The 70965-nt window shown below is 53.1% G+C and overlaps 2 protein-coding genes and 1 long non-coding RNA gene across 3 annotated transcripts in view; 2 read left to right on the forward strand and 1 right to left on the reverse strand.

Moving 5' to 3' along the window:
* Window positions 1-10077, forward strand: part of LOC135577897 (cilia- and flagella-associated protein 52-like) — a 16871-nt gene extending 6794 nt beyond the window's left edge. Inside the window, exons 6-13 of the mRNA XM_065048009.1 lie at window positions 2820-2920; window positions 3870-4040; window positions 5597-5745; window positions 6412-6557; window positions 7737-7888; window positions 8512-8614; window positions 8777-8888; window positions 9551-10077. Of these exons, the coding sequence (XP_064904081.1) occupies window positions 2820-2920; window positions 3870-4040; window positions 5597-5745; window positions 6412-6557; window positions 7737-7888; window positions 8512-8614; window positions 8777-8888; window positions 9551-9726 (1110 nt within the window). The 3' untranslated portion in view covers window positions 9727-10077. The remainder of the gene's footprint in view (window positions 1-2819; window positions 2921-3869; window positions 4041-5596; window positions 5746-6411; window positions 6558-7736; window positions 7889-8511; window positions 8615-8776; window positions 8889-9550) is intronic.
* A 6841-nt stretch (window positions 10078-16918) lies between these two features.
* Window positions 16919-17570, reverse strand: LOC135577895 (uncharacterized). The gene is made up of 2 exons (XR_010469390.1): window positions 17418-17570; window positions 16919-17133 (listed from the first exon to the last, which is right to left on the reverse strand). It is a non-coding gene; the product is annotated as an uncharacterized LOC135577895 (long non-coding RNA).
* Window positions 17571-47374: 29804 nt separating this feature from the next.
* LOC135577893 (cilia- and flagella-associated protein 52-like) lies at window positions 47375-51317 on the forward strand. The gene is made up of 6 exons (XM_065048006.1): window positions 47375-48020; window positions 48752-48888; window positions 49411-49539; window positions 50448-50547; window positions 51003-51119; window positions 51249-51317. Exons 1-6 carry the CDS (start codon window positions 47979-47981, stop codon window positions 51315-51317), a joined length of 594 nt encoding a protein of 197 aa, XP_064904078.1. The 5' UTR covers window positions 47375-47978.
* The last annotated feature ends 19648 nt before the right edge of the window (window positions 51318-70965 follow it).

Here is a 70965-nt window from a genome sequence, read left to right on the forward strand (position 1 = left end):
ATAAACTCCGTAGTCATAGGTTGCATTTGTAATGCTGCCACCTGCCATAACGCTGAACCCAAAGGGCGTCTGAGGTGGAAGATTTTACAGGCAAAACCGCAGACCAGGAGCTCAGCAGCCAGGTGATGGGCCCGTGATAACAGGGGACTCGCCAAACGCTGCCAGCGCCTCGGAGGAAGTTTCCAGAAGCATTGCTCAGAAACCGCTCTGCTTGTGGATCGTCTTTCTAATGCAAAAGAATCCCTTTGTTCTTGTGCGTTTGCTGAGAATATTTGCACGAAACCCGGCGCCGCTGCCGCTGTGAGAATGTGGCAGAAGATCCTCTCCGCAGGTCGTGTTTGTCACCCATCAGGAGACTGCGGATGTGCTGCTGCTGGAGCCGGCGAACGGGGAGCTCAGTGCTGGTGAATCACAGAGCGGGAGAGCGTGTGTCAGGTTCTTTTCTGCAGCCCATGGTTGTTTGATCCTCAAGTTAAATCGTCTTTAAGCCGATGCGTAGGTAGGTGTGAGGCTGCCTGCATTGCCAGCGCTGGAATGCACAGTAACGCTTATGGTGATTTGGGGTTTTTTCCTTTAAAACGTGTAAGCAAGCCTTTAAAAACAACCGATTGCTTCTATTTGCGTGGATAATCGAAGCAAAGGAATTTTCCCAGATTCATCAGACCTTGCCTGTGGCTTTTTCCGTGTCTTTTCTGGGTCTAAACAGCTCAGATGTCCATTTTGTTTTCTCTTCTTTCTTCACTTCTTCTGTCTCCTTCCTTAGACCTTCAGTCCTTTCCGCGAACAAAACCAACACTTTGTGGCTTTGGTTTTTCTAAACCCTCTGAAGGTGTTAAATGCTGAACATTTCCCGGGCTTAGGCCAGATTAATGCTTGAGAAGCACAGGAAGGCTGGGGGTGCTGCTTAGATGTCAGACTTTGAATCCTAAAGCAGCGACATCTGTGTGTGTTCCCCAGTCACAAGTCAAGCCCACGACAGGGGTTTCTTCCTGGGGAATAAATACAGAATTACTCTGAGTCGCCTCTTGGTCGCTCTTTGAGAATTGACTTCTTGGTGCTTTCACAACACTAAATGCTGGAGCTGGGCATTGTTTTTCCCCGAAGAGCCACCACCAAACAGAAATTGTTGTTTTCCCATAATGGCTCGGGCTTAAAGGAGAAACAATCTGAACGTTGCAAACCTGCTGGTGGGATCCCAAGGGCTGGCAATGGTGCTTATGAACCTGGGAGCGGCAAATGCTGCTGCAGTCTGGACTGTGACTTACGGTGTCAGTCCAACAGCTCCTGCCCGTCCCTGCGGGTCTGTCTGGGCGGAACAGCCGCCGGCCACAGGTTCTGCAGGCGCCTCTGGGATGGGAACTTCGTTTTCAGTTCCAGTTTGGTGGCACAAAGCTCCTTTATTTCATGGTTTTGTCCTTTCCATTTCACTCATGCAGAAGTTCGCCTAAGCTCGTAGGGATATTTTCCCAAGTTAGAATATCAGGAGAGTCCAGCGTAGGGCAACAAAGATGCTGAAGGGAGTGGAGCACCTCCCTTATGAAGAAAGGCTGAGGGAGCTGGGTCTCTCTAGTTTGGAGAAGAGGAAGCTAAGGGGGGACCTTATTAATGTCTATAAATATATAAAAGGTGAGTGCCGTGAGGATAGAGCCAGGCTCTTCTCAGTGGCAAACAATGACAGGACAAGGGGTAATGGGACCAAGCTGGAACACAAGAGGTTCCACTTAAATTTGAGAAGAAACCTCTTCTCAGTAAGGGTGCCAGAGCACTGAACAGGCTGCCCAGGGGGGTGTGGAGTCTCCTTCCCTGGAGACATTCAAAACCCGCCTGGACATGTCCCTGTGCGACCTCACCTGGGCGTTCCTGCTCCATGGGGGGATTGGACTGGATGATCTTCTGAGGTCCCTTCCCATCCCAAACATACTGTGATACTGTGATACTGTGATTTAACCCCACAGAAGTCATTTCACTCCTTTGGCAGCCTATCTTGGAGTCTCTTGGTGATTTTCAAGAATTAATCTGTTGTACATGGAACAGTAATATTACTTCACAGGTGGCAGAACTGAAGCAGATCTGACTCTTCTTACACTTGTATTTTGTGGAATGCTGAGGACTGTTTTCATTTGTTTGGGTGTTTTTTGTTGATTTTGTTGTCATGCATTTTTTTTCCTGTAGCCTGGTACTTTATCCACCGAACAGCATTTCTCCTTTTCCAGTGGCTGGCCTCCCGTTGATCTGCTCTGCTCAGTAACAGCAGAAACCCGTGTTGACCATGGGCTGACTCATTTCCAAAGCTTTCCTGTGACAAACGTATTTGATTACTAATAGGTGGGAGATGGGATTGCATCTTTCAGGCAGAGAGAGAGGCCTGAGACGCAGAGGATCATCCTAAAAAGAGCTGTAGGAAAGACCATTGAAGCTGAGTTGTATCCTCTGTTGTTTTCGTGGCTGTTGGATGAAGGACACGCGGAAGGAAAAGCGCGAGTGCCGCTCCACGATGTGGGTATCGCTTGCTGCGATGAGGTCAGGCTCTGTACGTGGTCCCAGCTGCTCTGAAGAATCCAAGATAATGCTGTTTGCTCGCTCCTCGTACTGTATTAGTTCATATAGGCCTGCAATTAATAACTCTTTTCTCCCTTCTCCCTCTAGAGAGCCACTCTTTAGCCCAGGTCAGTGACAAAATACTGACAAAGCCATATTGGAGTGAGATAAGCACCGCCGTCGGGAGCCCGGTAGAGACTCCGTTGTGCTGTTCAGCGTGGCTGCAGCAGCAAGGAGCCTCTGCTCCCATCCGATTGCGTTTTCATCCTGTTTTCTCCTAGGGAGTCACAGCTTTGCTTTTGCCGAAGACAGGAGGTTTAATAGTCGGCACCGGAGAAGGGACTGTAGCTCTCTGTACAGGCTCAGACTGCCAAGTAAAGAAGTGAGTTTGTAGATGGAAGAATCAGGAGGGGAGAGGTGACAATTCCTCCAAAAGGGTCACGGTCTGAGAACCAATCATTTCTATGGAAAGGCATAATCCAAGTCAGTCTCAGTTTTTCAGTCCTGCAGACACAATACACGGTCTGGTTCCAGCGTCATGAGGTTGGAGCAAACTGAAAATGACTGCGTGCGTTTGCAGGGAAGTGCCCTCTGATCCTTCCTTGGAAATGACTGTTGTTTCCTTTGGAGCAGTAGGAGTCAGATCCTAAATTGATGCCAAGCCAGACAGATTTGTTGAAGTCAATAGAATGATGCTTATTTACGCCGGGTGAGAAAGAGTAGTAGTTGCCATCTCCAAAAGGGTTTGTTGGGGGTCATGGGATTGTAAAGCAGGGCTCTGCTAATTTGATAGGCACGTGTCTGGAAGTGCTGGAGTATTTGCAAGGCTTTTTTCTGCATACCAGATAGAAAGCTGCAGGCGTCATTTCCCCATACGTGATTTGAAAATTGGGCTCACACCTACTCATTTGGCATTGCTTGAATATCCCCTTCAAGTGTACAGTTCTGCAAGCTTAGCTTTGTACGACTGAAACTATTCCCAGAAGGTCTAAACTGTCTGGAAATATCCTTGAAAGTGGGATATTGAAGTGCACTTGAGCAAGAATATCAACAAAGCTGTTGTTACCTTAGGCCCTGGTGCAGGAAATCAAGTCTCCAAAGCGCTGCCTGTGCCAGCCCTGGCAGAGCAGCAGGTGGGACGGGCAAGATCATGGGAAGTAGGAAACGTGACTGGGAATGGAATGTTAGTCCTGCCCACGCTCTTGCATCTTGATATCACAGCCTAGTGCGGAGCTTTTTGGGGAAACAGCGACAGTCGAATTCTCGAGAAGCTGGAAAATGAAAGTTCCTCGAGGTCAATGTATGGCCAAACCTTTGCTTTCTTTGCACAGGAGAATGCGAGTTGAAGGTGCTGTCGCTTCCCTGACGTGTAGAGGTCGGGACGACCAGTTCTTTCTAGGGACAAATAAAGGCCAGATGCACCGCAGTGCCTACGCTACATTTAAAGAGGAGCTGGTCGCCGTCTGTCACACCGAAGCCGTCAACGACATTGTTTTTCCTGAGTGAGTATAACGGGCTGGGCTGTATTTGGCTGGTGCAGAAGCTTGAGGAGCTGCCGCTGGGGTCAGGGTGCCTGTGTGCGCAGCTTTTACCACAGGAACCCAGAGCCTGGTACCATCTGTTGGGATGATTGATACGGGCGATGCTGTCACCTGCCCAAAAAACGCCGGGGTGACGGTGAGCAGCTGCTTCAAAGCAGAAGGCAGCAGTTCAGTTGGAGCACTGGAAAAATCACTGATCTGCAGAAAGGATGATAAGTAAAAAGACCTGAATTATTGATGTTTGGGCAGCGGCAGGGATGGCAGCCTCCCCCTTTTGTCCCAGGGTCGCTCTGCATTTGTCTTGTGAACGCACAGCAAATGTTCCCTTCCTGGGTAGTAGCATCGTGACTCTTTCTTTTGTTTTTTTAAACCCACAGTGGATCATCTCTCCAGATGGAAAATGGGATTTTGATCCAAATGAACATTTTTGGCGTATTTTTATTGCTTCGCTTCTCGGCCCAGCACAAAGGATCAGATGTCACCGAGGTGCAGGGAGTGCAGGGTGCAGGAAGCGCTCCTCCCTGCCTGCCGCCAGCCTCAAACCCACATCTTCTCATTTAATGAGAAAATCAGGTGGAGCTTTAGGGTGATGTGCTGCTGATACCGCTGATTGACACGCCTGTGTCACAGCCATTAGTGCTGACTGTAAGGACTACAGGACTACATCCTTGCGTAGATGTTTGAACTTCTTATCTGTTGCCTGCTCTTGAACAAAGCCTATTGCTGATGGGGAAATACGGGCTTAATTTCCCTGCTCTGGCTTATTTCAGAATCCTTCACTTGCTGATGTTATCCTGGTTGATAAAGCACCCGTGCAAGCTGGGCTTGAAAGAGGCCACACTTGTGTTGTGCCGGTTTTCTCTGTCCTGGTTCATCTTTCTGGGCACTGATGGTGCTGTTGAACAAAAGCTCGCGGTACCTTTCTAGATGTCACTTTCTGTTGCATCCCTAGGACGAGTGGCTTAGAGCTTATTTCAAAGCACTGTGTCCCATGGCTTTTGAAATGCTGCAGGTCTTGTTTTATTCCAACATTTATAACAAGTGTATTATGAACAGACTTTGCCATCATTTCTATTGCCTTCAGTGCTGTTGAATGGGAATCATCCAGTAAGCAAGATAACAAATGACATCTTTACAATGTGAGGCTGCTGTTAGTGGCTGATGTTAAACCTGGGCAGTCAGCACTTTTACACCCACTTTTGTGTCTATTCTATATAACACATGAAGTTGTTTAGAGATTGAATATGGGGAATAAACGTCACAGCTTCAGCAGAAAGAGGTCTTTTAGTTTCCCTTTAACTGTTCCTTAAAATGAATCTTTGAAGAGAAAGAGAAAGATGATGTGAGAAAGGTGATCCTCCAAAAAAAGGCTTTTGTCTTAGCCATGGGGATCCCTGTGGGGCAGATCCCAGCTGCAGGTTAGCAAAGCCGAGCTTTGGAGGCCGATTTGAGCTGTGACAAACAAGGAGCGTTTCTGTGTGCCCCTCCTCGTTCCCTCTCCTCTCTGAACTCTCCAGGGGACATTCGGACTTGTTCGTTACCTGCTCCACAAATGACATTCGAGTGCGGTACACGCCGGAACGTCTGGAGCGGCTGCGAATCACCGTCCCCAACGTCACCCGCCACGCGGTCGAGGTGACGAGGGACGGCATGGTCATCGTTTCAGGTGATGGTCAGTCCAGAGCCGTGGTTGCTCAACTTAATAAACATCAGTATGTTAAAACGAAGAGAAGATTGACTTGGGAAAGCGTTTAAATGGAGTTCATGGCGACACCCAAAGGCCTCTTTGCTTGCAGCTGGTGCGATGGACTTTGCTGGCAGCCCCGCTGTCCTGGTGCTGCAGTTGCGGTGAGGGTAGAAGGCAAGGGCTGGAGACCTTGCTTTGGATCAGTGAATTCCGGCAATCCAGAATGCGGTTCAGTCTTATTTAAATTACCTAATTCTAAAATATCAACCTTGTTGTGTGCAGCAGCTTCACCTGTGATGTATGTAGAGCACATTTGCAGAAAGCCGCCGTCCATCGCCGTGTGCAAGTTGCTGACACAGGGACTCCTGCAGTCCTAGAGCAGCCGTGCAGCCTCCCCATGGTTACCAAACCGCTTTGTCCACAGCCAGAATCCAAAAGCAATTCCATTTCAACAGTGTGTTTGGGACCGTAGCTCTGCGGGCTCATCTGCAGTACAGTGGTTTTCACGGGTATGCTGGTGATCTAACAGCGTGGGCCTTATGTGGGAACTTCTTTATAAAAAGGGGTTGGTTTGGAAAGGAAAGAGCGACAACAGTGTGAGGAAAGTCTGTGCGCCCGGGCAGTCTCTTTCTTTCTGTTCATCAGCTTGGAATGACGGGAAAATCCGCGCCTTTGTGCCCGCTACGGGAGAGCCAATGTACGAGATCAACAACGCCCATAACCTGGGAGTGACGGCAATTGCTGCGACCAGCGACTGCAAACAGATCATTAGCGGAGGAGGTGACGGGCAGGTAATTTGTGCTTCAAAACCTGGAGCAGCTTCGTGCGCTCATCACAGGGCCTGCAAATTGCCTGGAAGTGCTCAGTCAGAACGGGAGCTGTTCTGAGCTGCCGCTTGAGCCAAGGGCTGAGTTCAAAGATATCAGCTTTTGAGATGTGCTGTTGTTCTCAGAGGGCATCATGTAAAACAGTGCCCCGATTTCTTCTGGCATGGCCGTTTTGGAAATCTTTCTAATGCAGAATATGCTCTTAATCCTTTTTGTTCATTTGTCTCTGCCCTCTATTTGGCTGTATTTGTGCAGCTGAGACAGAATTACAACTAAAGGTTGGTTAAGCAGAAAGGAGAACCGCAGGGGCGCACTTGCAGTACTCGTTGGGAACACAAAAAAGCTGCTCTGCGATGCCAATGGTTCTGTCAGAATCAGTCCTCAGGAAGCTGTGACTTCAGGGTTGCTGAAGGGATCGGGATGCTCTGAGCTTTGAGCAAGTGGCAACTGGACATCCAGATCCCTTCGGGAACTCGGCATCAGCCTCGAAAGCGTGGAAGGTCAGCTCTTCTCTGCCTTTGATGCCCGTGTCTAAATGTCTAAATTTTCCCTGGGATTTGGCCCTAGTGGAATGTCGAGGTGAACAGACATTGCAATGTTTGGCACTAGTGGGACAGGACGTGCAAGGTGTGAAGGATCAAGGCCTCAAAGCAGAAAGATTTTGGCTGTTACCAGCACAGGGAAAAGAGGTGCTTTCAGGCACGTGTTTCACATCGAAGCTTTAAAGAGCTGTTTTGTATTTCCTTCCTGGCATTCTCTGTAGGACAAATAGCGGGTAGCTCCTTTCTATTCCATTGCAGCAGCTTTGTGCTTTGATCTTGAAAGCACCACTGGCAATAGATCGTGGACTGGGTGGTTTTTCCTGATCAAGAGCTGTGTAAAATGAAGCATGGGAGAGCGGGCACTTGGCAAAACCAAGGCCTGGGGTTGATGGCCACGAATTCCTGAAGCAAGTGGATTACACTGTGGAGAACTCAGTTGAGCTTCACAGGTCAGCTGCACCAATAACCCACAGGCCAATGGAGACGGTTGGGACTGAGCTGCTGTACGCGTTGGCAGAGAAAGGCAGAGTTCAGGAAAGCTCCTCCTGAGCTCCGGCAGGACCAGCTGGTACCAGAGCAGATGTGTGTTGCTGATTTTCAGGTGAGGATCTGGAATATTGGTGAGAAAACCCAGAAGCTGAGGGAAGTTCTGAAGGAGCACAGAGGTGCCGTGTCCTGCATCAAGACTAATAAGAACGACAAAGAGGGTGTCACAGCCAGCCTGGACGGAACGTGCGTCATCTGGGATCTTGAGTAAGGCGACAGATTAGTATTGCGAAGGCACTTGGAGTGCTGGTAATATCTGTAGGGTCACTGTGCCCGGTTTGGGACACCACATAGCGAGGAGGAGGGGAAAAAGAGCATGAAGACATAAAAACTTGTAGAAAGAACAATCGGGTCAGGGAATGTAGAACCTCCAATTCGAGAAGCTTTTCAGAACAGCTCAGACAAACCTTTGTCTGCGGTTGTTTTCCTGTGCGGGATCCTGCTTGGCCAAGGTGGAGCGGGTGAGTTCCCAAGTTTGCCACTAGCTCTGTTTTCCAGAACTTTGTGACTCGTGTCGAGCTCTTGCGGATCTGCAGACTTTCTGCACTGGGGTGAGGCCGAGGACACCTTGGCATAGGGAACAGCACCTGGAAAGCATTCTGGGTTTAAACATTTCATTTCGTACGACAGCAGATCAAGAGTCCTACAGGGCAGCTGTGATGGAAACAGAACTGATAGCCTAACGGGCTTCATGGAACCCTGAACTCAGAGCAGTGCCTGAGAATATCCAAGGAGAGAGATCTGATGTACAGCACAGGCAGAGACATTCCAGGCAGGCAAAGTTTGGGTTTTGACGCTGTTGCTCTGTCTCATTTTGGGGTGTTTTGCAGGCGTTACGTGAGAAAAGAAATGATCCTAGACAACACATTGTTCAAATGCGTGTGTTACCATCGCAGAGAGTACCAGATCATCACCAGTGGAACAGACAGAAAGGTGAGCAAAGCAGCAGGAACTCTGCAGTGCACAACACACGGTCTGGCGCTGGTTCTGGGGTGAAACTCCTGTCCCTGCACAGCAGGTTGTGTCCCAGGGCGGTGCTGAAACCCGTGTGCTGCTCACGGCCAGCTGAGCGCCCCGCTCTGCTCTGCTCTCTAGATTGTGTACTGGGAAGTGCTCGATGGCTCCGCAATCAGAGAAGTGCAAGGCTCTCTGTCGAGCTCCATCAACGGGATGGACATCACATCGGACGGGGCGTCCTTTGTCACAGGCGAGTGCGTGGTTGGAGCTGGAGAAAGGAGGTCGTATTAAGATCAGGAAAAGCAAGGCAGTGAACCAAGGATCTCAGTACAGTGCGAAAAAGCTGAAAAAAGGGGTCAGCTAAAGGGGAAAAGAACATGAATCACCGAAGAAAAATACTGTGGTTCAGGCTGTAGTTCAGACTGGGAAGATGCTGCTGTAGCTCACTGGGATCTGCTGGTGAAGGTCCTGAGCCCTTCACTGGACACTGACCGCAGCAGAACAGAAGCAGTTTTTGCCATAATGCCCAAGAAAACATATCCTGCTCTTCCTAGGAACACCGAAGCGTTCCCCTGCCTGGGAGCGGGGAACAAAAAGCAGCAGAACTCGGTGTATCACAGTATCACAGTATGTTTGGGATGGGAAGGGACCTCAGAAGATCATCCAGTCCAATCCCCCCATGGAGCAGGAACGCCCAGGTGAGGTCGCACAGGAACATGTCCAGGCGGGTTTTGAATGTCTGCAGAGAAGGAGACTCCACACCCCCCTGGGCAGCCTGTTCAGTGCTCTGGCACCCTCACTGAGAAGAAGTTTCTTCTCAAATTTAAGTGGAACCTCTTGTGTTCCAGCTTGGTCCCATTACCCCTTGTCCTGTCATTGTAATCGTTTGTTCTTCCTCTGTGCCTGATGCAGGTGGTGACGACCATCTGGTGAAGCTGTGGGACTATAAGGAGGGCACGGTGACTCACGTGGGAGTGGGCCACAGCGGCAACATCACCCGCCTCAAGATCTGCCCCGCGAACAAGTACATGGTGAGCGTGAGCGCGGACGGTGCCGTCCTCATCTGGAAACAGCCCAGCTCGGGCTGACAGCCGGTGCCGGAGCTGCTGGGCTGCTGCTTCCCCGGCCGGCCCTGGAAATGCTCTTTTCTTACCACTCAGTTTGTTGTCAATCGGTTGTTCTCTTAGAGTAAACAGTATATTTCTGCTCCCTGGTATGCATTTACCAGGTCCTTAGATACCCTTTCTAGCTCAATTTTTTTCAGTGGAGCTAAGAATTTGCTGCTTGTTTTGGATTCATCACTTCCGAAAATCACCTTGGCAGTTGTTGTAACAGTTTGCGTTGTTACTGCCGCCTTTCCTGCCCGTCTCAGCATCATCTGCCTTGTACGTCTACTCATTTGTGGGCTCTCTCTTGCTTTCACATGGTCTCTCTCTTCTCTGCACTCTCCTGTCTCGTATTTAATGAATAACTTGTTGTTTCAATTCAGTCTGCTGTGTTTAGTGCAGACAGCAGTGCAGGCAGTGGTGCAGACAGGCGTGGAGACAGTGGTGCAGGCAGCGCACAGGCAGCGCACAGGCAGCGCACATGCGGAGCACAGGCAGAGCACAGGCAGAGCACAGGCAGAGCACGGGCAGCGCACAGGCAGAGCACGGGCAGCGCACGGGCAGCGCACAGGCAGAGCACAGGCAGCGCACAGGCAGAGCTGGACCATGCCCAGTCTCCCAGCCCCACCGGTTCTCCCCAGCTCAGCCCCGGGTACAACCCGCGGCAGTGGGACGGGGTGTCTGAAAGCACATTTCCCCTCGGCCGCACGGGTGTTCCAGCCTGTGCCAAGGGACGGGAGCGGCTCCAATACAGAAAACATTGTCCGATGGCAAAGCCCAGACAGTGGGGACCACGTTTTCCCTTTGTTTTTATTATTATTGTGATTGGCAGCATGACAATGGATTTCTGCCGGGCCTGGAACAGCTCAGCTCAGACCTGCTCAGGCTTTTTTCTTGAGCTTATCCTGACACCCAAGTGCCTCCCTGGGGCAGAGACTCTTGCCCAGGCAGAGGAGACGTTTCCAACACTGTCCTGTCACCGTGTCTCCCTGATCAAACCAAAACTCTCCGTGTCTTTAATATCCATCCCAGCTGTCTGGTGCCCGAGGCACCGGGACAGTTCGTGCCATAACAACACGGAATTTTCCAGAATAGTGAGCAAGCGTTTTCCCCCCCTGCTTGCATTGGACGTTTTCATTTTCCCCACCCCAAATTTGCTCCCAAGTCTGCAGCATGCTGCAGCGCCGATGGATGTTGGATTCAGCCTGAACAGGAAGGCATCGCGTTCAGAACGGTTTGAAGGGGGAAGGTCGCACACACGATATTGTTGAAAGGCAGATCAGCATAGCGAGCATTCCTGGCGCCCGCTCCAACCTGCAAACGCTTTGGATTGGAATGGACTGGCGGTACCTGTCAGAAAGGAATCGCTGCCTGCGCCCCGGCGCTTGGGAAGATGCTGCTCAAGAAGAACCCCAGCAGGGTTTTAGGTCCTTGGCTGATGGGAGCTGGTTTTCTTCCCCGCATCAGCGTGGCAGGGCGTTCAGAGGCTCTCGCTGCTGTTACCTGCTGCACTTTGTGGCACATTGCTGGGGACCCGGCAGAGCCACTGCCGTTATCTAACACTTCCTAATTCAGGCAGGTTTGGAGTTTTGGGACGTGCCTGTTTCACTGTCGCACTTTAGACTATTTCCCTTGCATGTGTTCATCGGGTCTTGCTTTCTACCAACCTCCTTCCAACAAATGCTGGTTTCTGATCTCTCAGTCTGGCTCCTGCATCTTTCACTGTCCGGCTCCCCTCGCTTTTTCTTCAGGCTTTTCCTGCTTTCATTGACAAACTGCTTTGGATTTCTGGTTCCACTCAATCCAGCATTAAGCCCCGCTCAGGTTCCGCTGGCGGCCACCAGCCTGGCATCCCCGGGGAGGTCACTGTGTCCCTGCCACCAACACCCTGCCCCATGGGAGGAGGGATTGTGACATCCAGCAGCACCACCTGGCCCTTCCTCCACCACTTTGCCCCATCTCTTCGGAACCCACATCACCTCCAGCTGCATCCAGGGCCAGGCTTGCAGCACCTCCCCATGGCCAGGGTGTCTGTGGGGCAGGGAAGGCGCTGCAGAGCCTGCCTGGCACAGCTGTCCCTTCCGGGGGGAAAGGCAGATGCAGGGATGGAAGAGAGTCCGCAGCACCCACAGCCAAGCTCAGATCCCCTGGGAGCCCCCCCCCCAACATCATCATCAGCCTCTGCAGCTCCCCGGGGAGAGAAGAGCCACACGCCGCAATGGGGCCTCTGCAACACCCCCTGCCCTGCAGCGAGGTGACACTCAGTGGCACCCGTGCCTGGCACAGGGACCTCCTTCCCACTCCATCCCTTGCCAGCCCCTTGGCCCTGGTTAAGGACAGCTCTGCCCGAGATGTGCCCAGGCTCCCGGGCACAGGGCAGCGCTGGGGCTGTTATCTCAGCAGTGCTGGCAGCTGTCAAAGCAACCCGGGCCAGGGTTCACCTCCAGGTTGTTGGCACAGACAGGCGGGTCCCAGCCTCACACGGCTGGACTTGGTTGGGGCTGCGAGTCTCTCAGAGCTGTGTGAAGAACCACACGTTGCCACCGGGTTGCCGTCCAGGGGAGTTGCTGCAGAAACAGCCGGTGCCACATGCGTGGTGCTGTGGGACGGATCCAGCCGGACCATGGGACTGATCCGGTTGAAAACTGCTTGTCAGAACCAGAGTGGGTTTCCCCTGCTGGCGGCGCTGCAGGTGGGGAGGAGGAGCTGACCCAGTGGCCTCAGCCATCCTGTGTCCCCCCGGGCACATAGGGAAGGCTCAGGGGCTGATCCCTGCGGCGGGGGGAAGGTGACACTGTCCCTCCCCAGCCAAGCTCTGCCGGACCCCAAACGAGCACCCACACATGGGGCCAGCTGGTGTGGGGTGGGCAGGAGGCAGCCAAAGCCTCCGGGCTGTGCCAGCGCTGGGGTGGCCACCCTTGTTCTGTGGCTCTTTGTGGAGGGAGCTTCGTTAGGTCTCAAAACCTCAGTGTGGAGGGTGCAGAGGTGGCCACTGTGCCACTGTCCCAGCTAAGAGCACCCCGAGGTGGCAGGATCAGGGCACCCCACAGCGATGCTGTGACACCCTGGGGTGATGCTGGGGACATCAGGCTGGGGTACCCGCGGTGATGCTGGGGACACCGGGGCAGCCCCCGCTCCCGCTCCCTCGTCGTCCTCGTCCTCCTCCTCCCGTCCCTCTCCCCGCTCGCAGCCCCAGCCCGGCCGGGGGAGGAGCCGGCCGCGCACAAAACCGCCCGGCCGGCCCCTCCGGCCCCGCAGCGGCACCGGCACCGGCGGCGGGGGGTGCCCAGCGCCCGCCCGGGGCCATGAGCGCGCAGGGGCTGCGGAACCACGGGAACACCTGCTTCATGAACGCGGTGCTGCAGTGCCTCAGCGGCATCTCCAGCACCCACCGGCACCTCCCACACCCACCGGCACCTCCCGCACCCACCGGCACCTCCAGCACCCACCGGCACCTCCCGCACCCACCGGCACTTCCAGCACCCACCGGCATCTCCAGCACTCACCGGCACCTCCAGCACCCACCGGCACCTCCCGCACCCACCGGCATCTCCAGCACCCACCGGCATCTCCAGCACCCACCGGCATCTCCCGCACCCACTGGCACCTCCAGCACTCACCGGCACCTCCAGCACCCACCGGCATCTCCCGCACCCACTGGCACCTCCCGCACCCACCGCACCCCCTGCCCCGCACATCCCACCTGCACCCTGTGCCCCCCACACTCACTGGGACCCCCTGCTGCTCCCAGCACCCCCAGCTCCCAGCACCCTCTCCTGTGCCACGTCCTCCCCATGGGCCTTGCTCTGCCCTGCCAAATGCCCCCAGCCCCGCTGTCCCTCCAGCCCCACTGCCGTCACCCACCTCCTGCCTTCAGCTGAGCTCTGACCTCCCTTGGGTGGGCGAACTCACTGTCCCGGCCACCCTCACGGAGCCCAAGAGTGAGCGCCGTGCTGGTCTTGGTGGCGCCACCAGGGGATGGTGCTATGGGAGCCCAACCCCGTGGCCTCAGGCCCTGTGGCTGAGTGCATGTCACATCCCTGCAGGGCACAGGCCAGTGTGCTGCGGACCTGCATCCATTTTAGGGACAAGGACAGGACAGCACTTTGATCCTGGCGTGGCAGCCCCCTGTGCTCAGGGACACACGCCTGTGGGGTGACATTTCCCCAGGGACTTGCTGCTGCAATTAAACTGCTGCTGCCATGAAACTTTGCAAAGCGCTCAGAGGAGCTGCTGAGGGGCTGGACCTGCCCTGGTCAGGGTTTCTGGCGCTGCTGGGGGAGCTCATTGCCTTTAATTTCCCTGTAGCAAAGTCCCCAGCTCTTGCAGCACTGCGCACAGGATTTCCATGCCCTCTGCTCCCAAACACGCAGGTTCCTTGGGCACAGAGAGGCAAACAAACCCGACCAAACAGAAAAAAACACCCCAAACTTGCAGCCTTTGCTTTGAATTTCCTCCCTTCGGGTGGTTTTCTGCATCTGCCATGAACTGCCACCTGATTTTAGTTTTATTTAATCTGTCTAAACAAGATGTTAAAAATCAGAAGCGAGTCCCTGGCTCATGTTGTTTGAAGGCCATCGGGGGTGGCCTTGCTCCCTCTGCTGCCAGGAGAGTGGGGCTGGGACAGGCGAGGTGGTGGCCAGAGGGGTCTTGGCTCTGGGGGGTCCCGGGGGTGCTGGAGCTCTGAGCCCTGCCCTGACGTGCTGGTTTGTGCTTTCTCTGTTGGCTCTGAGCAGCTGCTGCCAGCCCAGGCTTGGAGACAGGTCCTTGGGGAGCCCAAGCTCTGCCTTTTGGGGAGCTCCATGGGGAGATGGGGGCAGAATGCTCTGGGGAACCCTGTCAGCAGCTGGGGACGCCCTGAGGGGCTGGGGGGAAGGAGGAGAGGGGACAAGGAGGGGGCAGCCTCGGGGAGGGGGAGCTGGCAGGGCTTTGGGTGGAGGGGCAGAGCTTGGCAGGGCAGGCAGCACCCCAGCACTGTGTGGCAGAATGCAAACCCCCCTCCCTCCTTCAGTACGGCACATCTCCCCCTTTTCTCTGCTACTTGAGGCTAACAGCTTCTTTTGTTTGGCCCGGAGCACCCTGGCTCCTGGGCCATTGGGAGAGGGGAGTGCCGAGCCGCTGGGCGCCAGCGGCCAGGGTAAGGCTTCAGGGGCACCCGCAGCCAGTGTGGGGGGTGCAGAGAAGCTTCTAGAGTGCCTACAGTCAGATCTGACCAGATAAAAACGGGACGCTCGTCGAGACCCGGCCCCATTTTGTGTGGGGGTCTCTCGGAGTACGAGCTCAGCCACTGCCGCCAGGAGAGCCCCCTCCCTGGGATGGAGACTCCGCTTGCCTCGCCGCTGTTCTAGTTGAATTGAGTTTTGTGGGCTGGGCTGTGTTTCTGATTCTGTAGACCATATCCAGGATTCCTACCTTATCGTAAAAGCTCTGCAAGTTGTATACGAGCTCATATTGTAGAGAACTGAAAATTAGTCCTGTTAGTTCTCAGTAAGTTCTTATCTTATCTTGAAAGTGCTGAGAAGGTACATTTGCTATCACCCAAGAATTTGTATAATTTTATACGAAGTGCGCATGTGCTGTGATGAAAGGTGAAAAGTACACTAGTGATGAAGACTACTTACTTCATCCTGAAGACCCCCTGAACGACCACCGGAGGACACTGCGCATGCTGAGAGTAGTTCCAAGGTGTTGCAACTGATATTGTGAAATAATTGTGTAACCTAATGAATATGCAATATACACGTTGTAACTTCAATGAATATGTATGTAACCAAATTGTATAGAATGGTGAAGTTTGAATCAGTGGTCGGAACCAGCTTTGGGTGCGAGCCCCTGGTTTCCCAGCGCTGAAATAAAGCACCGCATATAACTACGCCCGTGGTTCTGTGTCCTGAATGCTGACACCGCCACGGGTGTAAGTAAAACTTCTCGCAGGATTGCGAGTATATTTATACTTTCCGTGCACATATGCACGTATAACTTTCCGCGCTCCATTTGAGCGCGTATAAATTGACCCTCGCCGAATCGCGGGTGTATTTTCCTCCCGTGCACATATGCACGAGGAACTTTCCGTGCGCATTTGCACGCGTACTTTATCTCTTTAAAATAATCCCGCACCGTGTTAGGCAAGTGTGTACTTCTCCGGGACTCAGGGCCAGCTCCGGCATTTGTTTTGAGTGAAGCCCCGTGTGTGCACGCTGTGCACCGCCTGATTGGTTGTATCAGTTGCTGCCCCTCAAATAATTTTCCTCAGCTGATATCCGAACCTTTATTTAAGTCACTTTGGAGTGCTAAAACCCTGTTCCTCGCCGGTTTAATGAAAGTTGTTTTGGACTCTGTTGTCCCTTAAATGAAGCTGCGAGGACTCTCCGTGACACACTGCCCTTGGGGGGCTGGTGGGAACCCCCTGGCACGTGGCTCCATCAGGGACACGTCTGGTCCACTCCCCGGTCTCAGCTGCTCCGCTTCAGTTGGAGAGTGCAGAGTGCCAGCTCTGCTGGGCTGAGCATCCCCGGTTTTGGGATGCAGGAGGTTTGCTCAGGGGCTTTCCTCCTGCCTGTGCAGGCAGGGCAGGCAGGGCTGGCAGCTCCCCTGCCCACGGGCCACACTTTTGCTTGGCTGTATGAACAGCCCTTGTCTCTTGTAGGGCCTTGGGTGGCTGGGCTGGCACCGCCGGCATCGCCTGGCTGGGGAAACTGAGCGCCCATCAACTCGAGCTGCCCGGTGCTTTCCTGCGACTGCAAAGCGCTGCGACACGGCGGCTGTGGGCACCCCGGGGCGGGGCACGAAGCTGCTGCGTCCCCCCAGTTCTGGATCCCCCAACCCAGAGCAAAGCGCAAAGCGCTCCCCTCCTCCGGCTGCCGACAGCCAGCCCGGCTTCTTGCACAGCCCCCTGGCTCCCCCCTCACCCCGTCCCCCCAGTTAGTGCCAGGGGGTGCTTCTGAAGCCCATGGACACCTCAGCCCCAGCCGGGGTGCAGGATGGGCCTCTGCTGGCTCTGCCCTGGTGCCCGCTGGTTTGCTCCCCGTGCTCCCTCTGGGGACCCTGGATACCACTGGATCCACCTGGGCACCCCAAAGCGCCTTTTTAGCACTTATTTTTCTCCTGGAAAAGCAAACACAGGGGGCTTTCTGCCATCCTGCCCCAGGGACCCCCACTCAGACCACACCGGCGCTTGGTTGCCCATCGCCATTTATTGCAGCCGCTGCCTGCTCAGCGCCCGGGGCGGTGGGACCGGGGCCGGGACCCCCGTCCTGCCCGGCTGTCAGGGGGTTGTTTCGCTGCGGGGGGGCTGGATGGGCGGCAGCAGCTTCGGTGCCTGGGTGAGGCGTCCGGGAGATGAGGCTGGTCGGCGCTTCAGCACGGCTAACAGCAGCGGGGAGGCGGTGCCTGGGGGCGAGGGGCAGGGTCAGCCACAGACACCCACCAACAGGGTCCTGCCCCCACCCTGAAGCACACAGGCTGTTGTCCCACACTGCCCAGCACCACCCCACATGTCCCCCCAGCTCCCTCCAGCTCCACCACAGGGACCGGCTGCCCCAGCAGCCAGTGCTGCCCCCACAGCCCAGCCCAGAGCCCAGACCCCCGTCCAACCCTGCCCAGCTGTGGGCACAGACCCGTCCCCCCAGACAGCGGGGTGTCCTCTGCCCCCCGGTGCCCTGACAGGGCCATACTTTTCTGGCTCCTCGAGGTCGAGGTCTCTGGGGTGGCCGTTGGTGTTGTGGGCAGCTGAGAGCCCCCCATCATGGAGAGCTGCTCGTCCTGCCGCTTCCCATCAGTGCCGTCCTGGCCCGACAGCTGCATCGCGTCCTTCTGGGAAGGGGAGAGCGTGTGACCCAAACACGGGGCCCCGTTCCGCATCCCCCAGCAACCCTCCCCCAGCCAGCTCTCCCTGGGGAAACTGAGGCACAGATCCCCCCGCAGGCTCAGCATCCCCCTCCCCACCTCTGTCATCCCTACCTTGTTGGGGCGGCGGGCGCTGGATGGGGACGGCCGTGGGGTGCTGGGCGGTTGGGGCTGGAAGCGCGGGGGCGTGACGGTGTGTGGGCCCCCGCAGCTCCGCGGAACAGTGGGGTATCTGCACTCGCCCGTCCGCTCCCTGTGGGACAGGACATGGGGGTGCTCAGTGCCCGGCAGGTGGCACCCCATGTGTCACTCGACGCCAGGGAGGGGTCGGGGGGTGCTCCCTGTTCGGGGGGCAGTTACTCACGGTCCAGGCGCCAGCATGTTGAGGGGCCGGTCACAGGACAGGCAATGGAAACCAGGCAGCAGCTGCCTGGAGGGGGGAGAAAAGGGCTGGGGAGCTCCTGGGGGGCACAGCCCCACCTGCACACCAGCCACAAAAAGCCTCTGCACCCACCCCCCAAGACTGGTTGAGGAGGGCTCCTCCCACACGTGCCCCTCATTGTGCCGCCTCTATCGCTGCGAAGCTGCAGCTGGCAGGAGCACAAGGCACAGCCACTTGCTCAGCATCCCCAGGGGCGCTGCCCACATGGCTCCCACGCCAGGTACCACACCGGCACGAGCCGGGACAGCCAGCAGGAACAGGGCCAGCACTGCCAAAGCCGCCACTGTCCCCATGGCACTCACTTCCTAATCCCAGCGGCATTGTCACGCTCTGCCTGCAGCGCCTGCTCCTGGAGCTGCCCGCTGAGGCTCTTCCACCGCTCCTCCTGCTGCTTCCGGAACGCCCCCAGCTCCCGGCGGTCCAGCTGTGGACGGGTGACACCCTCAGCCAGCTACCCCAGGATGGGACATGGCGGTCCCCGGGGGCACAGCCGGGAGGGGGGACCCTCGCAAGGATGCTGCCTTAGGCTGCCAGGCCCCAAGGTGCCAGTGCTGCGTGGAGGGGACGAGCCCTCACCTTGCAGTCCATCTGTCTCTGCAGCTCTTTCTGGAACTGGAGCCAGCCGTTCTCCTGGCCCGTCACCCGGCTCGTCACCTCCTCCATCATCTTGGTCAGCCGCTCCACGCACGCCTCAAGCTGGCTGCGACTGACTTTGTCAGCCAGGGCGGCTTTGTCTGCTTTCTAGCAACAGGGAAAGGCAGGAGAGCGGTGGGGACAGGATGCAGAGACAACAGGAGAGGGGAAGTGGCTACGTGGTCCTGTTCACCCCATCACCCCCGTGGCGTTGGTCCCACCAGCCGAAGGGACTCGGGGTCACAGAGGGACCTGGCAAGGGACCTGCAGCCGGGCTAGAAATCCTCCCTCCCCCTGGCTGGTTCTGCCAGCCGGCACCCAAGGGACAAGGGGTGTTTGTCACCCTGCCCGGGACACCCTTGACTGGCACCGGGGCCCCTTGAGCCCGTACCTCATCGATTCCCAGCACCAGCAGCTCCTCCTTGTCTGCTTGCTTCTTCTCCAGCCTCCCCAGGGCCTGGGACAGAGCCTTCCAAGGCAGACAGCAGCCCGTGATGCCACGGCAGGGTCGGAGCTGCCCCCGGCCAGCCGAGCACCCCCTGCCTCCCCACCCCATCAGAAACCTCCAGGAAAGGCATGGGGAAGCTGTGCAGGGCTGCGAGCAGGGTGGCAGGGGGACAGACCCCTTGGGGTCCCAGCCTGGGCTCTGCCTGCGCGTTACAGCCACCCACCTTGACGTCATTCTGCTCCTGCTGGCGATCCTGCTGCAGGTTTGCAAGGTCCAAGCTCAACTTCTCGTAGCCTTTTTGGAGCTGCACGATGCTGGTCTGGAGGCACTTGAGCTGCTCGTCCTGCTGCAGGGACTAAGAGGACAAGGCGGTGCTGAGCAAGGGGGTGGCTGCCCCACGGGGGCAGACCCAGGGTATTTTGGCTGATGGCCACGGGCCCTCAGTGCAAGCAGGACATTTGCTCCAAGGCTTTAATTCCCTTCCGTGCTGCTGACTCCGACAAGCCAATTAGGGGGGCAGCGAGGGGCTCCCCCACGTTAGAGCAAAGCAGAAATGCCTGGGGGGTCCTGGCAGCTCAAGCCCCCTACACCGCATCTCCTTACCTGTCTCCTCCACTTTGGATAACTGTCCACCTTGCCGCCCGCCTTCTGGGCCAGGGACTCCACCTGCTCCTCGAGCTTCTCGCAGCGCTGGAGGAGCTTCCCCAGCAGCACCCTGGTGTCCGGGCTGCAGAAGTGGCACCCTGCGTGCTCGTGTCCCCCGCTCTGCACCGTCGCCCTCGGCTCGTCCACCTGCTGGCAGGGGAGGAGGAATCAGCTCTGAGCCGGGCTGGGTGCCGCCCACAAGCCCAGGTGCCGTGGAGGCTCCATGGCCCCATCCAGCCAGGGGACGTGGCCGGGACCCCGCCAGGACTCCCCCCGAGCCAGCGGGGGCTGGGAGCGCTGCCCCCGGGCCTCACCTCTGCCTGCAGCTGCTGCGCTGCCTCCATCACCAACTTATTCACGTACTTGGCCGCAAACTGCTCCAGCTCGGCCTGGGTCGGCTCCGGCTGCTTCCCCAGCTCCTTGCGCTCTGCCTTGACCTTCTGTCCCTTGGGCCTGGCCAGCGAGATGGGGGCAGGGGCAGGCTTAGCCTTCGTGGGGGTGTCCCTCGGCCCCCAAACTGGGATGCTCCCAGACCCCAGGATCCCTCGCAGCCCTGAGGGGTAGGAAACCCTCTCCCATCCTTTTACCGCGGCTGTCGGGTCATCTGGCCGCTGCCGGCTGCTTTTCTGCCGGCTCCAGCCCCCCTCGTCTTTCTGGGAGCATCCTCCACCTTGCTGATCTGGGAACGGCAGTGGGGGCGGTGAGGGCACAGCCCCCTGTGTCATTCCGGCACGGGGACCCTTCGGCTGCCCCCTCCCTGCCCAAACTGGCATCCCCGCAGCCCCTCGGGGACTGCTGCCGGCTCACCTTCTCCTCCTCCCCGTGCAGGGCCCTGGCCATGTCTTGTAGGAAGGACACCTGGCACCTGAGGTCGGCCAGGATGCTGGTGATGCTCTCCCGGCCTAGAGGGACATGGTGCAAGGGGATGTGCTGTCGGTGAGGGGGTCTCTGAGCATGACGAGCCCCTGACCCAGGGTGACCCCACGCCAAACAACCCCCGCCAGTCCTCCCGTGCTCTCACCTCCCTTCGGGAAGAGCCGGCGCAAGTTCTCAAGATCCGCATGTTCTGCTTTGGTAGATTTAAGCTGCTCCACCTGCTCTTTCAGACCAGTGCAGAGGTGGCCGAGCTGCCCAACCTGGGAGAGAACCTCCCGCATCTCCGACTCGTAGCTGGAGGTGCTGGTGGAGCCCCAGGGCTTGGCCGGCTCTTGGGCATCCCCTGGGATGGTGGCTTGGGAGCTGGAGGACCCAGGCTGCACCCCAGGGGTGCTGGTGTGGGTCCCAGGGGATCCTGGCTGCATCCCCGAGGTGCTGGCCTGGGCATCAGGGGCCCCTGGCTGTGTCCCCAGGCAGGTCCTGGCCTGGGTGCCCCGTGATCCTGGTTCCAGCCCCGAGGTGCTGGCCTGGGTGCCCCGGGATCCTGCCTGCATCCCCGGGGTGGTGGCGCCGGCACCAATAGACCTCGTGTGATCAGAGGGAGCGCCTGACAACTTCACAGGGGTCGCTGGTTCCCCCTGTGTCCCTGCTCGCATCCCCGGGGAGCCAGACCCTGCAGTCCCCTTGCCGGTCTCCATCCCAGGCCGTGTCCCACGTCCCTTCGGCCCCAGTGCTGAGCTCTTCCTGGCCTGGCTGTCCATGGCCACCTGGGTGGGCTCAGCAGGGGCAGACTGGCCCCCACCGCCCTCCTGGGAAGAAGAGGCAAAGGGCAGCACGTTTACTGGCAGCTGGACAGCCGTGAGGACAGACCCCAGAACCCCCCGCCATGTCCCCAGTCCCTGTCCCCAAACCACCATCTCACAGGGCCAAACTCGTGTTGAACATGAGAGCCCAAATGCAAAGGGATCACGGGGTCAGCCCAGCCATGGAGCTGGGGGGATGGGACACCCAGGGATGGGACCCGCAGCGTCACTGCCCAGCACCCCACCCCACAGGCTGTGCCCCGAGGCAGGAGGGCTGGTGTCCCCGAGGGAGCGGGGGACGCAGCCGCCTCCTGTCCCTGCGCAGCCCGGCAGCGTCCTGGGGCTTCCCCTGGAGCTGGGCGAGGAGAGGGACACCCGTTCAGATGTGGGAGCGGGATTTAAAGAGTATCCCCAAATGAACTGGGGCAGGAGACAGAGGGACGCTGGGCAGGGCTGTGCCTGGGGGCCGTGGCTGAATTGCAGGGGCAGAGCTTTATCTCCCCTTCTCCCCTCCCCTGGATCTGTTTTGAGGGCTCTCTAGTTCAAAAGTGCCTTAGCGACTCCTGGGACACCCTTCCCACTCTTCCCTCCTGCTGCCCTTCACGCTGCTGACACCGATGGCCGTGGGGCACGGGCACAGTGTGACAGGGCAGCAGGAGCGGGGAGGGACGAGGGCCCAGCTCCCTCCCAGGGCACCAGGGGATGCTCACCAGGCCAAGCGTCTCCTGGATCTCCTGGATGTCCTCGGCCAGGCCGGAATGCGCCTCCTGCAGGGCATGCATGTCCTCTGCCAGGCCGACATGCGCCTCCTTCATCTCCTGCATGTCCTGTGCCATTCCAGAATGCGCCTTCTGCATGGCCTCCTGCATCTCCCGCATGTCCTCTGCCATGCCAGAGTGCGCCTTCTGCATGGCCCGCACGTCCTCTGCCAGGCCGCACTGCGCCTCCTTAAACTTGTTGATCTCCTCCCACAGGTGCTGGAGCGAAGCCCTTTTCTGGGAGAGCGGGTGGGGGGTGAGCCCAGGGGAGGGTCCCTGGGGACCTGGGCCCCGCTGTGCTCTGCTGCGGGAGCTCGGGCTTAACCCAGCCCTTGGGCTGAGGGCGGCACGACAGCAGCGCGGAGCCCGGAGGAGGGGGCGTCTCGTGGGGGAGCACCCAGGGACCAGCAAGAGCATCTACCTTGGAGACGGCTCTCTCCTCCTCTTCGGTTGTTGTTGGCATCAGCTCCTTGGACATGGAGGAGACCTCGGAGTTGCTCCCGGTCCCCTCCAGCTGCTCCTCTGGTTTCCAGAGCTGCTGCCCTGTGCCCAGGGCTCCGTCCTCCTCCTTCTCCTGGCCAGGCTGCTCCTTGCTGTCCTGGTCCTTTGCCAGGCCGGGGGCCGGGCTCTGCCCTGGCTCCAGGACAGACAGCTGCTGCTGGCCCAGCTGCCCGATGATGGCCTCGAGCAACTTGTGAAGCGCCACGAAGTCAACAACCCCCAAATTGGGTGTCCCGATGGCGGCGTTCAGCATCTCCAGCAGACCGAGTGTGGCCATCGCTGCTGCTCTGCCGGAAAACACGGAGCCTGATGTGGGAAGACGGGAGCTTTTCTGTCCGGAGGTGATCTTGGAGGGATGGGCAGCCAGCAGCCTTTCTCCTGCTCCTTCTTGCCACAGAAAGCGATCAGTCACCAAAACAGATCCAAGTGCCGAAAGCAATCGGAGTGATGAAAGCGATCCAGTCACCAAAGCGATCCGAGTGCCGAAAGTGATCAAACCACCAAAAGCGGTTCAACCACCAAAAGCGATTCCACCACCAAAAGTGATCCCACCACCAGAAGTGATGCAACCACCAAAAGCGATCAAACCACCAAAAGTGATGCAACCACCAGTAGTGATCCCACCACCAAAAGCGATCCAACTGCCAAAATGAGTCCACCACCACAGTGATCCCACCACGGCAAGTGATCCCACCACGGCCAGTGACCAAATGGGTGAGGGGCACAGGTGACAGGGGACAATATAGTGTCTCTGTTGCCCGGCAACAGCCGCCCCAGGAGCCAGCGGGCGCCGCCCTGGTCCTTTGTGATGAAGTCATCCATGGGATGGGAGATGCTGAGGCTCCCTCCTGCCTTTCCCACTTTACCACCCACAATGCAGCTGGTGACACCTCAAATGTTGTGGCAGGTCACTGCAGCCCGTGCCCAGATTCAAAAGACAATCGCACAGGTCATGGGGAATGAAATCTCATTTCACTGAATTAAACACCCTCAGTTTTAATTGCAGAGAGAATGGCTTTATCCGTGTTGTGCACTAAATCAAACTCTCCCCACGTTTCACCCTTTCCTTTCCCCACGGCACAGCTGGCCTCGGAGGCGATTCCCCTTGGTGGCAGATGTGCAGCGACTGGCTCACGAGTGCACCAGCACTGGGAACCTGGGCTGAAAACAAGGTCAAAGTGCCTGGTTTAGGACGCCTTTCCCTGCGGTTCATCAAGCAGAAGGATGTCTTTTGAGAGGGAGCTGTTCTGAAGGGATTTCTTCTGCCTCTCTTCACCGTTGGCACGAGCCAGCGGCTGCCGACCAGGAAATGTGCTCATCGCTTGCTCCCTCATGAACACTGTCCTGGCCTTTGCAGCTAGAACGACATAAACCAGAGGATGTTTCCTGTCACCTCTGCAAGGAGGTGGTTCAAATGCAAAGGCTGATCTTGCCTGTAAGCAGCACGAACTGCTCTAGAGACAGCTCTTTGCTGGGGATGGAGCTGCGAGAGAGGTTCTCCAGCTGGCACGGCTGCCTCCCTTTTGCAACACGGGCCATCTTTTGCTGGCATTCCCGTCCCTCAGCCTGATGGCTCTGACATCTCCTCTGATGCTTCAGAAACGCTGCTGCTATCTACACAGCCATTGCAAGATCCTTTTGCACGGAGAACTGAAGCTGCTCCATAGCTGAAAGGGAGACCCCAACACAGAAAGCAGGGCTGCCATGATTCCTCTGAGAGTGAACCCCACATCCCAAAGAAAGCCGGTCCTTGGAGATGGCCAAGTTTGGAGCAGCGCTGTCACACGTGAGCTGCGAGTCACACCAGGAAGAGTTCCAGAGGACGGAGCGTGTCCCCAGATGGCTTTTGCCAGCGCTGACTGAGGAAGAGGCGTCCTGTCCAGGGACCTCTGCACAGACATCTCCAGGCAGAGCAAGACACTGGGGGGCAACAGCCCCTCTCAAACCCCAGTTTTGCACCCCAAGTGGCCGCACGGCAATGGGCAAGCCTTCATCCCGGGCCAGAGATGCTGGATCCAGAAGTCATGGCTTGCTCCCGGGAGGGTCTTTTTGTGTCAGAACCTCCTGTGTTTCGCCACGCATTTTTCACGGTCAATGACTTTCATTTCTTTTCCCTCTACGCTCTCCTCCGGTTTTGCCGTGGAGAGCAGATGCCAACAGTCTATTCCAGCCTTACGGGATCTTGCAGACTTCTCCTTTGCTGTCTGTGGTGCTGGTGATTGCCTTCTGCTGCCCCTGGTTCATGTTGAAGACTAATTCCTGGCAGACGTGGTTGGTGCTGCTGAGCAACACTCTTGGCTTTGTGCTAGTGCTCAGTAGGACACCGACAAGAAAGCAGGTGTCAAAAACCTCTCGGTTCTTGTGTTGAATGGTGTAGTGTATCCAGGAGTCTATTCCCGCAACCTTAATTGCGGTTAATGTGGTTAAGAGTACTTGATAGGGTCCTTCCCAACGTTCTTTTAAAGTTCCTTTATTCCAGGTTCTTGGATACACCGTGTCTCCATGCTCTGTATCACGTACCGGATTCTCAAGTGCTAGTGGGCGATTCCACACTAGTGCGGATCTGAGTTGATTCAGTGTCCTGCCGAGAGGCAACACATAATTGTAGAAATCCTGATTACCTTTTACATGTACACTTGGATCTGGATCCGGTGCTTCATATGGCTCGCCATACAGAATTTCGTATGGACTTACTGACATTCCGCTCCTAGGTTTAATTCTAATACACAACACCACTATTGGCAAGGCCTGAGCCCATTGCATTTTTGCTTCCTGACAAATCTTGCTAAGTTGCCTTTTTAGGATCTATAGGGCACGCCTGAGATTTGCATGCCTTGGACTACTGGATGTATTAACCGAATAAAGCACAGGATCATACACGGCACAAACAGTAAACCCAGAAATGCACATGCTATCACGAACCCTGTTTTCTTCCACCAGGCTACCATTTCGAGACCAATATCCATTAGGTGGACCTGGGTACCAAGGGGGAGCAATAGAGGTATTTGATGAATTTACCCGCGACACTAGCTTACAAGAGGTTCATCCGATGTATCAGTCATTTGAGACCCCCCACATATCCAGCATGAGGTGACATTTGATTCCTGGGCTATTTTCCATAAGATCTATAAGCAGGGTTTTCCCTCCTGTGGGTAATTGTAATCCCTTGTCTTTTTGCCTTATTTCTTCTCACCAATCTTTGCTTTTCTGTAGTGGCAGAGCCCCCCCGCCCCGGGGGGATGGGGCTGTCGCCAGCCTGGCTGAGAGGTGAAGCCAGAGACAGAAGAAACTAAAGGAGCGTTGTTGTAAGGCGCGTGGACAGGGCAGCTTTGCTATAGAGCCAGCCCGCTCCGGCAATAAAGCGAACTCTGTGAACATCACATTGCTGTGTCAGGTTCCGTGTCTCGCGTGGAAAGAGCAACATTTTGGTGACCCCGACGTGATACTTCGTATCGAAGCAAGATCGTTGGGACGTGAAGACGCCAGGAAAGGCACCTGGAGGGCGAAGTTAGCCCTGCGCTTGAAGAACAGCGGAAAGCAGGCCTGCGGAGAAGCAGGTGGCGTGGGAAACACGGCATCCGCGGAGGAAAAAATCATAATGCAGAGTATTCTGCAGCTGGCTGCACGAACAGGAAGGTATTTTGAAACAGACGCGTTAAAGCGCCTGCTGCGATTCGCCCAGCGGAAGGCGTGTGTCCCCTTCGACGACGGATTTTTTTCTCCCGGTACACGGGAGGACACAGGGACCGAACTGTGGGACGCGGTCACAAGGGGCAGCCGCGAGGCTTGCGACCTCGCCGGGCCGTGGCGGGAGGTCAGGCGGCTGATGCAGGAGGTCTCAGCGGAGCCGGAGCTGTGTGCCGTCCCCCCGGAGCCGCCCGCCGCGAGCTGCCCCCCCTCCGAGGACTCTGAACAATCGATACCGCTGGTATGTCCCGTGTCAGATTTGGATTTCTGGGGCGGAGAGCAAATTATACCCTCTGCGCCCTTTGAGCCATCGCCTGCCTGCGACGAGCAACGGCAGCAACCAGCAAGGTTCAACGAGCCCGGACAGGTTAATCCAGCTGAAGTGCCGCTGCCGGAGGACCCGATGGAGCACGAGAATGCAGCACCGCAGAATCGCCCCGGCTTCCAGGAGGAGAGTGTGGGAAACTACAGCGGGTCTGTGGAATCCTTGTCAGAAAATATGGGAGCAGAGATCAGCCTTGAAGATATTAAGATTTACCCTTGAGAAGGATGGGAGTAAAGGAGTATCCGGAGATATGGAGTTGTACCCGTGAGAAAGGAGAGATGTACCTGTGAGAGAGAAGGGGATAGAAGAATAACATGGATGACAGCAAAATTAACCAGTGAGATGTTAGTGCTGTAACTTGTAACCAATAGTGAAAAGACACATGAACTGGTAGAATTGTATAAAAATGCACTTATAGCAATCAATAGCATCCATTCCTTTCATCTTGAAAGAACTTGGTCCATGTCACTTGTCCGTCTCAACCGCGACAGGAGAGCCACGTGCAGAGCCCGAAGGACTTACTGAGACGGCAGGAGAGCCAGATGCAAGAAGTTCTAGACGCCGTGAGGCGACTAGATGGCGGTAACAGTAAAACTTGGTGGTTAAGAGCATATCAAAAGGCGTCAGATGCGATGAAGGACGGGCTGGAGGCAACTGGCAGGGGATGTGAAAAACGGGGAAAACAGGAAAGGGAGGGGGCGGAATTAGACCTCACTCCTGAGGAGCTCCGTATTAAAAGGGAGCGAACACAAAAATGGGCTAGACAATGTGTTGAAGGTGGGATGTGGTCCGTAAGAGGAGCAGATGAATATTTGAGATCGTGGTATGGAAAAGGGCTGGAGACTGGGTTAGATGGGTTTGCAAATATGCGTCGACTTACTGATCCACAGGGAAGCACAAGGGAATTGTATAGCAGTGATAGTAATGATAATCCAAGGGTTTTGCAGCAAACGCAAGGGCTTGCTCTGGCAGCAGTGAGTTACCCAATATAGGTAACCCTGTGCCACCCTATTCTACAATAAAGCAGGATCCTGGGGAACCATATATGAAGTTTGTGGACCGTTTAAAAGAAGCTCTAGATGCTTCTCCTAACCTGATTCCAGAGGCAAAAGCTGCTGTGGGGAAAGATTTGGCCATGATGAATGCAAACACCCAATGCCAACAGATATGAGCCGCTTTGGGAAAAACTGCTTCTCTAGCAGAGATGGTGGAAGCTTGCACACGGGTACCGATCACGCAACAGGAGGTAGAAAAGGCAAAACTACATGCTCAAGCCCACGCTGCGGCCTTGGCTGCAGCACTTAAGCCTGCGATGAAAGGCCGAAGCCCTTCTGTCCTGGTTTTGTTATAACAAGTTTCTCTTTTAGTGATTTTGCCTGTCAGCTAAAGCTTCATATTAACTGCATTTTCCTGGAGAACCAGACACATGTTTTGGTAAAACTAGCAATGGAATGCTAACTTATTAATAAGCACGGATGGACATCTCGCAATGCATTGCTAATGCATTTTTCTCTGTTCCTGTAGCAGCAGAGTGCAGGCCGCAGTTCGCTTTCACCTGGAGGGGCATCCAGTACACGTGGAATCGCTTGCCCCAGGGGTGGAAACGCAGTCCTACCATCTGCCATGGGCTGATCCAGACCACGCTGGAGCAAGGTAAAGCTCCAGAACACCTGCAATATATTGACGACATCATCGTATGGGGCGACACGGCGAAAGAAGTCTTCGAGAAAGGTGAGAGAATAATTCACAGCGAAAGAAGTCTTTGAGAAAGGTGAGAGAATAATTCAGATTCTTTTGGATGCTGGTTTGGCCATAAAATGAAGCAAGGTCAAGGGACCTGCCCGAGAGATCCAGTTTTAGGAATAAAATGGCAAGACGGCCGTCGTCAGATCCCAATGGATGTGATCAACAAAACCGCAGCAATGTCTCCACCTACTAATAAAAAGGACACACAGACTTTCTTGGGCGTTGTAGGTTTTTGGAGAATGCATATTCCTGACTACAGCCAGATTGTGAGCCCTCTCTATCGAGTGACTCGTAAAAAGAACCAGTTTGAGTGGGGCCATGAACAGCGACAAGCCTTTGAACAAATGAAGCGTGAGATAACTCATGCGGTGGCCCTTGGACCAGGTCGGACTGGACTAGATGTTAAAAATGTGCTCTACACCGCAGCCGGAGATAATGGACTTACCTGGAGCCTCAGAAAGCACCAGGAGAAACCCGAGGTTGACCATTAGGTTTTTGGAGTCGAGGATACAAAGGATCTGAGGCCAACTATACTCCAACTGAAAAAGAGATACTAGCAGCATAGGAAGGAGTTCGAGCTGCTTCAGAAGTGATCGGTACTGAAGCACAGCTCCTCCTGGCACCTCGACTGCCGGTGCTGAGCTGCATGTTCAAAGGGACGGTTCCCTCTCCACATCATGCAACCGAAGTTACGTGGAGTAAATGGATTGCATTGATCACGCAACGAGCTCGAATTGGAAATCCCAATCGCCCAGGGAGCTTAGAAGTGATTACAGACTGGCCAGAAAGCAAAGACTTTGGGATGTCTCCAGATGAGGAGGAGGTAACACGTGCTGAAGAAGCACCACCGTATAATACTCTGATAAGAGTATAATAGACTGATAAGCAGTGTGCACTGTTCACAGATGGATCCTGTCGTCTTGTAGGAAAACATCGAAGGCGGAAAGCTGCTGTGTGGAGTCCCACATGACAAGTTACAGAAGCCACTGAAGGACAAGGTGAATCTAGTCAATTTGCAGAAGTGAAAGCCATCCAGCTGGCTTTGGACATTGCTGAACGAGAGAAGCGGCCAATACTTTATCTCTATACTGACTCATGGATGGTGGCAAATGCCTTGTGGGGGTGGCTACAGCAATGGAAGAAAAGCAACTGGCAGCGCAGAGGTTAAACCCATTTGGGCTGCCACACTGTGGCAAGACATTGCTGCTCGGCTAGAGAGCCTGCCTGTGAAAGTTCGGCACGTAGATGCTCATGTGCCTAAAGGTCGAGCCACCGAGGAACATCTAAACCACCAACAAGCAGATCAAGCTGCTAAGATTAAAGTAGCTGAGGTGGACTTGGACTGGCAACATAAAGGTGAACTTTTCCTAGCCCAATGGGCTCATGATGCTTCAGGGCATCAAGGTAGAGATGCAACATATAAATGGGCTCGCGATCGAGGGGTGAATTTAACTATGGACACTATTTCACAGGTTATTCATGAATGTGAGACTTGCGCCGAAATCAAACAAGCGAAACGGTTAAAGCCTGTACGGTATGGGGGGCGATGGTTAAAGTATAAGTATGGAGAAGCTTGGCAGATTGATTATATTACACTTCCACAACCACGTCAAGGTAAGCGTTATGTACTTACAATGGTGGAAGCAACCACTGGATGGCTGGAAACATATGCCGTACCTCATGCTACAGCCCGAAATACCATCTTGGGCCTTGAAAAGCAAGTCCTTGGCGACACGGTACGCCAGAAAGAATTGAATCAGACAACGGTATTCATTTCAATAACAGTATTATAGACAACTGGGGCAAAGAACATGGAATTGAGTGGGTATATCATATTCCATATCATGCACCAGCCTCTGGGAAAATGGAAAGGTACAATGGTTTGCTAAAAACTACACTAAAGGCACTTGGTGGTGGAACCTTTAAAAACTGGGATTCACATTTAGCAAAAGCCACTTGGTTGGTCAACACCAGGGGATCAACCAATCGAGCCGGGCCTGCCCAATCAGAAATTCTACAGACTGTAGAAGGAGATAAAGTCCCTGTAGTAAACATGATATCATGTTAGGAAAGGCAGTCTGGGTTAATCCTGGCTCAGCAAAGTCAAGCCCATTCGCGGGATTGTTTTTGCGCAGGGACCTGGCAGCACCTGGTGGGTGATGCTTAAGGATGGAGAAGTTCGGTGTGTACCTCAAGGGGATTTGAGTTTAGGTGAAAATATTCAATACTGAACTGCATGATGTGAATTGCCATGCTAACAGTGTTTAATAAGTGTTTTTCAGACCAAAACAGTGATGATGAAACCAGAGCTAGCTTCTTCGAGTGGCGCCTGACAACTTCTTCGAGTTGATGTCTTTAACCCACAAACAGTGGTCATGAGATGCACTTGTACCATTTTTCCTGCCCTGGGAGACTGTCGTGACAAAATGAACTTAATGAACTTTTCAAAGGATGGTCCACTGATTAATTACTCCTGTGTATATATGTACATATGTATATATATATATAGTAGTAGTGAGTAATTAGATTGTATTGATAGATTGTATTGATAAGGTTTAAGTATTCAGTGAATGGCATATTATAAGGGGTGGAATGTCCTGGTTTTGTTAAAAAACAAGTTTCTCTTTCAGTGAATTTGCCTGTCAGCTAAAGCTTCATATTAACTGCATTTTCCTGGAGAACCAGACACATGTTCTGGTAAACCTAGCAATGGAATGCAAACTTATTGATAAGCACGGATGGACATCTCGCGAGAGGGGCGACAAGAAACAAGTGACCAAGAAACTGACCAACTGTGTATAACATTCCATTCACGTGAATACTTCATATAAAAGTGGGAGATCACGAGGATCTCGATCCCTTTGGTGCTTTTCCCTTTTCCCTTCTGCTTATGGCCGACATTAGGAGAGGACCTTGCTAGTCGTCCCTGCAAACTGAGGCCAGTGACAGACTGAATCCAGCTCCGGTTGGCTGCAGAGTCCACTCCAGGACTTTGGTTGCCGGCTCTGCAGTTGCTGAGACTTTCAAGGTTGGTTTTGTATATTTTGTATTATTTTCTCTATTCTTATTAGTAGCATTAGTAAAACATCTTTAATGTTTCCAACTCTCTTCTCTCTGTCCTTCTTGCCCTCCCGATCGCCTGTCCTGAGTGGGAAAAGGGGAGAGGGAGGGGCACAAGGGGGAAGTGGGGGGGAGAGGGGGTTAACAATACATCTGCCAGGGTTTTATTGTCACCCCGCAATCTTAACCCTCGACAACATGAGACCTTAATAACGCAAACCCTGGAGGCATTAAGAGGGGCCAAACAAATTGCAGTAGTTTACGTAAAGGGCCATCGGAAGGGAACTTCCACGCAAGTAAGAGGAAATAATTTAGCCGACGAAGAATCTAAGAAAGCTGCGCTACTGGTAATAAAAGCAGTCGAACAGGATCCTGTACAAACTAAGTATGCTATGAGATTTACCAATCAGGAAAAGGAGAAACTGGGGCAAATGGGAATAGTTGAACGAGAGGGGAAGTGGTGGCTACCGGATGAGAGGGAAATGCTCCCGAAAGGAGTGGCTTGGCAAGTCCTGAGAGAGTTTCATAGACATACCCATTGGGGAGTGCAGGCTCTGGTAGATCAATTCGCTAACAAATATATGGTTATGGGGGTGTATGATCTAGCAAAAGGAATTGTTGGAGAATGTTTAACATGTCAAAGGATAAATAAACAGTGTCTTAGGGAGAGAATCCCTGGGGGAAGACAACGAGCCAAAAAGCCATTCGAAAGGATTCAGGTAGACTTTACGGAGTTACCAAAGGTAGGCAGATATAAGTACCTTCTAGTTATGGTAGACCACCTAACTCACTTTGTCGAAGCCTTTCCGGTAGCTCGGGCCAGTGCGAGGACAGTAGTAAAAATATTATTAGAGCATATCATACCTGGATATGGGATCATGTCAGTTATTGATTCGGACAGAGGACCCCATTTTACTTCCAAAATAATTAGAGAAACGTTAGAAGCTCTGGGAACCAAGTGGGAGTATCACACTCCTTGGCACCCCCAGAGTTCAGGAAAAGTTGAAAGGATGAACGGAGAAATTAAAAAGCACCTGACCAAATTAATGATAGAAACCAGAATGAACTGGGTGAAGTGCCTCCCCTTAGCCCTCTTGAACATAAGGACACAACCGAGGGCCGATACAGGACTTTCCTCCTTTGAAATGTTATATGGAATGCCCTATGATTTGGAGAAGCCAATCAAACACCCTAAAGTGGAAGAAAAGATGTTACAAGAATATCTTATAGAACTCATGAGAAGGAGGCAAGAACTGTTAAAGCGAGGCCTGGTGGTTCAAAGACCACCTTTAGATGTAGCAATACATAGTATTAAGCCGGGAGATCAAGTACTCGTAAAAACATGGAAGGAATCATCGTTAACCCCTCGCTGGGAGGGACCTTTCCTTGTTTTACTCACCACAGATACCGCAGTCCGCGCCGCAGAAAGAGGATGGACACACGCTAGTCGAGTAAAAGGTCCTGTCCTACATACAGACTGGGAAGTCACCGGGGAACCGGATGAGTTGAAGCTGACCTTCAGGAGGAAACAGACACGTGACGTATAGCCGTAGATACTAAGCTTCTTATGGACAACTGTAAGGAATTGCGGAAGTTACATATCGCATGTCCTGTATGCAAACAATGTAATCCTTGGGTATGTCGTGTGTGTAGCGGGTGCGGGATACAGCAGTGGGAAAAGTTTCCTTATGTTGAACGATGGTGTGATGAGTGTTTGGGAAAAACCATAAATACTGTGGAAATACTGTGGAAATTACTGGACGGGAAAATTGGCCTAGATACGGACATTATAGAAGAGATTGGTACAGAACTGTTGCACAGTTAGGAGAGAAACTTATAGTTAAGAACATAGAGTGTAGTAAAAATATTCAGTACTTTCTGTATGACCCGTAAGTCCAGACATTTGGGAAATAACCAAGAGGAAGTGTAAGAAGCGTTTAGTAAAAATACGGGAATGTTCCAGACCCTGTGAGGATTCGGGACAGTGGCCAAACCCTTGTATTTGAAAATAGCCCTATTGGGTTGAGTATTGGAAAGCGGGTTGTGACAGAACAAGGAGAGGATTCAGGAGGCAGTCCCCTGAAGACTACAACTGCTGCCGAGAAGAAAACTTACCCGGCTACTCTGAAGCAACAGAGTAGGCCCAGGGCAAGGCAGAGGGGTATCCTTGTGGGGATTGGCAAGTGCCTCCGAAGACTCCTAAAATAAAGCAGCTCCGTTAAGCAGAACAACCCTCAACAAAATGAACCTCCACTGGCTGATTTTCAGCCAACCAGGGGCCGGGTCGCTCTCCCTAATCCTCCTTACCTTACCGGTAATAATAGCAATAAAGCAGGGGAGTTCTCACCAGCCTTTTAAATGGACCCTCTATCGATGGGAGGACCAAACGATCATACAACAACAGAGCACATCAGGGTCACCTTCTTTTACTGCAACCTTCTGCCAATTAGTTCAGATTGAGCCATGCCTTAACAAAATGGGGTTTTATATGTGCCCCAGCACAGGGCCCTCGTATTGTAATACCCCAGGACACTATTACTGCGCTTACTGGGGGTGTGAAACGATTGCCTCAAGCTGGCCAATTCCTCCGGCAAATACTGATAAGTTCTTAAAGGTTGGATGGGGACCTGTAGGATGCATTCCTCCTTCGGGAGTCGTGAACCAAGGCCGCCGACTAAAACTCTGTTATCCTCGCAACCGAAACGAGCGGGACAGTGATGGCGAGTATGAATATATATTCCTTAACATAACAAACCCTGAACATAGTGGATGGCTTGTTGGGAAAACCTGGGGAATGCGGTATTATGAACCGGGTGATGATAGGGGAGGCATGTTCTTCATAAAGAAGGAAGAAGTTAAACCGACCCCTCGAGCGATAGGTCCCAATCCAGTAGTAAAATCCCCTCCCCCTCTGGGTAAGGAGACAAGGACAGTAGAGGAGAATATAATAGTAAAAGAGGAAACTGTCACTGAAGCCTTGAAATCTCTGAATACTGAAGCCTCGGAATCTTTTAATCCTCTATGGGAAATTATCCGGGCTACTTATCAAACCCTAAACTATACTCAACCCAACTTAACCACTGGTTGCTGGTTGTGTTATAACGTTAATCCACCCTTTTATGAAGCTATAGGGGATAATCGTCGGTATACCATAAACAAGGAGTCTGTGCCTATTCAATGTCCTTGGGAAAAGCAGAAAAGAGGGATAACCATGCAACATGGAACTGGGATAGGGACTTGTATAGGGAAAGTACCAAATTCCAAGAGACCACTTTGCGGGAATATCGTACCGAGCCTTAACGAAACCACAGGATATATTATTCCCCCAAATGGAACAAAATGGATATGTTCTAGGACGGGACTTACTCCATGTGTGTCTTTAAAGGTGTTCAACAGTTCCCGAGAGTATTGCATGTTAGTTACCATCATCCCAAGGATATTGTATCATCAAGAAAATGTAATGTATGATATTTGGGATACAGGACTCCATCGTACCAAACGGGAACCCATTACAGCCATTACTATAGCCACGTTGCTAGGGTTAGGGGCAGCCGGAGCAGGAACAGGGATAGCTTCACTTGTTCAACAAAATCAAGGATTCAGTTCCTTGAAGACTGCGATAGATGAGGACCTAGAGAGAACTGAAAACTCCATAACCGCCTTAGAGAGATCTCTAACCTTGCTATCTGAAGTGGTGTGGCAAAACAGGAGAGGGATGGATCTCCTTTTCTTACAGCAAGGTGGACTATGCGCAGCCTTGAAGGAAGAGTGTTGTTTTTATGCAGATCACACAGGGGTAGTCTGAGACTCGATGGTGAAATTAAGGGAGAGACTGGAATAGAGAAAAAGGGAAAGAGAAGCTGCAAAGGGTGGTACGAGTCTTGGTTTCTTCAGTCCCCGTGGCTAACTACATTGCTATCCACAATAGCTAGACCCTTGATGATATTATTACTCACCCTAACCTTTGGACCTGTATCCTAAACCGACTTATTGGACTAGTTAAAAACCGTGTAGAGCGGGTACACCTTATGCTGCTACAGAAACATGGAACTGATGAAGAAGCTGAAATGACCTTACTAGCCCGAAAAGCGGTAATTCGATTTGATCGAGAAATAAATGGGTAAAAAAAAAAAAGGGGGGGAATTGTAATAAGTGATGGTCAAAATTGTTAATGTTGAACAAATCGAGTAGGATTCAATTATATTATGCATATTGTTGTAAGCAGTAACTGCGCTTGTGCAAGTTTGATTATGTTTTGTAGAACCTTGTAGTAGTAGTTAAGGCAATGCCTGGATTGCCTGGATGGTGCCACAGATAACAGGACTCCCGGATGGGGCCACAGATAACAGGACTCCCGGATGGGGCCACAGATAACAGGACTCCCGGATGGGGCCACAGGTAACAGGACTCCCGGATGGTGCCACAGGTAACAGGACTCCCGGATGGTGCCACAGGTAACAAAGTTCCAGAGACGGAAATTCCCAGCGTGTGAACGAGCGTATAACATATATAAGCACACACGAAAAGTTGAGTGGTGTGCCTGTTGGCGGAACTGAGCTTCCCCCGGTCACCCAGCGCTGTTTTGCCTAATTACCGCTTGCTAAATAAAATTGATTGATTGACTCAGAATCGATTGGCTCTTATTTATAACTAATGTGATCTGTGTGTGGTGCAGGAGCTTCCCGTCCACTTGCTCCTCCATTCAGTCAGGTGCTGCAAGAGAGGGACAGAGAAAGAAACAGTTAGGACCGGATTAACAACCTCGTCATCCCTGTCCCCAAACCTGCAGGCGGCCTAGGAGGCCTGATCTCAGTTTGGCTCTTCTCCCTCTCTTTGCTGGAATCCTTCACTGCACAAATTTCTGTCATGAACACTCTCTGAACCAACCTGATGTGTTCATAGTTCCCAGCCCAGCGTCCATTCCTCAAGGTACCTCAGCATTTCCCTTTGAAACCACACCTGAGTGCCATCCCGTCCTGAGCTACCTCAGCATTGCCCACTGCAGCCTCCCCGACGCCATCTCCTCCCTGAGCTCCCTCAGCCTTTCCCGCCAAAGCCTCCCCGATGTCACCCCTCCCTGAGCTCCCTCAGACTTTCCCGCCAAAGCCTCCCCGATGTCACCCCTCCATGAGGTTCCTCAGCCTTTCCCGCCAAAGCCTCCCCGATGTCACCCCCTCCCTGAGCTCCCTCAGCCTTTCCCGCCCAAGCTCCTTCCGCGCCGTCGCGCCCTCAGGCTCCTCCGCCGCTCCCGCCGCTCCCCCCGTTCCCGGCCCCTCCCCGCGGCAGCGCCGCCCCCGCCCCTCGCGCCCCCTGGCGCCCCCACGGCGGCCCCGGCCCCGCCTGCACCGCTCCCGACCCGGCGCTTCCCCCTCCCGCTCGCTTTCCTCCCTCTGCCCTGCGGCACCGCGGGCTCCCCCCTCCACCCCACGGCCCCGCCCGAGCCCCGCGCAGCGCTCAGCCCGGGGCTCCCTTCCCTCACAGCCGCCCGCGTGTTTCCCCCTTGCCCGGCCCGGCCCGGGGCCGCGCTCTCGCGGCTGGCTGCCCCTCGCCTTCCTCCTGCCGAACCCAGCCCGTCCCTCCCCCTCCAGGCTCCCCCCTCAGCCGGGACCGGGGCGGCCCCGTCCAGTCTCCCCGCTGTCCGCCCGCCCCTCGCTCACCGCCGGCCCCGCCGCTCCTCGCGCGCTGCTCCCGCCGCCGCACCGCCGGCACGCGCTCCTCGGCCCGCGCGCTTCTGCAGCGTGGCCCCGCCCATCCCGCGCAGGAGCCAATCCCGTCCGCGCCCGCCACCAAAGTTCCAAACCGGTACATTAAAAAGCTGTCACTAGGTATTAGAAGACCACTGCAAGATCTTATTGCTTTTTGAATTAAATCATAATTTTTCAATAAACCAAAAGCCAAACAGTTTCTGCAGTCTGTTGCTCATCCTCCTGTTCATTCATTAGCACTGCAGCAATCAGTTTTCATAAGATGTGTCAACAGAGGCGATTGAAAACCCCAAACAAAACTTACTGTATCTAGTGATGTATCTGGGATACTGTATCTGGGATGCTGTATCTGGGATGCTTTATATGGGGTGCTGTATCTAGGATGCTGTATCTTGGATATAGCATCCTAGATACAGCATCCTCGATACACCATCCCAGATACAGCATCCTAGATACAGCATCCTAGATATAGCATCCTAGATACAGTAGCCCGGATACAGCATCATAGATACAGCATCCTAGATACAGAATTCTAGATACAGCATCCCAGATACAGAATCCCAGATACAGCATCATAGATACAGCATCCTAGATACAGCATCCCAGATACAGCATCCCAGATACAGAATCCCAGATACAGCATCCCAGATACAGCATCCCAGATAAACCATACTAGATATAGCATGCTAGATACAGCAGCACAGATACAGCATCATACATACAGCATCCTAGATACAGAATCCCTGATACAGTATCCCAGATACGGCATCCCAGATACAGCATCCTAGACACAGCATCCTAGATACAGCATCCCAGATACAGCATCCCAGATACAGCATCCCAGATACAGCATCCTAGATACAGCATCCTAGATACAGAATCCCAGATACAGCATCATAGATACAGCATCCTAGATACACCATCAGAGACACAGCATCCCAGATACAGCATCCTAGATACACCATCAGAGACACAGCATCCCAGATACAGCATCCTCGATACAGCATCCTAGATACAGTATCCTACATACAGCATCCCAGATACAGCATCCCAGATACAGCACCCCAGATACAGCATCCTAGATACAGCATCCCAGATACAGCACCCCAGATACAACATCCTAGATACAGCATCCCAGATACAGCATCCTAGATACAGCATCCCAGATACAATATCCCAGATACAGCATCCTAGATACAGCGTCCCAGATACAGAATTTCAGATACAGCATCATAGATACAGCATCCTAGCTACAGTATCCTAGATACAGCATCCCAGATACAGCATCCTAGATACAGCATCCTAGATACAGCATCCCAGATACAGTATCCCAGATACAGCATCCTAGATACAGCATCCTAGATAAAGCATCCCAGATACAGCATCCTAGATACAGCATCCTAGATAAAGCATCCCAGATACAGCACCCCAGATACAGCATCATAGACACAGCATCCAAGATACAGCATCCTAGATACAGCACCCCAGATAGCGCATCCTAGATACAGCATCCTAGATACAATATCCCAGATACAGTATCATAGATATTGCATCCCAGATTCAGCATCCCAGATACAGCATCCCAGATACAGCATCATAGACACAGCATCCAAGATACAGCATCCCAGATACAGCATCCCAGATAGAGCATGCTAGATACAGCATCCTAGATACAGTATCCCAGATACAGTATCATAGATATTGCATCCCAGATACAGCATCCCAGATACAGCATCCAAGATACAGCATCCCAGATACAGAATCCTAGATCCAGCATCATAGATACAGCATCCTAGATAAAAAATCCCAGATACAGCATCCTAGATACAGCATTCTAGATACACCATCCTAGATACAGCATCCCAGATACAGCATCCCACATATAGCATCATAGATACAGCATCATATATACAGATTCCTAGATAAAGCATCCCAGATACAGCATCCCAGATACAGCATCGTAGATACAGCATCCTAGATACAGTAGCCCAGATACAGCATCATAGATACAGCATCCTAGATACAGAATCCCTGATACAGCATCCCAGATACATCATCCCAGTTACAGCATCCTAGATACAGCATCCCAGATACAGCATGCCAGATACAGCATCCTAGTTACAGCATCGTAGATACAATATCCCAGATACAGCATCCTAGATACAGCATCCTAGATACAGCATCCCAGATACAGTATCCCAGATACAGCATCCTAGATACAGCATCCTAGATACAATATCCCGGATACAACATCCTAGATACAGCATCCCAGATACAGAATTTCAGATACAGCATCATAGATACAGCATCCTAGCTACAGTACCCTAGATACAGCATCCCAGATACAGGATCCACGATACAGAATCCCAGATACAGCATCCCACATACAGCATCCTAGATACAGCATCCCAGATACAGAATCGCAGATACAGCATCCTAGACACAGCATCATAGATACACCATCCTAGATACAGCATCCCAGATACAGCATCCCAGATACAGCATCCTAGATACAGCATCGTAGATACAATATCCCAGATACAGCATCCTAGATACAGCATCCCAGATACAGAATGTCAGATACAGCATCATAGATACAGCATCCTAGCTACAGTATCCTAGATACAGCATCCCAGATACAGCACCCCAGATACAGCATCCCAGATACACCATCCTAGATACAGCATCCCAGATACAGGATCCCCGATACAGAATCCCAGATACAGCATCCTAGATAAAGCATCCTATATACAGCATCCTAGATACATCATCCCAGATACAGCCTCCTAGATACAGCATCCTAGATACAATATCCCAGATACAGCATCCTAGATACAGCATCCCAGATACAGCATCCCAGATACAGCATCCTAGATATAGCATCCTAGATACAGTAGCCCGGATACAGCATCATAGATACAGCATCCTAGATTCAGCATCCCAGATACAGCATCCTAGATACAGCATCCCAGATACAGAATCCCAGATACAGCATCCTAGATACAGCATGCCAGATACAGAATCCCAGATACAGCATCATAGATACAGCATCCTAGATACAGCATCCCAGATACAGTATCCCAGATACAGGATCCCAGATACAGCATCCCAGATACAGCATCCTAGATACCGCATCCTAGATATAGCATCTAAGATACAGTAGCCCAGATGCAGCATCATAGATACAGCATGCTAGATACAGAATCCCTGATACAGCATCCCAGATACATTATCCCAGATACAGCATCCTAGATACAGCATCCCAGATACAGCATCCCAGATACAGCATCCTAGATACAGCATCGTAGATACTATATCCCAGATAGAGCATCCTAGATACAGCATCCTAGATACAGCATAATAGATACAGCATCCTAGATACAGTATCATAGATACAGCATAGCAGATACAGCACCCCAGATACAGCATCCTAGATACCGCATCGTTGATACAGCATCCCAGATACAGCATCCCAGATACAGCATCCTAGATACAGCATCCTAGACACAATATCCCAGATACAGCATCATAGACACAGCATCCTAGATATAGCATCCCAGATACAGCATAACAGATACAGCAGGCCAGATACAGTATTGCAAATATAGGATCCCCAATACAGAATACCAGATACAGCATCCCAGATACAGCATCATAGACACAGCATCCCAGATACAGCATCCTAGATACACCATCATAGACACAGCATCCTAGATACAGCATCCTAGATGCAGTATCCTACATACAGCATCCCAGATACAGCACCCCAGATACAGCATCCTAGATACAGCATCCCAGATACAGCATCCCAGATACAGCATCCTAGATACAGCATCCCAGATACAGAATCCCAGATACAGCATCCTAGAAACAGCATGATAGATACAGCATCCTAGATACAGCATCCCAGATACAGGAACCCCGATACAGAATCCCAGATACAGCATCCTAGATACAGCATCCCAGATACAGCATCCCAGATACAGCATCCTAGATACAGCATCCTAGATACAATATCCCAGATACAGCATCCTAGATACAGCATCCCAGATACAGAATTTCAGATACAGCATCATAGATACAGCATCCTAGCTACAGTATCCTAGATACAGCATCCCAGATACAGCACCCCAGATACAGCATCCTAGATACAGCATCCTAGATACAGCATCCCAGATACAGCATCCCAGATACAGCATCCTAGATACAGCATCCCAGATACAGAATCCTAGATCCAGCATCATAGATACAGCATCCTAGATAAAAAATCCCAGATACAGCATCCTAGATACAGCATTCTAGATACACCATCCTAGATACAGCATCCCAGATACAGCATCCCACATATAGCATCATAGATACAGCATCATATATACAGATTCCTAGATAAAGCATCCCAGATACAGCATCCCAGATACAGCATCGTAGATACAGCATCCTAGATACAGTAGCCCAGATACAGCATGCCAGATACAGCATCCTAGTTACAGCATCGTAGATACAATATCCCAGATACAGCATCCTAGATACAGCATCCTAGATACAGAATCCCTGATACAGCATCCCAGATACATCATCCCAGTTACAGCATCCTAGATACAGCATCCCAGATACAGCATGCCAGATACAGCATCCTAGTTACAGCATCGTAGATACAATATCCCAGATACAGCATCCTAGATACAGCATCCTAGATACAGCATCCCAGATACAGTATCCCAGATACAGCATCCTAGATACAGCATCCTAGATACAATATCCCGGATACAACATCCTAGATACAGCATCCCAGATACAGAATTTCAGATACAGCATCATAGATACAGCATCCTAGCTACAGTACCCTAGATACAGCATCCCAGATACAGGATCCACGATACAGAATCCCAGATACAGCATCCCACATACAGCATCCTAGATACAGCATCCCAGATACAGAATCGCAGATACAGCATCCTAGACACAGCATCATAGATACACCATCCTAGATACAGCATCCCAGATACAGCATCCCAGATACAGCATCCTAGATACAGCATCGTAGATACAATATCCCAGATACAGCATCCTAGATACAGCATCCCAGATACAGAATGTCAGATACAGCATCATAGATACAGCATCCTAGCTACAGTATCCTAGATACAGCATCCCAGATACAGCACCCCAGATACAGCATCCCAGATACACCATCCTAGATACAGCATCCCAGATACAGGATCCCCGATACAGAATCCCAGATACAGCATCCTAGATAAAGCATCCTATATACAGCATCCTAGATACAGCATCCCAGATACAGCACCCTAGATACATCATCCCAGATACAGCCTCCTAGATACAGCATCCTAGATACAATATCCCAGATACAGCATCCTAGATACAGCATCCCAGATACAGCATCCCAGATACAGCATCCTAGATATAGCATCCTAGATACAGTAGCCCGGATACAGCATCATAGATACAGCATCCTAGATTCAGCATCCCAGATACAGCATCCTAGATACAGCATCCCAGATACAGAATCCCAGATACAGCATCCTAGATACAGCATGCCAGATACAGAATCCCAGATACAGCATCATAGATACAGCATCCTAGATACAGCATCCCAGATACAGTATCCCAGATACAGGATCCCAGATACAGCATCCCAGATACAGCATCCTAGATACCGCATCCTAGATATAGCATCTAAGATACAGTAGCCCAGATGCAGCATCATAGATACAGCATGCTAGATACAGAATCCCTGATACAGCATCCCAGATACATTATCCCAGATACAGCATCCTAGATACAGCATCCCAGATACAGCATCCCAGATACAGCATCCTAGATACAGCATCGTAGATACTATATCCCAGATAGAGCATCCTAGATACAGCATCCTAGATACAGCATAATAGATACAGCATCCTAGATACAGTATCATAGATACAGCATAGCAGATACAGCACCCCAGATACAGCATCCTAGATACCGCATCGTTGATACAGCATCCCAGATACAGCACCCCAGATACAGCATCCTAGATACAGCATCCCAGATACAGCATCCCAGATACAGCATCCTAGATACAGCATCCCAGATACAGAATCCCAGATACAGCATCCTAGAAACAGCATGATAGATACAGCATCCTAGATACAGCATCCCAGATACAGGAACCCCGATACAGAATCCCAGATACAGCATCCTAGATACAGCATCCCAGATACAGCATCCCAGATACAGCATCCTAGATACAGCATCCTAGATACAATATCCCAGATACAGCATCCTAGATACAGCATCCCAGATACAGAATTTCAGATACAGCATCATAGATACAGCATCCTAGCTACAGTATCCTAGATACAGCATCCCAGATACAGCACCCCAGATACAGCATCCTAGATACAGCATCCTAGATACAGCATCCCAGATACAGTATCCCAGATACAGCATCCTAGATACAGCATCCTAGATACAGCATCCCAGATACAGTATCCCAGATACAGCATCCTAGATACAGCATCCCAGATACAGCATCCCAGATACAGCATCCTAGATACAATATCCCAGATACAGCATCACAGATATTGCATCCCAGATACAGCATCCCAGATACAGAATCCTAGATCCAGCATCATACATACAACATCCTAGATAAAGAATCCCAGATACAGCATCCTAGATACAACATGCCAGATACAGCATCCCACATATAGCATCATAGATACAGCATAATATATACAGATTCCTAGATAAAGCATCCCAGATACAGCATCCCAGATACAGCATCCTAGATACAGCATCCTAGATACAGTAGCCCAGATACAGCATCATAGATACAGCATCCTAGATACAGAATCCCTGATACAGCATCCCTGATACATCATCCCAGTTACAGCATCCTAGACACAGCATCCCAGATACAGCATCCCAGATACAGCATCCTAGATACAGCATCGTAGATACAATATCCCAGATAGAGCATCCTAGATACAGCATAATTGATACAGCATCCTAGATACGGTATCCTAGATACAGCATCCCAGATACAGCACCCCAGATACAGCATCCTAGATACAGCATCCTAGATACAGCATCCCAGATACAGTATCCCAGATACAGCATCCTAGATACAGCATCCTAGACACAATATCCCAGATACAGCATCATAGACACAGCATCCCAGATATAGCATACCAGATACAGCAGGCCAGATACAGTATTGCAAATATAGGATCCCCAATACACAATGTCAGATACAGCATCCCAGATACAGCATCATAGACACAGCATCCTAGATACAGCATCCTAGATACAGTATCCTACATACAGCATCCCAGATACAGCACCCCAGATACAGCATCCTAGATACAGCATCCCAGATATAGCACCCCAGATACAGCATCCTAGATACAGCATCCCAGATACAGAATGCCAGATACAGCATCCTAGAGACAGCATCCCAGATACAGAATCCCAGATATAGCATCCTAGACACAGCATCATAGATACAACATCCTAGAAATAGCATCCTAGATACAGCATCCCAGATATAGCATCCCAGATACAGCATCCCAGAGACAGCATCCTAGATACAGCATCCCAGATTCAGCATCCCAGGTACAGCATCATAGATATTGCATCCTAATTACAGCATCACAGATACAGCGTCCTAGATAAAGCATCATAGATACAGAATCCCAGATACAGCATCCTAGACACAGCATCATAGATACAACATCCTAGAGACAGCATCCTAGATACGGAATCCCAGATATTGGATCCCAGGTACAGCATCATAGATACAGCATCCTTGATACAGCATCCCAGAAAGAGCATCCTAGTTACAGCATCCCAGATACAGCATCCCATATACAGCATCCCAGATACAGCATCCTAGATACACGACTAGATACAGTAAGTTTTGTTTGGGGTTTTTCAATCGCCTCTGTTGACACGTCGTATAACAACTGATTGCTGCAGTGCTAATGAGTGAACAGGAGGATGAGCAACAGACTGCAGAAACTGTTTGGCTTTTGGTTTATTGAAAAATTATGATTTAACTCAAAAGCAATAAGATCTTGCAGTGGTCTTCTAATACCTAGTGACAGCTTTTTAATGTACCTGTTTGGAACTTTTAGATGATTTTTGATATGAAGCGGCTGTTCCATTGTGGAATAGTGCAGGAGTAAACTCTTGCATTTCAGCATTCCTGGCAGATGTGCAGCTTGATAAAGACCTCAGGCTGTTTGGTTTAATCAGACTTTTGTAGATCCCACCTTCACTGCTCAAAGCACCGGCTGCCAATGTGTTTTCTGGTGTTGTCACTGCTTTCTGAGCAAAGACGGCAGAGGCAGCAGCTCTGCTGGTGGTGTCTGTTTGATTGAAACACGGGTATCTGCAGAACTTTAACCTGAAAGCTCAGAAAGCTGTGGTCGGTGGTATATCTGTGTAATGTTTGTAGATTCTTCTGCAGATGTTCTTATGCCAGCGAGCACGGAACGTTTGTGAGTGTGACCTGCTGTGCGGTTAGAAGGAAGAAAGATGTGTGAGCTGCAGCAGCAGGAAGGCTGCAGCCGTGTAAGCCGGGGTGCAAACGGCACGAAACGGGCTGCAGCGGCGGAGCCCTCGGTCCCGGGCCGTCCCGGGCGGGCGCAGCCCGAGCGCTCCCGGCCCCGCTGCCGCTGACCCGCCGGGGCCGGGGCCGCGCTGCGGGCGGACAGCGCCGCTCTGCGGCCGCCGGCGGCTCCGGGCCGGGAAGGGGGCGGGGCCCGGTGGCGGGCGCGGACGGGATTGGCTCCTGCGCGGGATGGGCGGGGCCACGCTGCAGAAGCGCGCGGGCCGAGGAGCGCGTGCCGGCGGTGCGGCGGCGGGAGCAGCGCGCGAGGAGCGGCGGGGCCGGCGGTGAGCGAGGGGCGGGCGGACAGCGGGGAGACTGGACGGGGCCGCCCCGGTCCCGGCTGAGGGGGGAGGCTGGAGGGGGAGGGACGGGCTGGGTTCGGCAGGAGGAAGGCGAGGGGCAGCCAGCCGCAAGAGCGCGGCCCCGGGCCGGGCCGGGCAAGGGGCGAGGGGGAAACACGCGGGCGGCTGTGAGGGAAGGGAGCCCCGGGCTGAGCGCTGCGCGGGGCTCGGGCGGGGCCGTGGGGCGGAGGGGGGAGCCCGCGGTGCCGCAGGGCAGAGGGAGGAAAGCGAGCGGGAGGGGGCAGCGCCGGGTCGGGAGCGGCGCAGGCGGGGCCGGGGCCGCCGTGGGGGCGCCAGGGGGCGCGAGGGGCGGGGGCGGCGCTGCCGCGGGGAGGGGCCGGGAACGGGGGGAGCGGCGGGAGCGGCGGAGGAGCCTGAGGGCGGGACGGCGCGGAAGGAGCTTGGGCGGGAAAGGCTGAGGGAGCTCAGGGAGGGGGGGACATCGGGGAGGCTTGGCGGGAAAGGCTGAGGGAGCTCAGGGAGGGGGTGACATCGGGGAGGCTTTGGCGGGAAAGGCTGAGGGAGCTCAGGGAGGGGTGACATCGGGGAGGCTTTGGCGGGAAAGGCTGAGGGAGCTCAGGGAGGAGATGGCGTCGGGGAGGCTGCAGTGGGCAATGCTGAGGTAGCTCAGGACAGGATGGCACTCAGGTGTGGTTTCAAAGGGAAATGCTGAGGTACCTTGAGGAATGGACGCTGGGCTGGGAACTATGAACACATCAGGTTGGTTCAGAGAGTGTTCATGACAGAAATTTGTGCAGTGAAGGATTCCAGCAAAGAGAGGGAGAAGAGCCAAACTTAGATCAGGCCTCCTAGGCCGCCTGCAGGTTTGGGGATAGGGATGACGAGGTTGTTAATCCGGTCCTAACTGTTTCTTTCTCTGTCCCTCTCTTGCAGCACCTGACTGAATGGAGGAGCAAGTGGACGGGAAGCTCCTGCGCCACACACAGATCACATTTGTTATAAATAAGAGCCAATAAATCGATTCTGAGCCAATCAATCGATTTTATTTAGCAAGCGGTAATTAGGCAAAACAGCGCTGGGTGACCGGGGGAAGCTCAGTTCCGCCAACAGGCACACCACTCAACTTTTCGTGTGTGCTTATATATGTTATACGCTCGTTCACACGCTGGGAATTTCCGTCTCTGGAACTTTGTTACCTGTGGCACCATCCGGGAGTCCTGTTATCTGTGGCACCATCCGGGAGTCCTGTTACCTGTGGCACCATCCGGGAGTCCTGTTACCTGTGGCACCATCCGGGAGTCCTGTTATCTGTGGCACCATCCGGGAGTCCTGTTATCTGTGGCACCATCCAGGCAATCCAGGCATTGGCTTAACTACTACTACAAGGTTCTACAAAACATAATCAAACTTGCACAAGCGCAGTTACTGCTTACAACAATATGCATAATATAATTGAATCCTACTCGATTTGTTCAACATTAACAATTTTGGCCATCACTTATTACAAGGGTGACCGTGCTGTTCGACACGGGGTTGTTCTGCTGAACAGCTCTGGGGAGAACTGGAAGGTTCTTTTCCTTCCCCCCCCTCGCCTTGTGAGGTAAACCGTGGGGAGCCAGTGGTTTCTGCAGCCCCTGAACTGTTGGCAGCCAGCGGATCTTTCACCCGTTTCTCTTGCAGGACATGTTCCCTGTGGCCTCATCTGCCACCCCGACAGGGAGCACATCCTGTACCCCCTGGGCTGTACGGTGCTGATTCAGCACCTGGACACTAAGAAACAGAGTTTCTTGCACGGCCACGCCGATAACGTGTCCTGCGTTGTCGTGTCCAGGGATGGGATGTACGTCGCTTCAGGACAAGTCACCTGCATTGGATTCAAGGTGGGTAATGCTCTGATTTTAACCGCTTAGTATTGACCAGAGAAATTGGAGTTGGCTTGCCAGTGGTGGGAACACCTTTCGTTTATTTTTTCTTTGGTTGGAAAATAAATATCTGCAATGGGAAGATGTTGAAGGGAATGGGAAATTGTAGTTACTCCGTTGCTGGATGTGCCTTTATGTTTTTGTAAAACATGAAGCAGTCTCCCTAGGATTGAGGGATTTTTAGTTCCAGTCCTTTTTATCCAAAGTGTTGTGGGCGTGTGGCAGCCAAAATCTCATTAGACATTAATTAATAAATGCTGGTTTATTTCAAGTGAGACCTGAGTTCCAGAGCTGCTTAGGACTTTCAAAAGCCCTTGACAGGTACCTACCTGCATTTTCAGACCTCTGAAGTTCTTTTCATTTTATTTTTGCCTATTTGAAAGACCTCAAGACACTTGGAAGGGATCAGGTTTTAGTGCTTTCAGTATTTTAAAACCTAAGTCAAATACTCAGTGTCTCAGGGTAAATGTAGGTGCTGAAATGAAGCAGAGCTACTCAAGTGCTCAGCTGGAATAATGCTTCTTACAGCACCCAGTCTGAAGCCTCTTTGTGTCAGGGGTGCCCAGGGCTGCAGAGAAGCTTGGGCTGGGCTCCTTCTAACAACTTTCCTGCCAGAGAACGTTGTTCTCCCTGATCCTGCGAGTTACAGCTCATGCTCTGCCATCCCCCCCTTCTGCTTTGCCCCGCAGGCAGACGTCATCCTCTGGGATTTCCCAAAGCAGGAGTTACTTGCTCGGCTCTCGCTGCACGAGGGCAAAGTCGAGGGACTCTCGTTCTCGCCCAGAGGCATTTATCTTGTGTCCCTGGGAGGCCAGGACGACGGCAGGTAAGGATTTCCGCTTCTTGGCACAAGATTTTTGACAAGAATCAGATTCTCTGGGCGGCCTGAGACGTTTTTCCAGGGAGGGTGGTGAGAGCCTGTCCCGGGTTGGCCAGAGAGGTGGTGGCTGAACCATCCCTGGAGACATCCCAGGCCAGGCTGGACGGGGCTCTGAGCACCCTGAGCTGCTGAAGATGTCCCTGCTCATGGCAGGGGGGCACTGGGGAGCTGGGAAGGTCCCTCCAACCCAAGCTGTTCTGTGATTCTGTATGATTTGAGTCGTGCTCCGCAGAAGGAATCTGATAAATCCACGTAGCCTTGCTTCAGGAGCAGGGGATGTAAACTGCAATTCCACACTTTGGTGACAAGTTTTTTCTTGGGTAGAATCTCTACAAAGTTACTTCTGTTGTGTGTCCTGGTAGGAACAGACTGCAGGACAATAGGCTTTGTCTTGCTTTTGTTTTTTAGTAACTGACTTCCAAGCAATGTCAAAAAGCGAAGCTGTTTCAAGGCTTTCTTCTCCTGCAGGGTGATGGTGTGGGACGTCAGTAAGAGAGAGGCTGTGTGCGGGAGCCCGGCCTCGCCGCGCAGCGCCGGCAATGCCAACGTCGTCATGTGCTCCAGCTGCAGGGACGAGATGTTTGTCACTGCTGGAAAGTAAGGGTTTGTTGAGAGGAACGAGCAGAGCGAGAGAACCCCTGGCCCTATTTCCTTTGACAAAGAGTCTTTATTGAACTACAAGGAAACTTAAGCAACTGTGTGCTTGTGTTGTTTCTTTTTACTCTGAATGGACTCATGAATACCCGTCAGGTTGTAGATTTAAGGCATTTCTGCTTGTTCTCCATGTAACAATATGTTTTCAGAGCAGCACACAGGGGCCCACGTGCGTCACTTCTGCTCCTGATAGCAGGATTTTGTACTCAGCATTCCCCGTGCAGTGTTTAACATATTTAGTTGCCAGTGTTTACACAAGAAAAGCAGTCAATGAGTGCCCCTGAACAATGGCTAATTAATGTCGAAACAGTGATGTCTTGCCGGTCGTTGGATGATCTCCTGTCCTCACCAGATGTGATGTACAGTTGGTCACTGGCTTGTAACAAAAGTTGTACAAAACGTCGCGTTTTGCAAGGATTTGCGGCAGCGCCCATATATCCAGGCTGACGTTTAAACGCATTGAGGGCCTGCACCTCCCTGTACATCAGGGACGGCTTTGGATGCTCTTGGCTGCACTCGCACTTATGAGTGCTCGCCTTTGCAATTTTAGCACTTTGGTAAATGTAAGGGTGACTCTGCTTAAAGATATGACATCGTCTCTGACATCGTCAATTAAATTGCACTAGGAAAGAGTTGAAAGTGTCCTCACATATGTTTTTGCTGAAGCCTTAAGATTTTTGATTTACCTGGACAAAGTTTCCATGAGAGACTTCTCTGATATTGTTCTTTTTCTCCGTATTGAAAGATCAGAATAATGGAGCCTTGTGAAGGCTTTTTACTTCTTGTAGTACTGAAAAAACGTGGAGGTTTCTGCATCTGTGGATTTGATCCCACTCTATTTGTTCTTATAGTTTCACCATTCGAGTGTGGGAACTCGACACAGCAACTAAAACAATCCATCCATCTGAATGCTACGCGGGGCAACTGAGAGGAATCAGCGTGTGTGTTCAGGTACGTTTCAGCCAAGATGACTTTGCTAAACTAAGAAACTCTGTACAGACTAGAGAAAAACCACGAGTTTCTCTAATAATGCTGGAAATGTTGGTCCCAAGCGCGTGACGGCAGTGAAGTTCCTCAGCATTGCCCATGGCCGTTGATCTCCCACGGCCTCTGGGAAAGAGTGTTCTGGATGCTCCTCAAGAGAAGCAGCACATCTTACGGTCACGGGCTCCGGCACCCGTATTTTTATGCTTCCAAATATGATCTAGATTTGGTTAGAAAGTGTCTGGCGTTCAGCAGTGTTCTGGATCTGTGCGTGTGATGGAACAGAAACATTGGCTGGGTTCCCCCAGGTGAACTCTTGGCAATCCACTGAACTAAAGCTGTTGATGCAGCCCAGTGTCAGGCGTGGGACACGGGTCTCAGGATCCAGACCGTGATCTCTTTTTCTTTATGCTTTCTTATAGATGACAGACGATGATGGTGATTTTCATCTTGGCACGACGAGTGGAGATGTCCTGAAAGTGAACACAAGCAGCAAGGTGCTGACTGCCTGTGGGCCCCAGAAGAAGAAGTTGAGCATGGTGAGTAGCAGCTCTGTGACTCCAATTCTGTCCTTGTCCTGCTCTTTGTCAGTGACTGAAGGTAGAGCAACCTGCGGGAGAACCATCACAAAGCGGATTCTCAGACTAACGCTTTTCCTGCGCTGTCAGGAACGAGCCCTGAACGACCACCAGAGGACACTGCGCGTGCTTAGAGTAGTTCCAAGGTGTTGCAACTGATATTGTGAAATAATTGTGTAACCTAATGAATATGCAATATACACGTTGTAACTTCAATGAATATGTATGTAACCAAATTGTATAGAATGGTGAAGTTTGAATCAGTGGTCGGAACCAGCTTTGGGTGCGAGCCCCTGGTTTCCCAGCGCTGAAATAAAGCACCGCATATAACTACGCCCGTGGTTCTGTGTCCTGAATGCTGACACCGCCACGGGTGTAAGTAAAACTTCTCGCAGGATTGCGAGTATATTTATACTTTCTGTGCACATATGCACGTAGAACTTTCCGCGCTCCATTTGAGCGCGTATAAATTGACCCTCGCCGAATCGCGGGTGTATTTTCCTCCCGTGCACATATGCACGAGTAACTTTCCGTGCGCATTTGCACGCGTACTTTATCTCTTTAAAACAATCCCGCACCGTGTTAGGCAAGTGTGTACTTCTCCGGGACTCAGGGCCAGCTCCGGCATTTGTTTTGAGTGAAGCCCCGTGTGTGCACGCTGTGCACCGCCTGATTGGTTGTATCAGTTGCTGCCCCTCAAATAATTTTCCTCAGCTGATATCCGATCCTTTATTTAAGTCACTTTGGAGTGCTAAAACCCTGTTCCTCGCCGGTTTAATGAAAGTTGTTTTGGACTCTGTTGTCCCTTAAATGAAGCTGCGAGGACTCTCCGTGACACACTGCCCTTGGGGGGCTGGTGGGAACCCCCTGGCACGTGGCTCCATCAGGGACATGTCTGGTCCACTCCCCGGTCTCAGCTGCTCCGCTTCAGTTGGAGAGTGCAGAGTGCCAGCTCTGCTGGGCTGAGCATCCCCGGTTTTGGGGTGCAGGAGGTTTGCTCAGGGGCTTTCCTCCTGCCTGTGCAGGCAGGGCAGGCAGGGCTGGCAGCTCCCCTGCCCACGGGCCACACTTTTGCTTGGCTGTAGGAACAGCCCTTGTCTCTTGTAGGGCCTTGGGTGGCTGGGCTGGCACCGCCGGCATCGCCTGGCTGGGGAAACTGAGCGCCCATCAACTCGAGCAGCCCGGTGCTTTCCTGCGACTGCAAAGCGCTGCGACACGGCGGCTGTGGGCACCCCGGGGCGGGGCACGAAGCTGCTGCGTCCCCCCAGTTCTGGATCCCCCGACCCAGAGCAAAGCGCTCCCCTCCTCCGGCTGCCGACAGCCAGCCCGGCTTCTTGCACAGCCCCCTGGCTCCCCCCTCACCCCGTCCCCCCAGTTAGTGCCAGGGGGTGCTTCTGAAGCCCATGGACACCTCAGCCCCAGCCGGGGTGCAGGATGGGCCTCTGCTGGCTCTGCCCTGGTGCCCGCTGGTTTGCTCCCCGTGCTCCCTCTGGGGACCCTGGATACCACTGGATCCACCTGGGCACCCCAAAGCGCCTTTTTAGCACTTATTTTTCTCCTGGAAAAGCAAACACAGGGGGCTTTCTGCCATCCTGCCCCAGGGACCCCCACTCAGACCACACCGGCGCGTGGTTGCCCATCGCCATTTATTGCAGCCGCTGCCTGCTCAGCGCCCGGGGCGGTGGGACCGGGGCCGGGACCCCCGTCCTGCCCGGCTGTCAGGGGGTTGTTTCGCTGCGGGGGGGCTGGATGGGCGGCAGCAGCTTCGGTGCCTGGGTGAGGCGTCCGGGAGATGAGGCTGGTCGGCGCTTCAGCACGGCTAACAGCAGCGGGGAGGCGGTGCCTGGGGGCGAGGGGCAGGGTCAGCCACAGACACCCACCAACAGGGTCCTGCCCCCACCCTGAAGCACACAGGCTGTTGTCCCACACTGCCCAGCACCACCCCACATGTCCCCCCAGCTCCCTCCAGCTCCACCACAGGGACCGGCTGCCCCAGCAGCCAGTGCTGCCCCCACAGCCCAGCCCAGAGCCCAGACCCCCGTCCACCCCTGCCCAGCTGTGGGCACAGACCCGTCCCCCCAGACAGCGGGGTGTCCTCTGCCCCCCGGTGCCCTGACAGGGCCATACTTTTCTGGCTCCTCGAGGTCGAGGTCTCTGGGGTGGCCGTTGGTGTTGTGGGCAGCTGAGAGCCCCCCATCATGGAGAGCTGCTCGTCCTGCCGCTTCCCATCAGTGCCGTCCTGGCCCGACAGCTGCATCGCGTCCTTCTGGGAAGGGGAGAGCGTGTGACCCAAACACGGGGCCCCGTTCCGCATCCCCCAGCAACCCTCCCCCAGCCAGCTCTCCCTGGGGAAACTGAGGCACAGATCCCCCCGCAGGCTCAGCATCCCCCTCCCCACCTCTGTCATCCCTACCTTGTTGGGGCGGCGGGTGCTGGATGGGGACGGCCGTGGGGTGCTGGGCGGTTGGGGCTGGAAGCGCGGGGGCGTGACGGTGTGTGGGCCCCCACAGCTCCGCGGAACAGTGGGGTACCTGCACTCGCCCGTCCGCTCCCTGTGGGACAGGACATGGGGGTGCTCAGGGCCCGGCAGGTGGCACCCCATGTGTCACTCGACGCCAGGGAGGGGTCGGGGGGTGCTCCCTGTTCGGGGGGCAGTTACTCACGGTCCAGGCGCCAGCATGTTGAGGGGCCGGTCACAGGACAGGCAATGGAAACCAGGCAGCAGCTGCCTGGAGGGGGGAGAAAAGGGCTGGGGAGCTCCTGGGGGGCACAGCCCCACCTGCACACCAGCCACAAAAAGCCTCTGCACCCACCCCCCAAGACTGGTTGAGGAGGGCTCCTCCCACACGTGCCCCTCATTGTGCCGCCTCTATCGCTGCGAAGCTGCAGCTGGCAGGAGCACAAGGCACAGCCGCTTGCTCAGCATCCCCAGGGGCGCTGCCCACATGGCTCCCACGCCAGGTACCACACCGGCACGAGCCGGGACAGCCAGCAGGAACAGGGCCAGCACTGCCAAAGCCGCCACTGTCCCCATCGCACTCACTTCCTAATCCCAGCGGCATTGTCACGCTCTGCCTGCAGCGCCTGCTCCTGGAGCTGCCCGCTGAGGCTCTTCCACCGCTCCTCCTGCTGCTTCCGGAACGCCCCCAGCTCCCGGCGGTCCAGCTGTGGACGGGTGACACCCTCAGCCAGCTACCCCAGGATGGGACATGGCGGTCCCCGGGGGCACAGCCGGGAGGGGGGACCCTCGCAAGGATGCTGCCTTAGGCTGCCAGGCCCCAAGGTGCCAGTGCTGCATGGAGGGGACGAGCCCTCACCTTGCAGTCCATCTGTCTCTGCAGCTCTTTCTGGAACTGGAGCCAGCCGTTCTCCTGGCCCGTCACCCGGCTCGTCACCTCCTCCATCATCTTGGTCAGCCGCTCCACGCACGCCTCAAGCTGGCTGCGACTGACTTTGTCAGCCAGGGCGGCTTTGTCTGCTTTCTAGCAACAGGGAAAGGCAGGAGAGCGGTGGGGACAGGATGCAGAGACAACAGGAGAGGGGAAGTGGCTGCGTGGTCCTGTTCACCCCATCACCCCCGTGGCGTTGGTCCCACCAGCCGAAGGGACTCGGGGTCACAGAGGGACCTGGCAAGGGACCTGCAGCCGGGCTAGAAATCCTCCCTCCCCCTGGCTGGTTCTGCCAGCCGGCACCCAAGGGACAAGGGGTGTTTGTCACCCTGCCCGGGACACCCTTGACTGGCACCGGGGCCCCTTGAGCCCGTACCTCATCGATTCCCAGCACCAGCAGCTCCTCCTTGTCTGCTTGCTTCTTCTCCAGCCTCCCCAGGGCCTGGGACAGAGCCTTCCAAGGCAGACAGCAGCCCGTGATGCCACGGCAGGGTCGGAGCTGCCCCCGGCCAGCCGAGCACCCCCTGCCTCCCCACCCCATCAGAAACCTCCAGGAAAGGCATGGGGAAGCTGTGCAGGGCTGCGAGCAGGGTGGCAGGGGGACAGACCCCTTGGGGTCCCAGCCTGGGCTCTGCCTGCGCGTCACAGCCACCCACCTTGACGTCATTCTGCTCCTGCTGGCGATCCTGCTGGAGGTTTGCAAGGTCCGAGCTCAACTTCTCGTAGCCTTTTTGGAGCTGCACGATGCTGGTCTGGAGGCACTTGAGCTGCTCGTCCTGCTGCAGGGACTAAGAGGACAAGGCGGTGCTGAGCAAGGGGGTGGCTGCCCCGTGGGGGCAGACCCAGGGTATTTTGGCTGATGGCCACGGGCCCTCAGTGCAAGCAGGACATTTGCTCCAAGGCTTTAATTCCCTTCCGTGCTGCTGACTCCGACAAGCCAATTAGGGGGGCAGCGAGGGGCTCCCCCACGTTAGAGCAAAGCAGAAATGCCTGGGGGGTCCTGGCAGCTCAAGCCCCCGACACCGCATCTCCTTACCTGTCTCCTCCACTTTGGATAATTGTCCACCTTGCCGCCCGCCTTCTGGGCCAGGGACTCCACCTGCTCCTCGAGCTTCTCGCAGCGCTGGAGGAGCTTCCCCAGCAGCACCCTGGTGTCCGGGCTGCAGAAGTGGCACCCTGCGTGCTCGTGTCCCCCGCTCTGCACCGTCGCCCTCGGCTCGTCCACCTGCTGGCAGGGGAGGAGGAATCAGCTCTGAGCCGGGCTGGGTGCCGCCCACAAGCCCAGGTGCCGTGGAGGCTCCATGGCCCCATCCAGCCAGGGGACGTGGCCGGGACCCCGCCAGGACTCCCCCCGAGCCAGCGGGGGCTGGGAGCGCTGCCCCCGGGCCTCACCTCTGCCTGCAGCTGCTGCGCTGTCTCCATCACCAACTTATTCACGTACTCAGCCGCAAACTGCTCCAGCTCGGCCTGGGTCGGCTCCGGCTGCTTCCCCAGCTCCTTCCGCTCTGCCTTGACCTTCTGTCCCTTGGGCCTGGCCAGCGAGATGGGGGCAGGGGCAGGCTTAGCCTTCGTGGGGGTGTCCCTCGGCCCCCAAACTGGGATGCTCCCAGACCCCAGGATCCCTCGCAGCCCTGCGGGGTAGGAAACCCTCTCCCATCCTTTTACCGCGGCTGTCGGGTCATCTGGCCGCTGCCGGCTGCTTTTCTGCCGGCTCCAGCCCCCCTCGTCTTTCTGGGAGCATCCTCCGCCTTGCTGATCTGGGAACGGCAGTGGGGGCAGTGAGGGCACAGCCCCCTGTGTCATTCCGGCACGGGGACCCTTCGGCTGCCCCCTCCCTGCCCAAACTGGCATCCCCGCAGCCCCTCGGGGACTGCTGCCGGCTCACCTTCTCCTCCTCCCCGTGCAGGGCCCTGGCCATGTCTTGTAGGAAGGACACCTGGCACCTGAGGTCGGCCAGGATGCTGGTGATGCTCTCCCGGCCTAGAGGGACATGGTGCAAGGGGATGTGCTGTCGGTGAGGGGGTCTCTGAGCATGACGAGCCCCTGACCCAGGGTGACCCCACGCCAAACAACCCCCGCCAGTCCTCCCGTGCTCTCACCTCCCTTCGGGAAGAGCCGGCGCAAGTTCTCAAGATCCGCATGTTCTGCTTTGGTAGATTTAAGCTGCTCCACCTGCTCTTTCAGACCAGTGCAGAGGTGGCCGAGCTGCCCAACCTGGGAGAGAACCTCCCGCATCTCCGACTCGTAGCTGGAGGTGCTGGTGGAGCCCCAGGGCTTGGCCGGCTCTTGGGCATCCCCTGGGATGGTGGCTTGGGAGCTGGAGGACCCAGGCTGCACCCCAGGGGTGCTGGTGTGGGTCCCAGGGGATCCTGGCTGCATCCCCGAGGTGCTGGCCTGGGCATCAGGGGCCCCTGGCTGTGTCCCCAGGCAGGTCCTGGCCTGGGTGCCCCGTGATCCTGGTTCCAGCCCCGAGGTGCTGGCCTGGGTGCCCCGGGATCCTGCCTGCATCCCCGGGGTGGTGGCGCCGGCACCGATAGACCTCGTGTGATCAGAGGGAGCGCCTGACAACTTCACAGGGGTCGCTGGTTCCCCCTGTGTCCCTGCTCGCATCCCCGGGGAGCCAGACCCTGCAGTCCCCTTGCCGGTCTCCATCCCAGGCCGTGTCCCACGTCCCTTCGGCCCCAGTGCTGAGCTCTTCCTGGCCTGGCTGTCCATGGCCACCTGGGTGGGCTCAGCAGGGGCAGACTGGCCCCCACCGCCCTCCTGGGAAGAAGAGGCAAAGGGCAGCACGTTTACTGGCAGCTGGGCAGCCGTGAGGACAGACCCCAGAACCCCCCGCCATGTCCCCAGTCCCTGTCCCCAAACCACCATCTCACAGGGCCAAACTCGTGTTGAACATGAGAGCCCAAATGCAAAGGGATCACGGGGTCAGCCCAGCCATGGAGCTGGGGGGATGGGACACCCAGGGATGGGACCCGCAGCATCACTGCCCAGCACCCCACCCCACAGGCTGTGCCCCAAGGCAGGAGGGCTGGTGTCCCCGAGGGAGCGGGGGACGCAGCCGCCTCCTGTCCCTGCGCAGCCCGGCAGCGTCCTGGGGCTTCCCCTGGAGCTGGGCGAGGAGAGGGACACCCGTTCAGATGTGGGAGCGGGATTTAAAGAGTATCCCCAAATGAACTGGGGCAGGAGACAGAGGGACGCAGGGCAGGGCTGTGCCTGGGGGCCGTGGCTGAATTGCACGGGCAGAGCTTTATCTCCCCTCCTCCCCTCCCCTGGATCTGTTTTGAGGGCTCTCTAGTTCAAAAGTGCCTTAGCAACTCCTGGGACACCCTTCCCACTCTTCCCTCCTGCTGCCCTTCACGCTGCTGACACCGATGGCCGTGGGGCACGGGCACAGTGTGACAGGGCAGCAGGAGCGGGGAGGGACGAGGGCCCAGCTCCCTCCCGGGGCACCAGGGGATGCTCACCAGGCCAAGCGTCTCCTGGATCTCCTGGATGTCCTCGGCCAGGCCGGAATGCGCCTCCTGCAGGGCATGCATGTCCTCTGCCAGGCCGACATGCGCCTCCTTCATCTCCTGGATGTCCTGGGCCATTCCAGAGTGCGCCTTCTGCATGGCCTCCTGCATCTCCCGCATGTCCTCTGCCATGCCAGAGTGCGCCTTCTGCATGGCCTCCTGCATCTCCCGCATGTCCTGTCCCATTCCAGAATGCGCCTTCTGCATGGCCTCCTGCATCTCCCGCATGTCCTCTGCCATGCCAGAGTGCGCCTTCTGCATGGCCCGCACGTCCTCTGCCAGGCCGCGCTGCGCCTCCTTAAACTTGTTGATCTCCTCCCACAGGTGCTGGAGCGAAGCCCTTTTCTGGGAGAGCGGGTGGGGGGTGAGCCCAGGGGAGGGTCCCTGGGGACCTGGACCCGCTGTGCTCTGCTGCGGGAGCTCGGGCTTAACCCAGCCCTTGGGCTGAGGGCGGCACGACGGCAGCGCGGAGCCCGGAGGAGGGGGCGTCTCGTGGGGGAGCACCCAGGGACCAGCAAGAGCATCTACCTTGGAGACGGCTCTCTCCTCCTCTTCGGTTGTTGTTGGCATCAGCTCCTTGGCCATGGAGGAGACCTCGGAGTTGCTCCCGGTCCCCTCCAGCTGCTCCTCTGGTTTCCAGAGCTGCTGCCCGGTGCCCAGGGCTCCGTCCTCCTCCTTCTCCTGGCCAGGCTGGTCCTTGCTGTCCTGGTCCTTTGCCAGGCCGGGGGCCGGGCTCTGCCCTGGCTCCAGGACAGACAGCTGCTGCTGGCCCAGCTGCCCGATGATGGCCTCGAGCAACTTGTGAAGCGCCACGAAGTCAACAACCCCCAAATTGGGTGTCCCGATGGCGGCGTTCAGCATCTCCAGCAGACCGAGTGTGGCCATCGCTGCTGCTCTGCCGGAAAACACGGAGCCTGATGTGGGAAGACGGGAGCTTTTCTGTCCGGAGGTGATCTTGGAGGGATGGGCAGCCAGCAGCCTTTCTCCTGCTCCTTCTTGCCACAGAAAGCGATCAGTCACCAAAACAGATCCAAGTGCCGAAAGCAATCCGAGTGATGAAAGCGATCCGGTCACCAAAGCGATCCGAGTGCCGAAAGTGATCAAACCACCAAAAGCGGTTCAACCGCCAAAAGCGATTCCACCACCAAAAGTGATCCCACCACCAGAAGTGATGCAACCACCAAAAGCGATCAAACCACCAAAAGTGATGCAACCACCAGTAGTGATCCCACCACCAAAAGCGATCCAACTGCCAAAATGAGTCCACCACCACAGTGATCCCACCACGGCAAGTGATCCCACCACGGCCAGTGACCAAATGGGCGAGGGGCACAGGTGACAGGGGACAATATAGTGTCTCTGTTGCCCGGCAACAGCCGCCCCAGGAGCCAGCGGGCGCCGCCCTGGTCCTTTGTGATGAAGTCACCCACGGGATGGGAGATGCTGAGGCTCCCTCCTGCCTTTCCCACTTTACCACCCACAGTGCAGCTGGTGACACCTCAAATGTTGTGGCAGGTCACTGCAGCCCGTGCCCAGATTCAAAAGACAATCGCACAGGTCACGGGGAATGAAATCTCATTTCACTGAATTAAACACCCTCAGTTTTAATTGCAGAGAGAATGGCTTTCTCCGTGTTGTGCACTAAATCAAACTCTCCCGACGTTTCACCCTTTCCTTTCCCCACGGCACAGTTGGCCTCGGAGGCGATTCCCCTTGGTGGCAGATGTGCAGCGACTGGCTCACGAGTGCACCAGCACTGGGAACCTGGGCTGAAAACAAGGTCAAAGTGCCTGGTTTAGGACGCCTTTCCCTGCGGTTCATCAAGCAGAAGGATGTCTTTTGAGAGGGAGCTGTTCTGAAGGGATTTCTTCTGCCTCTCTTGACGGTTGGCACGAGCCAGCGGCTGCCGACCAGGAAATGTGCTCATCGCTTGCTCCCTCATGAACACTGGCCTGGCCTTTGCAGCTAGAACGACATAAACCAGAGTATGTTTCCTGTCACCTCTGCAAGAAGGTGGTTCAAATGCAAAGGCTGATCTTGCCTGTAAGCAGCACGAACTGCTCTAGAGACAGCTCTTTGCTGGGGATGGAGCTGCGAGAGAGGTTCTCCAGCTGGCACGGCTGCCTCCCTTTTGAAACACGGGCCATCTTGTGCTGGCATTCCCGTCCCTCAGCCTGATGGCTCTGACATCTCCTCTGATGCTTCAGAAACGCTGCTGCTATCTACACAGCCATTGCAAGATCCTTTTGCACGGAGAACTGAAGCTGCTCCATAGCTGAAAGGGAGACCCCAACACAGAAAGCAGGGCTGCCATGATTCCTCTGAGAGTGAACCCCACATCCCAAAGAAAGCTGGTCCTTGGAGATGGCCAAGTTTGGAGCAGCGCTGTCACACGTGAGCTGCGAGTCACACAAGGAAGAGTTCCAGAGGACGGAGCGTGTCCCCAGATGGCTTTTGCCAGCGCTGACTGAGGAAGAGGCGTCCTGTCCAGGGACCTCTGCACAGACATCTCCAGGCAGAGCAAGACACTGGGGGGCAACAGCCCCTCTCAAACCCCAGTTTTGCACCCCAAGTGGCCGCACGGCAATGGGCAAGCCTTCATTCCGGGCCAGAGATGCTGGATCCAGAAGTCATGGCTTGCTCCCGGGAGGGTCTTTTGTGTCAGAACCTCCTGTGTTTCGCCACGCATTTTTCACGGTCAATGACTTTCATTTCTTTTCCCTCTACGCTCTCCTCCGGTTTTGCCGTGGAGAGCAGATGCCAACAGTCTATTCCAGCCTTACGGGATCTTGCAGACTTCTCCTTTGCTGTCTGTGGTGCTGGTGATTGCCTTCTGCTGCCCCTGGTTCATGTTGAAGACTAATTCCTGGCAGACGTGGTTGGTGCTGCTGAGCAACACTCTTGGCTTTGTGCTAGTGCTCAGTAGGACACCGACAAGAACGCAGGTGTCAAAAACCTCTCGGTTCTTGTGTTGAATGGTGTAGTGTATCCAGGAGTCTATTCCAGCAACCTTAATTGCGGTTAATGTGGTTAAGAGTACTTGATAGGGTCCGTCCCAACGTTCTTTTAAAGTTCCTTTATTCCAAGTTCTTGTATACACCGTGTCTCCATGCTCTGTATCATGTACCGGATTCTCAAGTGCTAGTGGGCGATTCCACACTAGTGCGGATCTGAGTTGATTCAGTGTCCTGCCGAGAGGCAACACATAATTGTAGAAATCCTGATTACCTTTTACATGTACACTTGGATCTGGATCCGGTGCTTCATATGGCTTGCCATACAGAATTCCGTATGGACTTACTGACATTCCGCTCCTAGGTTTAATTCTAATACACAACACCACTACTGGCAAGGCCTGAGCCCATTGAATTTTTGCTTCCTGACAAATCTTGCTAAGTTGCCTTTTTAGGATCTATAGGGCATGCCTGAGATTTGCATGCCTTGGACTACTGGATGTATTAACCGAATAAAGCACAGGATCATACACGGCACAAACAGTAAACCCAGAAATGCACATGCTATCACGAACCCTGTTTTCTTCCACCAGGCTACCATTTCGAGACCAATATCCATTAGGTGGACCTGGGTACCAAGTGGGAGCAATAGAGGTATTTGATGAATTTACCCGCGACACTAGCTTACAAGAGGTTCATCCGATGTATCAGTCATTTGAGACCCCCCACATATCCAGCATGAGGTGACATTTAATTCCTGGGCTATTTTCCATAAGATCTATAAGCAGGGTTTTCCCTCCTGTGGGTAATTGTAATCCCTTGTCTTTTTGCCTTATTTCTTCTCACCAATCTTTGCTTTTCTGTAGTGGCAGAGCCCCCCCGCCCCGGGGGGATGGGGCTGTCGCCAGCCTGGCTGAGAGGTGAAGCCAGAGACAGAAGAAACTAAAGGAGCGTTGTTGTAAGGCGCGTGGACAGGGCAGCTTTGCTATAGAGCCAGCCCGCTCCGGCAATAAAGCGAACTCTGTGAACATCACATTGCTGTGTCAGGTTCCGTGTCTCGCGTGGAAAGAGCAACATTTTGGTGACCCCGACGTGATACTTCGTATCGAAGCAAGATCGTTGGGACCTGAAGACGCCAGGAAAGGCACCTGGAGGGCGAAGTTAGCCCTGCGCTTGAAGAACAGCGGAAAGCAGGCCTGCGGAGAAGCAGGTGGCGTGGGAAACACGGCATCCGCGGAAGAAAAAATCATAATGCAGAGTATTCTGCAGCTGAATGCACGAACAGGAAGGTATTTTGAAACAGCCGCGTTAAAGCGCCTGCTGCGATTCGCCCAGCGGAAGGCGTGTGTCCCCTTCGACGACGGATTTTTTTCTCCCGGTACACGGGAGGCCACAGGGACCGAACTGTGGGACGCGGTCACAAGGGGCAGCCGCGAGGCTTGCGACCTCGCCGGGCCGTGGCGGGAGGTCAGGCGGCTGATGCAGGAGGTCTCAGCGGAGCCGGAGCTGTGTGCCGTCCCCCCGGAGCCGCCCGCCGCGAGCTGCCCCCCCTCCGAGGACTCTGAACAATCGATACCGCTGGTATGTCCCGTGTCAGATTTGGATTTCTGGGGCGGAGAGCAAATTATACCCTCTGCGCCCTTTGAGCCATCGCCTGCCTGCGACGAGCAACGGCAGCAACCAGCAAGGTTCAACGAGCCCGGACAGGTTAATCCAGCTGAAGTGCCGTTGCCGGAGGACCCGGTGGAGCACGAGAATGCAGCACCGCAGAATCGCCCTGGCTTCCAGGAGGAGAGTGTGGGAAACTACAGCGGGTCTGTGGAATCCTTGTCAGAAAATATGGGAGCAGAGATCATCCTTGAAGATATTAAGATTTACCCTTGAGAAGGATGGGAGTAAAGGAGTATCCGGAGATATGGAGTTGTACCCGTGAGAAAGGAGAGATGTACCCGTGAGAGAGAAGGGGATAGAAGAATAACATGGATGACAGCAAAATTAACCAGTGAGATGTTAGTGCTGTAACTTGTAACCAATAGTGAAAAGACACATGAACTGGTAGAATTGTATAAAAATGCACTTACAGCAATCAATAGCATCCATTCCTTTCATCTTGAAAGAACTCGGTCCATGTCGCTTGTCCGTCTCAACCGCGACAGGAGAGCCACGTGCAGAGCCCGAAGGACTTACTGAGACGGCAGGAGAGCCAGAGGCAAGAAGTTCTAGACGCCGTGAGGCGACTAGATGGCGGTAACAGTAAAACTTTGTGGTTAAGAGCATATCAAAAGGCGTCAGATGCGATGAAGGACGGGCTGGAGGCAACTGGCAGGGGATGTGAAAAACGGGGAAAACAGGAAAGGGAGGGGGCGGAATTAGACCTCACTCCTGAGGAGCTCCGTATTAAAAGGGAGCGAACACAAAAATGGGCTAGACAATGTGTTGAAGGTCGGATGTGGTCCGTAAGAGGAGCAGATGAATATTTGAGATCGTGGTATGGAAAAGGGCTGGAGACTGGGTTAGATGGGTTTGCAAATGTGCGTCGACTTACTGATCCACAGGGAAGCACAAGGGAATTGTATAGCAGTGATAGTAATGATAATCCAAGGGTTTTGCAGCAAACGCAAGGGCTTGCTCTGGCAGCAGTGAGTTACCCAATATAGGTAACCCTGTGCCACCCTATTCTACAATAAAGCAGGATCCTGGGGAACCATATATGAAGTTTGTGGGCCGTTTAAAAGAAGCTATAGATGCTTCTCCTAACCTGATTCCAGAGGCAAAAGCTGCTGTGGGGAAAGATTTGGCCATGATGAATGCAAACACCCAATGCCAACAGATATGAGCCGCTTTGGGAAAAACTGCTTCTCTAGCAGAGATGGTGGAAGCTTGCACACGGGTACCGATCACGCAACAGGAGGTAGAAAAGGCAAAACTACATGCTCAAGCCCACGCTGTGGCCTTGGCTGCAGCACTTAAGCCTGCGATGAAAGGCCGAAGCCCTTCTGTCCTGGTTTTGTTAAAAACCAGTTTCTCTTTTAGTGATTTTGCCTGTCAGCTAAAGCTTCATATTAACTGCATTTTCCTGGAGAACCAGACACATGTTTTGGTAAAACTAGCAATGGAATGCTTATTGATAAGCACGGATGGACATCTCGCAATGCACTGCTAATGCATTTTTCTCTGTTCCTGTAGCAGCAGAGTGCAGGCCGCAGTTCGCTTTCACCTGGAGGGGCATCCAGTACACGTGGAATCGCTTGCCCCAGGGGTGGAAACGCAGTCCTACCATCTGCCATGGGCTGATCCAGACCACGCTGGAGCAAGGTAAAGCTCCAGAACACCTGCAATATATTGACGACATCATCGTATAGGGCGACACGGCGAAAGAAGTCTTCGAGAAAGGTGGGAGAATAATTCACAGCGAAAGAAGTCTTTGAGAAAGGTGAGAGAATAATTCAGATTCTTTTGGATGCTGGTTTGGCCATAAAACGAAGCAAGGTCAAGGGACCTGCCCGAGAGATCCAGTTTTAGGAATAAAATGGCAAGACGGCCGTCGTCAGATCCCAATGGATGTGATCAACAAAACCGCAGCAATGTCTCCACCTACTAATAAAAAGGACACACAGACTTTCTTGGGCGTTGTAGGTTTTTGGAGAATGCATATTCCTGACTACAGCCAGATTGTGAGCCCTCTCTATCGAGTGACTCGTAAATAGAACCAGTTTGAGTGGGGCCATGAACAGCGACAAGCCTTTGAACAAATGAAGCGTGAGATAACTCATGCGGTGGCCCTTGGACCAGTTCGGACTGGACTAGATGTTAAAAATGTGCTCTACACCGCAGCCGGAGATAATGGACTTACCTGGAGCCTCAGAAAGCACCAGGAGAAACCCGAGGTTGACCATTAGGTTTTTGGAGTCGAGGATACAAAGGATCTGAGGCCAACTATACTCCAACTGAAAAAGAGATACTAGCAGCATAGGAAGGAGTTCGAGCTGCTTCAGAAGTGATCGGTACTGAAGCACAGCTCCTCCTGGCACCTCGACTGCCGGTGCTGAGCTGCACGTTCAAAGGGACGGTTCCCTCTCCACATCATGCAACCGAAGTTACGTGGAGTACATGGATTGCATTGATCACGCAACGAGCTCGAATTGGAAATCCCAATCGCCCAGGGAGCTTAGAAGTGATTACAGACTGGCCAGAAAGCAAAGACTTTGGGATGTCTCCAGATGAGGAGGAGGTAACATGTGCTGAAGAAGCACCACCGTATAATACTCTGATAAGAGTATAATAGACTGATAAGCAGTATGCACTGTTCACAGATGGATCCTGTCGTCTTGTAGGAAAACATCGAAGGTGGAAAGCTGCTGTGTGGAGTCCCACACGACAAGTTACAGAAGCCACTGAAGGACAAGGTGAATCTAGTCAATTTGCAGAAGTGAAGGCCATCCAGCTGGCTTTGGACATTGCTGAACGAGAGAAGTGGCCAATACTTTATCTCTATACTGACTCATGGATGGTGGCAAATGCCTTGTGGGGGTGGCTACAGCAATGGAAGAAAAGCAACTGGCAGCGCAGAGGTTAAACCCATTTGGGCTGCCACACTGTGGCAAGACATTGCTGCTCGGCTAGAGAGCCTGCCTGTGAAAGTTCGGCACATAGATGCTCATGTGCCTAAAAGTCGAGCTACTGAGGAACATCTGAACAACCAACAAGCAGATCAAGCTGCTAAGATTAAAGTAGCTGAGGTGGACTTGCCTGGCAACATAAAGGTGAACTTTTCCTAGCCCAATGGGCTCATGATGCTTCAGGGCATCAAGGTAGAGATGCAACATATAAATGGGCTCGCGATCGAGGGGTGGATTTAACGATGGACACTATTTCACAGGTTATTCATGAATGTGAGACTTGCGCCGAAATCAAACAAGCGAAACGGTTAAAGCCTGTGCGGTATGGGGGGCGATGGTTAAAGTATAAGTATGGAGAAGCTTGGCAGATTGATTATATTACACTTCCACAACCACGTCAAGGTAAGCGTTATGTACTTACAATGGTGGAAGCAACCACTGGATGGTTGGAAACATATGCCGTACCTCATGCTACAGCCCGAAATACCATCTTGGGCCTTGAAAAGCAAGTCCTTTGGCGACACGGTACGCCAGAAAGAATTGAATCAGACAACGGTATTCATTTCAATAACAGTATTATAGACAATTGGGCTAAAGAACATGGTATTGAGTGGGTATATCATATTCCATATCATGCACCAGCCTCTGGGAAAATTGAAAGGTACAATGGTTTGCTAAAAACTACACTAAAGGCACTTGGTGGTGGAACCTTTAAACACTGGGATTCACATTTAGCAAAAGCCACTTGGTTGGTCAACACCAGGGGATCAACCAATCGAGCCGGGCCTGCACAATCAGAAATTCTACGGACTGTAGAAGGAGATAAAGTCCCTGTAGTACACATGAAAAACATGTTAGGAAAGGCAGTCTGGGTTAATCCTGGCTCAGCAAAGTCAAGCCCATTCGTGGGATTGTTTTTGCCCAGGGACCTGGCAGCACCTGGTGGGTGATGCTTAAGGATGGAGAAGTTCAGTGTGTACCCCAAGGGGATTTGAGTTTAGGTGAAAATATGCAATACTGAACTGCATGATGTGAATTGCCATGCTAACAGTGTTTAATAAGTGTTTTTCAGACCAAAACAGTGATGATGAAACCAGAGCTAGCTTCTTCGAGTGGCGCCTGACAACGTCTTCTTGTTGATGTCTTTAACCCACAAACAGTGGTCATGAGATGCACTTGTACCATTTTTCCTGCCCTGGGAGACTGTCGTGACAAAATGAACTTAACGAACTTTTCAAAGGATGGTCCACTGATTAATTACTCCTGTGTATATATGTACATATGTATATATATATATAGTAGTAGTGAGTAATTAGATTGTATTGATAGATTGTATTGATAAGGTTTAAGCATTCAGTGAATGGCATATTATAAGGGGTGGAATGTCCTGGTTTTGTTAAAAAACAAGTTTCTCTTTCAGTGAATTTTGCCTGTCAGCTAAAGCTTCATATTAACTGCATTTTCCTGGAGAACCAGACACGTGTTTTGGTAAACCTAGCAATGGAATGCAAACTTATTGATAAGCACGGATGGACATCTCGCGAGAGGGGCGACGAGAAACAAGTGACCAAGAAACTGACCAACTGTGTATAACATTCCATTCACGTGAATACTTCATATAAAAGTGGGAGATCACAAGGATCTCGTCCCTGTTCCCTTTTGTCTTTGCTTTTCCCTTCTGCTCATGGCCGACATTAGGAGAGGACCTTGCTAGTCGTCCCTGCGAACTGAGGCCAGTGACAGACTGAATCCAGCTCCGGTTGGCTGCAGAGTCCAGTCCAGGACTTTGGGTGCCGGCTCTGCAGTTGCTGAGACTTTCAAGATTGGTTTTGTATATTTTGTATTATTTTCTCTATTCTTATTAGTAGCATTAGTAAAACATCTTTAAATTTTCCAACTCTCTTCTCTCTGTCCTTCTTGCCCTCCCGATCGCCTGTCCTGAGTGGGAAAAGGGGAGAGGGAGGGGCACAAGGGGGAAGTGGGGGGGAGAGGGGGTTAACAATACATCTGCCAGGGTTTTATTGTCACCCCGCAATCTTAACCCTCGACAACATGAGACCTTAATAAAGCAAACCCTGGAGGCATTAAGAGGGGCCAAACAAATTGCAGTAGTTTACGTAAAGGGCCATCGGAAGGGAACTTCCACGCAAGTAAGAGGAAATAATTTAGCCGACGAAGAAGCTAAGAAAGCTGTGTTACTGGCAATAAAAGCAGTCGAACAGGATCCTGTACAAACTAAGTATGCTGTGAGATTTACAAATCAGGAAAAGGAGAAACTGGGGCAAATGGGAATAGTCGAACGAGAGGGGAAGTGGTTGCTACCGGATGAGAGAGAAATGCTTCCGAAAGGAGTGGCTTGGCAAGTCCTGAGAGAGTTTCATAGACAAACCCATTGGGGAGTGCAGGCTCTGGTAGATCAATTCGCTAACAAATATATGGTTATGGGGGTGTGTGATCTAGCAAAAGGAATTGTTGGAGAATGTTTAACATGTCAAAGGATAAATAAACAGCACCTTAGGGAGAGAATCCCTGGGGGAAGACAACGAGCCAAAAAGCCATTCGAAAGGATTCAGGTAGACTTTACGGAGTTACCAAAGGTAGGCAGATATAAATACCTTCTAGTTATGGTAGACCACCTAACTCACTTTGTTGAAGCCTTTCCGGTAGCTCGGGCCACTGCGAGGACAGTAGTAAAAATATTATTAGAGCATATCATACCTAGATATGGGATCATGTCAGTTATCAATTCGGACAGAGGACCCCATTTTACTTCCAAAATAATTAGAGAAACGTTAGAAGCTCTGGGAACCAAGTGGGAGTATCACACTCCTTGGCACCCCCAGAGTTCAGGAAAAGTTGAAAGGATGAACGGAGAAATTAAAAAGCACCTGACCAAATTAATGATAGAAACCAGAATGAACTGGGTGAAGTGCCTCCCCTTAGCCCTCTTGAACATAAGGACACAACCGAGGGCCGATACAGGACTTTCCTCCTTTGAAATGTTATATGGAATGCCCTATGATTTGGAGAAGCCAATCGAACACCCTAAAGTGGAAGAAAAGATGTTACAAGAATATCTTATAGAACACACGAGAAGGAGGGAAGAACTGTTAAAGCGAGGCCTGGTGGTTCAAAGACCACCTTTAGATGTAGCAATACATAGTATTAAGCCGGGAGATCAAGTACTCGTAAAAACATGGAAGGAATCATCGTTAACCCCTCGCTGGGAGGGACCTTTCCTTGTTTTACTCACCACAGATACCGCAGTCCGCGCCACAGAAAGAGGATGGACACACGCTAGTCGAGTAAAAGGTCCTGTCCTACATACAGACTGGGAAGTCACCGGGGAACCGGATGAGTTGAAGCTGACCTTCAGGAGGAAACAGACACGTGACGTATAGCCGTAGATACTAAGCTTCTTATGGACAACTGTAAGGAATTGCGGAAGTTACATATCGCATGTCCTGTATGCAAACAATGTAATCCTTGGGTATGTCGTGTGTGTAGCAGGTGCAGGATACAGCAGTGGGAAAAGTTTCCTTATGTTGAACGATGGTGTGATGAGTGTTTGGGAAAAACCATAAATACTGTGGAAATACTGTGGAAATTACTGGACGGGAAAATTGGCCTAGATACGGACATTATAGAAGAGATTGGTACAGAACTGTTGCACAGTTAGGAGAGAAACTTATAGTTAAGAACATAGAGTGTAGTAAAAATATTCAGTACTTTCTGTATGACCCGTAAGTCCAGACATTTGGGAAATAACCAAGAGGAAGTGTAAGAAGCGTTTTGGTAAGAAAAGATAGAGGAAGTGTTCCAAACCCTGTGAGGATTCGGGACAGTGGCCGAAACCTGGTATTTGAAAATAGCCCTATTGGGTTGAGTATTGGAAAGTGGGTTGTGACAGAACAAGGAGAGGATTCAGGAGGCAGTCCCCTGAAGACTACAACTGCTGCCGAGAAGAAAACTTACCCGGCTACTCTGAAGCAACAGAGTAGGCCCAGGGCAAGGCAGAGGGGTATCCTTGTGGGGATTGGCAAGTGCCTCCGAAGACTCCTAAAATAAAGCAGCTCCGTTAAGCAGAACAACCCTCAACAAAATGAACCTCCACTGGCTGATTTTCAGCCAACCAGGGGCCGGGTCGCTCTCCCTAATCCTCCTTACCTTACCGGTAATAATAGCAATAAAGCAGGGGAGTTCTCACCAACCTTTTAAATGGACCCTCTATCGATGGGAGGACCAAACGATCATACAACAACAGAGCACATCAGGGTCACCTTCTTTTACTGCAACCTTCTGCCAATTAGTTCAGATTGAGCCATGCCTTAACAAAATGGGGTTTTATATGTGCCCCAGCACAGGGCCCTCGTATTGTAATACCCCAGGACACTATTACTGCTCTTACTGGGGGTGTGAAACGATTGCCTCAAGCTGGCCAATTCCTCCGGCAAATACTGATCAGTTCTTAAGGGTTGGATGGGGACCTGTAGGATGCATTCCTCCTTCGGGAGTCGTGAACCAAGGCCACCGACTAAAACTCGGTTATCCTCGCAACCGAAACGAGCGGGACAGTGATGGCGAGTATGAATATATATTCCTTAACATAACAAACCCTGAACATAGTGGATGGCTTGTTGGGAAAACCTGGGGAATGCGGTATTATGAACCGGGTGATGATAGGGGAGGCATGTTCTTCATAAAGAAGGAAGAAGTTAAACCGACCCCTCGAGCGATAGGTCCCAATCCAGTAGTAAAATCCCCTCCCCCTCTGGGTAAGGAGACAAGGACAGTAGAGAAGGAGAATATAATAGTAAAAGAGGAAACTGTCACTGAAGCCTTGAAATCTCTGAATACTGAAGCCTCGCAATCTTTGAATCCTCTATGGGAAATTATCCGGGCTACTTATCAAACCCTAAACTATACTCAACCCAACCTAACCAGTAGTTGCTGGTTGTGTTATAATGTTAATCCACCCTTTTATGAAGCTATAGGGGATAATCGTCGGTATACCATAAACAAGGAGTCTGTGCCTATTCAATGTCCTTGGGAAAAGCAGAAAAGAGGGATAACTATGCAACATGGAACTGGGATAGGGACTTGTATAGGGAAAGTACCAACCTCCAAGAGACCACTTTGTGGGAATATCGTACCGAGCCTTAACGAAACCACAGGATATATTATTCCCCCGAATGGAACAAAATGGATATGTTCTAGGACGGGACTTACTCCATGTGTGTCTTTAAAGGTGTTCAACAGTTCCCGAGAGTATTGCATGTTTGTTACCATCATCCCAAGGATATTGGATCATCAAGAAAATGTAATGTATG

Source organism: Columba livia, unplaced genomic scaffold, assembly GCF_036013475.1.
Source record: "Columba livia isolate bColLiv1 breed racing homer unplaced genomic scaffold, bColLiv1.pat.W.v2 Scaffold_166, whole genome shotgun sequence".
Lineage (NCBI taxonomy): Eukaryota > Metazoa > Chordata > Aves > Columbiformes > Columbidae > Columba > Columba livia.

Excerpts from the sequence above, each read along its gene's own strand:
- LOC135577893 (XM_065048006.1), top strand. The coding sequence starts at position 47,979 with ATGTACGTCGCTTCAGGACAAGTCACCTGCATTGGATTCAAG. Across the intron at positions 49,540-50,447 it reads ATGTTTGTCACTGCTGGAAA|TTTCACCATTCGAGTGTGGG; the intron begins GTAAGGGTTTGT and ends TTGTTCTTATAG. Across the intron at positions 51,120-51,248 it reads AGAAGAAGAAGTTGAGCATG|GAACGAGCCCTGAACGACCA; the intron begins GTGAGTAGCAGC and ends CTGCGCTGTCAG.